Source organism: Dermacentor albipictus, chromosome 1 (assembly GCF_038994185.2).
Source record: "Dermacentor albipictus isolate Rhodes 1998 colony chromosome 1, USDA_Dalb.pri_finalv2, whole genome shotgun sequence".
Classification (NCBI taxonomy): domain Eukaryota; kingdom Metazoa; phylum Arthropoda; class Arachnida; order Ixodida; family Ixodidae; genus Dermacentor; species Dermacentor albipictus.
The window spans coordinates 18,221,739-18,293,827 of record NC_091821.1 but is presented as its reverse complement, the minus strand read 5'-3'; positions in this window follow the sequence as shown (position 1 = coordinate 18,293,827).

Genomic DNA, 72,089 nt, shown 5'->3' with positions numbered 1-72,089 from the left:
CGTGTTGGCGCCGTTCGACTGAATAATCATCCCCAGAACCCTAATCTTATCAACCCTAGGTATGAGATCGCCATTTCTTGTACGAAGCTGAATGCTCAGCTGGTCCACGGGGATCCACCCCCTTGGCTTGCGTCCCCTTCTAGTGGGACTGTACAGCAACAGCTCCGACTTGGAGGGGGAGCACCTTAACCCCGTCGGGTCCAAATAATTCTCACTTACATGTACTGCCTCCTGCAGAACACTTTCGATATAGCCCTCACTACCACCGGGACACCATATGGTCACGTCATCTGCATACATGGTGTGCCTAATCCCCTCAATCTCCAAGAGCTTCTTGGTCAATCCGACCATGGCCAGATTGAACAATGTGGGCGAGATGACGGTCCCTTGAGGAGTGCCCCTGTCTCCAAGATTGAACATCTTTGACTCCAGCTCCGCAACCTTCAAGGTAGCCTTCCTGCCTGACAGGAAGGACCTGACATAGTCATGAAAGCGTGCGCCGAGGCCAAGATCCGAAATGGACTTAAGAATATAAGAGTGGCGAACGTTGTCAAAAGCCTTCTCCAGGTCCAGCCCTAGGATGGCCTTAACGCCCCTTCAATCTCCATCAATGACCTGATGCTTGATGAGCTTCATTGCGTCTTGAGTCGACAGCCCGGCCCTAAAACCAATCATAGTGTGTGGGTAGACCTGGTTCTCCTCAAGGTACCTTGTAAGCCGATTAAGCACCGCATGCTCGGCTACCTTGCCCACACACGAAGTGAGCGAAATAGGCCTTAAGTTATCGATGCTCGGGACTTTGCCAGCCTTGGGAATCAGCACCGTGAGAGCTGTCTTCCACTGCTCCGGAACCACCCCGTCTCTCCACATAGCGTTAACCTCCCCGGTAAGGTACTTGATTGACCTATCGTCCAGATTTTTCAAAAGCTTGTTCGAAATCCCGTCCGCTCCGGGAGCCGACTTGCTCTTAAGGTTATGCAAAACCGTGCGTACCTCTTCCACAGAAAAGTCCTCATCTAGGGAAAAGTTGTCCTCTACTATAAAGAACGTCATAGATTTTGTCTCGTCTGTTCAGCTAGCAAAAAGCCTAAGGAGACTGGCAGTGACAATGCTTCTGGACGTTAAAAGCGCTTGTGGCGACATAACTCATCGAGCCATCCTGGACGCCTCGCAAGATGTCGGCCTATGCTATGCCTATTCCTTGTTTCAGCGGGCAGCTCTCAGGCGCCCATTCATGGGTTGAGCATCGGCATCGGCATGACTGCCCGAACGCACTCGTGCCACTGCTCACGCGTTCGTTATCGCTGTCTACCATAGCTGGCTCCGATGCCGCTCATCATACCAGCGTTCCCGTACTGTCCCTCCCTTTGCGAAGGCGTGGACGGCACTGGCCCACTACCACTCGGTGCGCTGATTTCGGTCTCACATTCTGCGCCTCAGTACATCACTAAATGAAAACACGTATAAAGCTGCGCTCATATTTCGCATTTGGGAGTATCGCAATCGTCGGAAACTTTCTTCAAATGATATTCAGCTACTTGAAGAATAGGTTATTCTTTGTGAAACAGAAGATGGAGTGACACCCCAAAATAACACCTACCCTGGCGTACCACAGGGTGTAATCTTGAGCCCCACTCTATTTAACCTTGTGCTCATCCACCTTCTTCATTCCCTTCCGCAATCGGTCCATGTGCCAATCTATGCAGACGATATATGCAGTTAGTCATGAGGAGTGACGCGCCCCCAGGGGCACGCCAGATTCCAAAAAGCAGCCACACCAGGTTATCTTCGAGCACGACGTCTAGACATATCCTCCGGCAAGTGCTCTATGGTCGCTTTCACGCGCAAAGCAATGAGACCGTACGTTGGCAGAATTAATGGACAGCCAATCCGCTACGAGAAGACGCACTGCTTTCTAGGAGTGATAATAGATCGAGACCTCTCCTGGTGCCCTTATGTCTCCTATCCAAACAAGAAGCTCGGAGGAGCGGAGGACATGGGTTATCATGGCTAGGGGACCGGCACGACCAACATCCGTGCCTTCCAGTCTGTGCAAGGTCAAGCTCTGCGAACATGTCTTGGCCTTCCTAGGTGTACATCTACGCCAGCAACAGTAGACATCACGCATGACCACCAGATCAGTACGTACATTCAAGGAGATGCTGTAAAGATGCACATCAGGTACTTCACCCGACTTCCACCGCAGCATCTCGGCTTCCTTCCTGCCACTCGACCACGTTCAGCGTTTAGCAGGATTTAGCAGGCGTTTACCATGAAACTTTACCGTTGTACTTCACGCCTGCAGCACGACCACCTCTACCGCGGCGGGGCCTTCATCTAGACCAAACACTTCTTGTCATTCCCGGCATCAAAAAGGAAACGGATATGACTTTCGCCCTCGAACAAACCGTACTTCCCTTCTTGCATGAGAAGCACAGAGAACAAATCTACGTTTACACGGATGGCTTGGTCTCCTGCAAGAGTTCAGTTTCACCAGTAGTAATTCCCGCGAAATCAATCGTCATATAATTCAAGACGTGTCACATTATATCATCGACGGCTGCAGAACTCACAGCTATCCGTGCTGTTCTGGAGTTTATTGATTACAAATCCTCACAGTCATTCTCCATATTTTGTGACTCGAAGGCAGCTATCCAGTGTCTGCTTTTCTTTTTCACCCACGGACTTAAAGGGAAGCTGAAACGGTGTTCAATTTCCATGAATTGCTGGGATTGGGAAGAACAGACCTAATAATTTACGGTTCCGAAATATTTTTCTTCGTTTTCTTAATGTAAGGGGCGGAAATCGCTTTCTAAATCACCCCCGCGGACACACCCCTATCGCTTCCCGGAGCGCCGGGTGAGGTGGTTGCCAGAGGAGAGAACCGGCGAGAGTGACGTAATTCGCGGGGACCGAGCTGCCGGGCCGCCGTGCTGGCATGTGATGGCATGCCTCTTTCCATCCTGCGCTTTACTGAACGACGCTACGAGAGATCTGCCGCCGCCGCCGCTCACGTTTGTTTTCTTTTGCGATTTTCGTAAACTGTTCTTCTGTGCTGCGTGAGTGCCTATAGCTAAGGGCGCCCAACATGCCCTCGTTCTGTGTAGCATTCGGCTGCGCGAATACGGGCGGGCGAGAAGATGTGGTGTTTCACAGGTTCCCGAAGTACAAGAAACTTGCAGCGCAGTGTGTCCGTGTGGTGAGGAGAGATAAGTTCGTGCCGGCGAAATCAACTGTGCTGTGCTCGGACCATTTCCGTGATAGCCGGATAGCCTTACCACAAATGCGGAAACGCGTTGTTGTTATAGCGTTGCCATACTCCGCTTCATACATCAGGTGCAACGCTGTGGAGGCTTGAGATACTCCTTGCAGAGGCTGCGTTCGCACTTAGAAAAAGTTCGGTGTTTCTTGACCCAATTTTTTAGAAAATTTTTCATATATAAGCTCAGTTCTGAATGAAAAAAAAAGAGAATTTACCCATAGAGACAATCCGTGTACTTATACGGCTCCTAACACGTTCTTTTAAATCATTTTTTGTGCATTTTTTAATTGCAGCCCGTCGCGGCAGCTTCACTTGAATGCTCGCGCGAGCAAACGCCGCTGGCACGCTGCGAAGCATAGAGGGTAACGCGCGCAGTAATAAATTTTGGTGACCGGACTTCGTGCGTAGCTTCCACAGCGTTGCACCTGAGGTATGAAATAGAGTATAGGCTTGCCTAGTGACGTTCGACGTACGGTTGCAGTTGTCGTGTTTACCACAAGGCGGTGCTAAAACTGCCTAATATCTTTATGTCAACACTAGCATGGAGCACGCATACCGATTCTTGATTGAGCCACAATCGCAAAGTCGTCTTACCATAGTATGAATATTGCACATATAATACCTCTGGCCATCTCTGGATGTGTACGATAAGCAACTTCCATTACTGTACCTCGCAGCACTGAATGTGCGCGCTTTGAAACGCGGCACTTATGTTCGCGATCGCGTATCAACACCAAAAAAACCACGGGACATTAGACAAGCAGCGGCAAGGTGCTTGACATCGCGGAATTGCAACCTTGTTTACAATCTAATGAGAAGTTAGTGCTTCGGCATTCTTCCAGCAGCAAGTTCCCAGTGACACTTTAGCGCATTTTTTCTCCCGTCATTGGAACGTGCAGCTACATGAAAAAAAAAAAAAACATGCGTACCAGCTAAGATTTCCAATGCGCGTGAAGGTGCACACATCGCTTTCGCTGTTGGCACACTCAACATCGTCGTTGCCGCCGTTGCCGCCATCGTTTTCCGTATCAGCTGTCGGTTCGAAAATGTATGGCGAAAATACAAGCTGTCCGAGACAGCGAGAACGTTCCGTAATGCTTACAACTCAGCTATGAAGCCAGAACAGAACAGCGTGCTACGCTCTGAAACGGCGGTGCCGACCGGCGATGATGATGATGATAGCAACTTTATTGTACCGCCGGATAAGGAGGCCCCTACTCCCCGTCCCCGGCACACAGGCCTTGGGGACGGGGGCCGGAACCTCCGCGATTAGAAGCAAGCAAAGAGGTCTTGACTCTTCGCGGCTTCTTCCGCCAGGCGGATGGCGTGTTGCTGTGGAGTAGGGTCCTCGCTCCGCAGCAGGGCTTCCCAGGCCTCTCTACAATTTATGTTTGCTTTAGCCCCTGGTGAGCTAGCGCATTCCCAGATTATGTGATCGAGGGTCCCTCTCGCCCCACAGTGTTTGCACTTATCGGTTTCTCTGTCATGCATAACATGGTATGCCCAGACCGGGTTTACGAAGTTCCCAGCTTGCAGGCGCCGCCATGCGACTGCCTCTCTATTGTTTAGACTTTTATCCGGTGGTGGCACCAGTCTCCTGCGTAGCCGATAATTTTCGACAATCTCCGTATAATTTTGCACACGCTCGTCCATGTTCCGGCAGTCGGGCGGTTCCACAGCCACCCGGAAGTAGAGAGCTCGGGCTAACTCGTGGGCCGCCTCGTTGCCAGGAACGGACGTGTGTGCAGGGGTCCAAATTAGGCTAATTTTTCTGTTCAGCCGTCTACTGGCCAGAACCCTTGCCGCTTCGGGCGAAATCCTGCCCTTTCCAAAATTCCAGATGGCCGTTTTGCTATCACTAATTATGAAATTTGCTTCCGTTCCCACGCAAGCGAGCGCTATCGCAACTTCTTCAGCCGTTTCCGAGTTGCGGCTTCTAATGGTGGCGGCCGATACGGGGGCACCTCGGCCGTCGACCACCGAGGCGACCGCCGCACCCGACTTGCCACTTGCCGCGTCCACGTACGCAACTGACTTGCTGTTCATTGAATCAAAGCGTTTGATTAGTGCTTCTGCTCTTTTTTCCCTCCTCTCCGTGTGGAATATGGGATGCATGTTACGAGGGAGGGGAGGAATGATTATATTTTCTCGGCAGTCCAGCGGGATGTTTGTCTTGCCTCGTAGTCCCCTGTCTGTTTGCAGGCCTACCATATCGAGAATAGCTCTGCCCGTGGTCGTTCGGCTTAATCTTTCAAGCTGCGAAATTCTGACAGCCTCCGCTATTTCGTCCCAGGTATTGTGCACTCCCATAGAGAGGAGCTTTTCTGTGGAGGTGGTAATTGGTAAGCCTAAGGCCCTCTTTATGCACCGTCGAATGAGCGAGTCGAGTTTCCTCCTCTCCTCTGACCTGATGTTTAAGAAAGGCGTGGCATAGCACACGCGGCTTATTACGTATGCTTGGGTTAGTTTAAGCAAGCTTCTTTCCTTCAGGCCTCGTCCTTTCAGCGCGACCCTTCTAAATATGCCAAGTGCTTGCGTGGCAAAGCCCTCTAGATTTTTGATTGTCCCATCATTATATCCGTTTTCCTGTATGAAAAGTCCTAGGATTCTGATTTGGTTAACCTTTGGGACTGGTTTCCCCTCTATTTTAATGTCAAATTCCCAGCTACGCTTGCACCGGAGCGACTTTGGGTTGTAGACGAATAACTCCGATTTTTGCGGTGAGCACGACAGACCCCTACTGGCAGCATAGTGCACGACAGTATCCGCCGCCGCCTGCAGGCGCTCCTCGATGCTAGCATCGCTCCCCTGATTGGTCCAGAGGGTGATGTCATCCGCATAAATACTGAAATTTAGTCCCTGTATGTTTCTCAGAGCTTCGGGGAGGCCCCTCATCGCCACATTGAAGAGGAACGGGGAAAGAACTGAGCCTTGCGGCGTGCCCCTGCTTCCTAATTTCAGTGTTGGAGATTCAATATCTTGGAACTTCATGCAGGCAGTTCTGTCTGACAGAAAGTCCTTTACATAGTCGAATGTTCGCGCGCCTACCCCGATTTCTTGGAGACCGCGGAGTATCGCTTCGTGTTTAACATTATCAAAAGCCTTTGTCAAGTCCAGGCCGAGGATTACCTTGGCGTCTCTAGAACGTGAGTCAATGATGTCATGTTTTAGTCGGAGCATCACGTCCTGCGTACACAAGCCCGGTCGGAAGCCGATGATCTCGTGCGGCCACAGATCGTTCTGCTCCATAAAGTGCGTCAGTCTGGTCTGGACTACGCGCTCCATCAATTTCCCCATGCATGAGGTTAGGGAAATGGGTCTTAGATTTTCTAGTTTAGGGGGTTTGCCCGGCTTTGGAATTAGGATCACGTTTGCCATCTTCCATTGGCGTGGCAAGTGGCCTTTAGTCCAAATTTCTTGCATGTACTCCGTCAGAGCGCTGATGGAGGCATCGTCCAGATTTCTTAGAATTTTGTTTGTTATCCCGTCAGGGCCCGGGGCTGATTTGGTTTTTAGTCCCAATATTACTGCCCTGACCTCCGCCTCCGTGATGGGTGCGTCGAGCTCCTCATTGGGGGCTCCGTCATATTCCGGGAGGGGGGTGCTAAGCGTATCGCCAATGTACATGGTGATCAGTTTGTCCATAAATTCCGCGTCTGTACCCTCATACGCGTGCCTGGCTTTTGATAATCTAATTCCCGATAGGGTTTTCGAATTGGTCGGATCTAATAGGTGTCTCAGCAGACCCCACGTTTTGGAAAGGCTCATGCCCCTCTCCATCTCGTCGCATCTGCTGCACCAATTCTGTTCGCATAATTTAATCGCGTAATTTTCAATTTCTTTGTTATGTCTAGCAATCCGCCTTCTAAGATTACGGTTCCATTTTTGCTTCTTTAGTCTGCGCTCCATACCGCGTTTTGCCTCCCACATGTGAAGCAGTTTGCTATCCATTATTTCCGGGGCATCGTCCCCTTCAATCGTCTTGGTTGCCTCTTCAACGTGACGCGCGATGACCTCCGTCCATTTCTCTATGTTTGTGATTTTCCCTATGGCAGCTTTCTCTCGTTTCTCCCTAAATAATCCCCATTCGGTGATCCTCGGTTGACGCACACGACGCGTCTTCACCCCTTTTTTAAGGATCGAGGCCAGAATGAAATGATCACTTCCGAAATTGAGCTCCGAGTTTTTCCAATTCAGATCTGTCATATTTTTTGAGAAGGTCAGGTCAGGGGAGGTGTCTGCGCACACGCTGTTACCCACCCTGGTCGGACAGCTAGGGTCCGTGTGTAGGGTGAGTCCTAGCTCGTGCGCATCCTCCCATAGCTGCCTGCCTTTTGGATCTTGTTTAGCGTAACCCCATTCCGGATGCGCTGCATTAAAGTCACCTACTATTAGTAAGGGATTTATCCCGGCTGCCTGAATAGCTTTGCGGAAGAGGGCCCTGAATCGCACCTTTCTCTGCTGTGGAGTGCTGTACAAGTTTAATAGGAACACGCTCGGTTCCTCTTTTCGTCCCGTAATAATTTCTAGGAGCACTGCCTCAATGTCTCTCGAGCTGATTTCGTGCACGATTGCCGCAATATTCCTCTTAATGAACGTAGTGACGCGAGATTTCTCACCCCTGTCACTTGAAAAAGCTTGGTATCCCGAAAGTTGTGCTGCTTTGCCCGTCTCCTGCAGGGCTATAGCTAGCGGTTTCTCATCTAATAGCGTCAAGTACTGTTGCACTAACGCTCGCTTGCGTTGGAAGCCGCGACAGTTCCACTGCCAGATTAAAGACTCATTTTGTGCGCCTCTGGCCATGTTGGAGGTGGTCGAGTTGTTCCTCTGCTTTTAGTTGCCATTCTCCAATGGCTACTAATTCTGCCCTTTGCTTTTGTACTTCACCCGTAAGGGCTTGGATCTGGCTTTGAGTCTGCTGTATTGCTCCCATAATTTGGGCCATGAAAGAATCAAATTTAGCTTCGATTTTAGCTTCTAATCTTTTCTCTAGTGCCACCAACGGATCAACGTCTTCCCCTTTGCGTTTCATTGGGGGTGGTCTAGCCGATTCAATAATCATATTTTCCTCCTCCGGTGCCGCAGGCTGCATGGGAGTCGCGGCCATAGGAACCGGGCGGGTTGGTTTCGATACCAATTTTGGCTGCGTGTTGTGGGTAGAGGGGGACCCCGTACACGGTTGTGATTTTGGTCTATGCAACTCTTGAGTGAGCTTATTAATGATCTCTTTAAGCTCCCCAACCTCTTTCCGTAATTTATCGATCTCCTCATCTTTTTTATCTTTTGCCTGGGAAACCCCACTGCCAAAGCTTACATTGTTTCGGTCCCTGCTCTGCTTCCGCTTCTTAGTCCATCGGTTCGCCGGGTCCCTGGAGCTCGATCTCCCCCTTTGTCTGGATCCGGAGCGGCCCCTGGTGCGGGACCGCGAACGGCCACGCTGCTGGTGCCCTCCGGTGGTCTCCTCCAGCCTCGGAAAGGAGTCGGTTCTGGCACGAAAGTCCTCGTTTCCGCGCCTGACCTTGGAACGATCCCTGGGATTCACCTCTGCAGTCGCTCCGGCTTGCTGCTGCTTTTGAAGTTGCCGCTGCTGTAGCATGTTGGTCTTCCGTTCCCACTGCCTCTTCTTCACCTCGTAAGGAACACGGTAGAGTTCTCTACATTTTCTGTCACCGAGCGGGTGTCCTTTCCCACACAGTTGGCACTTGGGCTCACATAAATGGTCTTGTGGTGGTTGCTCCATGCCACAGCCACGACACTTCACATTCGCGGGGTCCGGGCAGACGTCCTCGCGGTGTCCGAGCCGTCCGCAGGCGTTACAAACTTCGTACTTCTTGCGGTAGATTACGCAGCGTTGCGCCACGGGCGTAAGTCTCACCCACCGCGGCACCTCTTTGTCTTCGAACAGTATTAGAACTGTCCTCGACGTTCTTCCGAGTCGTCGTACTCCCAAGACCGGGGGATTCCCGTAGATTTGCAGCCTTTTCAAGATCTCTGCGTCGGAGAAGGACAAAGGGACTTCATGCACGACGCCTTTTCCGCAGTCCTCCGGCATAGCGACGTACGTAGTCATTTCAATTTTTTCCCCTTCAAACACGAGGAGCTTCAAGTCCGCGTATTTTCGCTTCCTTTCCGCGCTGACGGTGGCAACGAGAATGGAATGTTGCTTCACATTCATCAAGATGACGTCCTCTCCGGCGGCGTCTGGACTGACGCCAGCCGCCTTAAGTATTACGTCTGCCAAATACGCACTTCCGTATTTCATTAGACGTACGAGACCACCGTGCGGCCTCATGACTACTTTCTCAGCGCCGTCCGGAAGTCGGGCAAATTGCCTTTCAACCGACTTAGCCGCCATCTTCCTTCCTGCGAGCTTCTCGGCGGCTCGCTGCCGTTCCATATGGCGTGCCTCGTTGTTCACTAGGGGGGCCGCTTTTCCTTTCTTCTTTCTAATGTACCATTGCCCCGGCACGTTCAATTCTTCCGGATCGATCTCCGTACCTTCTACGGTCTCCATCATAGTCTTCGAGCTGCGCCTCCACCGCCGCCGCCGCCGCCGCCGCCAGTGGCTTCTCGTCGCTATGTCGAGCCTTAGGCTTAGCTCGCCATGCAGCGCGTAGAACGCTTCAGTCTCGATATCGTGGGAAAACGAGGGCCCACCTTGGAAAAATTGATATCCTCGGTGTCCGTTCGTCGAGTGCTGTTGATTCCAGCTAGAAACCAAGACCGTCGAATCCAACTTGTGCTCGAGCGGCCGTTGTCGACGGAGCCCATCGAACGCACGTCTGCTCGAGCGATCGTCGTCCGGCCACTGGCGCGAGTGACGTCACAGCGGCTCCGACCAATCACGGGCAACAGCGGCGTTCGCGCGATACCCTGAGGCGCTGATGCGCGTTTTCTTGAAGAAACAGCCTCTTGCGTTTGTTTACGCACTTTTTGAGCCAGATATTCGTGCTCAGGGGACTCAAAACTGTAGAATGCCGCAGAGAACTCATTTTTTTTCGAAAAGTGTTTCAGCTTCCCTTTAACGTGCAATTAGTCGCAGACATCCGACTACACCAGCACGCAATTGTCAAGGGGCACAACATCATCTACCAGTGGCTCACTGCAGAATTTCTGGAAATCATTGTGCGGATGACGCTGCCCAATCGGCCCACAATGGTGCCCACATCTTATCAATGCCACTGTCGAGAGCTTATGCAGGCACCAGGCTTCGCTTCCTCGAACGGGAGCTTATGCACTCTGTGGAACACCAATGAATTCAGTGACGCACGTCTGCACAGATTAGATCCACGTCTACAACTTCGTCTTCCATCAGGGACAACAAGCGGAAGCAACATTTATGTGTCGCCTGTGGCTCTGCGTGGCATTCACATATGCCTATTTTTTCGGCATTGCAATGGCTGACAGCCCTGCTCGCGACACCCGCAATAACGAGAAGACGATCAAGCACCTTCTCTGTGACTGTCCCCGTTATGATGTGACAAGAAGAATGTTCACAACGGCGCTCGAAAATCTGGACAATCGCCCCCCGCCAGTGGAAAAAGTTCTAGGACACTGGTCCAGATGGGTTTAAGTGTTCAAGGCGCTAAGTGCTCTGCTGAAGTTCTTGAGTGTTTGTCAATTGCGCGATCAACTTTCAAAGTAGTAGGGCTTAGCATCACGTTATCGTGTAACGTTTTTTTTTTACTTTAGTTTTTGTTTCTTCCCTCACCTCTTGCTCCCTTTAACTCTTCCCCCGGAGAGGGTAGCCAGCCGGTACTTTCACTGGATAACCTTCCCGTCTTACCTTCCATATTTTCTCTGCTATATCTCGTTAAGTCTGAGATAAAAATCAAATGTAACTGGACAAGTAGCATTTTTTTGTGTTTTAATGCAATACAAGAAAAGGAGTTCCTTCGTCTTCGGGATTGTGCTTATATGTCCCAGTGGAGTCCCTAATCGTGTCCTGTATTTATCTCAATTTCTCGATTAATAAAGCTCTGTTCGCTATATTATTGACGCCTTTAGATGTTCTCGAGCACTAATTTATCACTTTTGTTTACTTAATATGGACATTTAGTGACTCCTCAAGATGAAGCTCTAGATTGCATTCAACTCCTATGCCGTCTATTGAAGTACATGTACACTCTTAAACAATATCAGTGCCCTTCCACTCTGTGAAGAAGGATGACCAGCGAAGCTATGTATGTGGTCCCCTTAATGGCGAACTGCACCTCCGCCACAGGTCGGCCCGGTGTTACATTATCTTCTGGATTGGTGCACTTATGGGGAGTGCCTAATGCATGCTTCACCTTCGCCGCGGGTCGCCCCAGCATTGCAGTATCTTCGGAATCGGCCACGTATACTCTTAACCAAAATTACGCCCTTTTGCCACACAACAATAATCGTCATCTGTCTTGCCCGCGTTTCCTTTCTTTAACGCTGCGAGTCCGATACTTGCCAGTAACGAACGGCATAGGTAAATGACATAGCAATTCCGATAGGAAAGTAGCGGGCACGGCGTTTTCAAGAAGGGAAACGCAAGCAAGGCAGATGACGATTATTGTTGTGTGGCAGATATACACCCCGAAGGGGTGTACTTTTGCCTAAGAGTGTATGGGGAGTGCTTAACGCCTGCTTCACCTCCGCCGTGGGTCGTCCCGGCATTGCACTAACTTTGAGATCTGCCCACGTATAAAGAGTTCTGTGTCTAGTCACGAGCACGATCCTGGGGCAACTAGCCCGTAACAGCTTCGCTGTAAAAATTTGCGCCAAACATTATTTGGATGCTTCCGCAAAACTAGACAACCTTTTCGTGGTTTAGCCACGTGTATATTTTCTCTCGGCTTCTGCATGTTCTCCACCTGCAGGGACGGGGGGTGGGGAATTTATGGGGAACTGCAGTTCAACTCCGATTATGCATCTGTTTACCAAAGGCGAATTCCCTGCCACTTTGCGCTTACAGCAATGCAACACCAGCACTGCCCCAAATCAACGTCTTTGCGCGTTATTGCTAGTCAACACGTTCAACATATGCGGCCCGTTTACATAGCAAGTATACAGAGTGTTTTTTTTTTAGCTCCACCAAATTTCTAATGATTACCTATGGCAGATAGTACAATTCTAACGCTTGATATAAAGTACTCGATGAGGCGGCCACTGCTTCTGCGAGAGATTAAGATGTTCAATTGAATAAATAAATAATTATGCTAATACACTTTTTAATTAATTATTTTATGCCACATATTTCAATCTAAGAATTGTAGCCACCGAGTTCGCACGGCAAATCTACATGAAACGAATTCTCTGGACAGCACCAGTTCCGAGATATTCTTTTCAATGTGTCCGTCGAAATGGATTGGTGTTCCAGTTACTTTTGTGCTTCAATGCATAAGACAGCAGCTTCGTAAAAAGGTAAGTGGAATGCCATTGCATTTCATCCGACACTCTAAAGTATACCTCGGAACTGATGCTCTCCAGAGAATTCGTTTCATGTAGGTATGCCTTGCGAACTCAGCGGCTATAATTCGTAGATTGAAATATGTGGCGTAAAATCATTAATTAAACAAGTTTATTAGCGTAAATACTTTATTTATTCAATTGAACATTTTAATTTTTCGCAGAAGTAATGCCCGCCTCATCGAGTAGTTTAGATCAAGGGTTAGAATTGTGCTACCTGCCATAGGCAAGCTTTAAAAAACTTGGTGCACGTAAAAAGAAATCACCCTGTAGAATACGCTGCGATCCCCGATTGGTGTAATAAAGGTTGTCGGCAAACGCGAGAACGAAGTTTTGCTATTTGTATGGCAAAAGCACCCGATGAAGCAAATTTCCCAGTAAGCAAGTTCAGAACGCAAACCATAGGCCACGTCCATGCACTAGTCAGCAAATGCTGCGTAAACGCCATCCGAACCGTGGATCCTGCGACCCGCGAACAGGCATTCCTAACTGACACCGGTGTGAGTATGTTTTAGTTTGCCAGGGATACGCGCGGTATGCAGTTCAATGCATCCGAGTTCGTGCGGCGCAACAGTGTTTACTTGCCCAATATAACAGCCCTGGTGCACAACACCCGAAGCATAACATACAGAAGTGGAGCAACCGAAGTACTCATTACCCTCAATCCCTCCGCAGCAACCACAGTATGACAAAACAAGAAAGAAGAGAACATTATGTGTAAGCAGAGTGCTTGGAGAGGGTTGTATTATGGGGCTTAACGTGCGATAACCACGATTTGATTATGAGGTGCGCAGTAGTGGGGAACTCTGCATTAATTCTGACCACCATGGGACCCATAAAGTGTCCGGAATTCACGGGACACGGGTGTTTTTGCATTTCACCCCATCAAAATAAGGCTGCCGCGGCCAGGATTTCATCCCATGACGTAGTGCTGAGTAGTTCAACACCATAGCCGCTAAGCCACCACGGCGGTATACATATATAGTGCTTGAGGATGTTCTCACCCCATGGATAGCACGGAAATCCGTTGCCCGACACTCCGCGTGCCCCTGCCCGCGTGCTCCAACGGCAATGATCGCAAAAACATGGCAAGGCATTACGAGGGTCCTTCAGTACTTTTCATCTGCTCATGAAACTTCCCCGAAAGTTTCATAGAGGGACAGACGGTGGTACCAGAGTTGTTGGCGAAAGTAGAAGGTGAATAGTCTGCCGCGCCAATTGGCCGGGCTGCGCGATAATGCAAGTCTCTCACGAGAAATTTATTTATTTCATCATGTTTCAACAGGAGGAATTTATTTCAACAGTATGTATTTAAACAATTATTTCAGCACCTTTGTAGAGCTAACATGCAACGTGAACTATTGGAGGAGGAGGAGGAGGAGGAATAAACTTTATTTGTGCACAGCAGATTTGAGACCTAGGCCTCTACCTAAATGACGGCCTCGAGCCCTTGGGCCCTGGCGGCATCTTCGGCCTGCTGGATTGCCTTGCGTTGGTCTTCCGGTGCACAGCTGAGCAACGCGGTCGCCCACTGCTCTCTGGTTTTAATTATTTTATTCTGTATGGGTGTACGAGGACAAGCCCATACCATGTGTTGTAGGTCCGCCTTTCTTCACAGAATCTACATCTATCCGTGTAAAGGTCCGGGTAGTAGCGGTGGTAGGCCACCGGGTTCGGATATGTATCTGTTTGTAAGAGGCGCCATGCCGTCGCTTGCCGTCTATTTAACGAGGAGTGTGCCGGGGGGAAATGGGCCCTTCCCAATTTATAGTGTTTGGTGATCTCGTTAAAGCTGGTCATCCGGTCTCTCTCCGTTCCCAGTATTTGTTGCGTGTCACCTGTTCGCCCTGTCAGTTCTCGAGCCAGGTTGTGCGCTATTTCGTTCCCGGGAAGGGAGGAGTGTGCGGGTGCCCATATAATGTGAATGTCGCGATCTTCACGAAAGTTGTTTAAAATTCTGAGTGCTTCCGTCGAGATTCTTCCTTTTGCATAGTTCTTGACTGCTGTCTTGCAGTCGCTTACTACGATGTTGTCTTCCGTGGAGGCTATTGCCAGTGCTAAGGCAGCTTCCTCCGCCACCTCTGCCTTCCATGTTTTCACCGTCCCACTAACTCTGCAGTCACCCTCTAGACTCGTAGCAACTATCGACATACTCTGTCCATTTGCGTACACCGCCGCGTCCACATAGACCACGTCCCTGACATCACGGAATCTTTTGTGGAGAGCTCTCGCTCGTGCGTTTCTTCGATCTTGGTGAAACTCCGGGTGCATGTTTCTGGGGAGTGGGGGTATTGATAGATGTTCCCTTATTTTCCTTGGGATGTCTCTCCGCACTCCGTGCTGTGCTTCGTAGGTTATTCCGATGCCATCTAAGATGTGTCTCCCCGTCAAACTCTGCGTAAGCCTTTCATACTGCGCTACTCTCTGTGCCTCAATAAGTTCGTCTAATGTATGGTGCACGCCGAGCGCCAAGAATTTCTCGTTTGACGTATTTGCCGGAAGTCCCAAGGCTTGCTTATAGGCCCTTCTAATAATGCAGTTTATCTTGGCTTTCTCCGCAGCGTAGATCTTGAGGTAAGGAACCACATATACAATACGACTGATTTCGAATGTTTCTATAATCGGATGAGATTGTGCTCTTTCATGCCATAGTGCCTGTTGGATATCCGCTTTATTAGTCTGATTGTTTGTTGAACACTATTGTCCAGTAGTCTAATGGTTTCTCCGTTATGGCCGTTTTCGGATATGCGGAGTCCCAGTATTCTCAGGCTCTCCACTATCGGTATTGTGGTGCCTTCTACTGTGACCACAATGCCCGGCCTTTCCCTAATGCTTTTTCGACCCCGGCATGTGGGCCTATAGAGCAGAAGTTCTGATTTTTGTGAGGAGCATCTCAGTCCCTTCTCTTTGATGTAGTCTTCTACCGTGTTTACTGCAGTTTGAAGGATCTCTTCCACATGTCCATCGCTTCCACCCGCCACCCAAAGGGTGATGTCGTCCGCGTAGAGGCTGTGTCCGAGTCCTTCTATCTTTTCGAGTCTCGCAGGAAGACCAATCATTGCCACGTTGAATAGAAAGGGAGATAGGACTGAACCCTGCGGGGTACCCCTATTACCTAGCTTGAGTGCGTCCAATTTGGATTCTCCAATTGAAATCTTTGCGGTACGATCTGTCAAGAAGTCTTTGATGCACGCGTATGTTTTACGTCCTACATCCAGTTTTTGGAGATTTTGTAGTATGGCCTTGTGCGTGACGGTGTCAAAGGCCTTAGTTAGATCGAGACCTAGTATGGCCTTAGTGTCTAGACTTTTCTCACCCGCATCTATGATCTGATGTTTTAGTTTGAGCATAATATCCTGCGTCGATAACTTTGGTCGAAATCCAACCATGGTATGTGGGTAAAGTCCTCCATCATCCATGTATCTCGTGAGACGTGTGAGAACCACATGTTCCATGAGTTTACCGACGCAGGATGTCAGGGATATGGGCCTTAAGTTCGTCAGTTGTGGTTTCTTTCCAGTCTTTGGTATAAAAATAATTTGGGCTGATTTCCATTGACTTGGAATGCTGCCTTGCTCCCAGCAGTTATTCATGTAGTCCGTGAGAGCTCCGATGGATACATCGTCGAGGTTTCTAAGTGTTTTGTTACTTATCCCATCAGGTCCTGGTGCAGATTTCGAGTTGAGCCTGGTCAGTTCATATCTGACTTCTGCCTCCGTAATAGGGGTATCAAGATCTGGATTCTCGTTACCTAGGTAATCCGGAAGTACTTCTCTATCCGCATCTCCAACGTACATGTTTTGGAGCTCTCGGAAGAGCTCTTCTTCTGTGCCGTTGTAGCTGTGTATTACCTTCTGTAGATTGTGTCTTTGTATGGTTTTTGTACTTCCGGGGTCCAAGAGGCATCGGAGAATGTTCCAGGTCTTGGACATTCCTATCTGCCTTTCCATCAAGTCGCACGTGGCTTCCCACTTTTGTTGGGTTAACCTATTTGCATATATCTCGATTTCCTTGTTTAATTCCACAATTCTCTTCCTTAATTTCCGATTATGTTTTTGCTTTTTCCATCTTTTCAGCATGCTACCTTTCGCTTCTCACATGTGCAATAATCTGCTATCCATTCCCTCTACACCTGCCTCCTCTGGAACAGTTTTGGTAGCTCGTTTAATGTTTTCTTGCAGTTTCTCTGCCCATTTCTCTATGTCCGTTATAGTGTCTTCCGCATCATCTTGTCGGATTTTGCGGAGAGAGTCCCATTCTACTAGCTTCAGTTCTCTCCCCCTCTTTTTCCTTGGGCCTGCTTGTACCGTTGTGACGACGATGTAGTGGTCACTACCTAAGCTTTCCTGCATGTTTGTCCATTGAGAAATTGCTACATTCTTCGTAAATGTGATATCTGGTGTCGTGTCGTTGGTTACGCTGTTTCCTATTCTGGTTGGTGCCTGAGGGTCAGTTATGAGTGTTAGGCCTTCGTGCTGAGCGTCTGCCCACAGGCTTCGGCCCTTAATGTTCTCTATGCTGTATCCCCAAGCCGCGTGTGGCGCGTTAAAATCGCCGACCACGACTAGTGCCTGCTTGTGCGCTACGCTCAACACTTTGCGGAAGAGTGGGCCGAATTTGGGCTTGTGCCGGGGTGGACTATATATGTTCAGAATAAATAGACTTCCCTCTTCTTTAGGGGAGGGGATTATTTCAATCAGGACGTGGTCTATGCCGCGCACACCGGTATCGTGCTCGACAGCCGAGAGGTTTCTGTGTATGAGCGTCGTGACGGTTGCCTTCTCGCCGGAAGCACTGTACGATTTATACCCCGATAATTTTGCGATCCCCCCGGTTTCCTGCAGGGCGATGACATCTGGCGCCTCCTTACTTGTTACGAACTGCTGCAGGTTTCCTCGCTTGCGACGATACCTGCGGCAGTTCCATTGCCAAATCGCGTATTGGTTACGCGGCGCCATGTTGATTTATCTGTTCTTCCCCGGTGGCCTTGCTATTTTCTACCGCATTCTGCCTGCTATACGGCTTGCTTTTAACCGGTCCTGCGCCTGCTGGCCTAATATCCTTTGGTGTGCTTTCTAGTGCCGCTACTCTATTCTCTAATCCATCGAATCGTTGTTTAATCTCTACATACATGTTTGCGATTTGTTGCTGTAACCCATCGAACATTCCTTTAAACGTTCCCATAACCTCGCTGATTGCAAAGACGCTCTTTTCTTCAGCCGTTTCTTGCGCCCTCCTTTTGTGTGGTGGTGCTTCTCCGTTCGCTTGCATGGGAACGGGCGTTGGAGCCCGACTCCGCGTCGACGTCGTACTGGCGGAGGGTGCGTTGCCGTTCTTTTCTTGCTGAAGCTTCGCGTTTTCTGCCCTAAGCTGCTTAATCTCATCTTTAAGCATTGCATTCTCTCGGGTAATCTGTTCTAACATGTTTCTAATCTGTGTCATTTCCTTTTCTAGGGCGGACCCTTTAACTTTAGGCGATTGAGTAGCAGTGCCGGAGACCGCGCTTGCCCAGCTCACCTGTGCTTTGCTCCCGTCTCCCCCTCGATTAGTTCTCGAACCGGACCTCGACCTTGATCTCGTCCACGATCTGGTCCTGGACCTGGACCTAGAGCGTTGGCGAGCGGCTTCCCCTGGCAGTCTCGGGAAGGAACCGGAGCGGTGTCTTCCATAGTTTTTCCTGCTTGTTTCTTCTCTGTCGGTTGAGGGCTGCTTGCTCGCTACAGTCTTATGATTATTATTGTTGCTCCCTCTGTTTTCATTGTAGTTGTGGTAGTAGTACTCTTCGTCTTCGGCCTGTTTTTCCCTCCTCCGTCGCTCCCAGCGGCGTCTCCTGACCAGGTACGGCATCTTGTATCTTGCTTGGCACTTCTTGTCTCCCGTGAGGTGGTCTTTGCCGCACAGTTGGCACTCCGCGTTGCAGTTGTGATCCAGCTGTGGATTCTTGCACCCACACCCCCGGCAAATCTTGTCTTCAGCGTTGGGGCACACGTCAGCCCTGTGCCCTGTTCTTCCGCATCCATAGCATATGTCGATGTGTTTTTTATACAAGGAGCATTGGATAAGCATCGCTCCATACCTCACATATACCTCACAACCGAACTCCTCCGGTTGCATTTCTTCGCCTCCCACGCTCACGACTTCCATTAGGGAGCAGGGCCTGGGTATCTCCGTCGGTAGGCCGAGCTCTCTCAGCCACCGCTGCGGCGGAGCCGTTCGAGGTGTCGAGGCGTTCTAGTTAGGTGTAGATCTACCGCCACGCGCAGCGAGAGGAAGGACCGATTGACGGCCGAAAAACGGGCCCACCTGGTAGAGAATGGTGTCCTTGGACTCCTTGGCACTTGTTCTTTTGAAGATCAATGGATTTCTCCACAAAATGCGATTTCCCGCCGAGAATCATAAGAAAATGCGGAGCTGACGCGATGTGCATCCGCACTCCACGGCTTCTTCTTCTTCCCCCCTGAACTATTGGCAAAATAATTTATTGTGCGATACGTTTGAGTTTAAATTGTTCATGGCAACGTTTTCTGATTGCCGTCGCCTCCCTCCGCCCTAATTGCCTTCTCTGCACAAGCTGTTTCATTCGGCTGTCTCTATTTGCACTTCGTCTAGTTCAGTTTGTTGGATAAGTCAGTTATATTTGGTTAGCTAGTTCAGTGTTAGTTGGTTATTAGTTAATTAGTTATCAAGGTAATTATATTCACGTAGTTATCATAGCTGTGCAAGTTATTAGTAAATAAGTTTGTTATTTCAGTTAGATAAGTTAGTTAATCAATTGGTTAGTTTTTTAGTCACCATAATTATTAAGTTAGTTGGCGTATTAGTTATTATTATGCAATTAGTTTATTGGCAGAGTTGGTTTTGTTACTACCGTTTGTTACGTTACTTAATATTGTGTTTTGTCAGTTAGGGCTAAACAATTAAATCTTCCTTACCTGAGTAAGGAAGCGTTCAGTGCGGCGAGGCTACCTTATGACACTCTGAAAGCTTCCTTACTGAGGGGCCCTCGGTGAAGGCTTCCTTGGCGCTTCCTCAGCATAAGGTAGCTCCAAAGCTACCTTCATGCATCCTTACGCCCCCCCTGGCCCTGAACGAGAGCTTCACCTCACTGCTTGACCACGTGACGTTTGCTTGCGCATGCGCACTGTCGCCCACCTGCGGAGAAGCGCGAGCACGGTACGTCTTGCCAGGCATGTTCGTTTCAGTCATAGAGTTTCCTACAAAAATTACTAGAGGAAACTCTGGCGCTGCAGTCATTGTCATACCATGGGAATGACAGGAAGTACATGGATTTGTCTGATCTTCGTGCTTGTGGATCCAAAAGTTCTTGTGGCTTTGTATATTACGCTATATAAATCTCATTATCGTATATTTCAGCGCAATCTATATTCTTCGAAGTGCAGAAGATGCCGTGAACACGTACAATTGCTATTAATTGCAACAAATGAGCTTGTGCAGGTGGCCAAATCGAAACGCGCCAAGCATCTCAAGGCACTAGCATGCCCGCAATAAATTCATGAGGGCGTTTCTTTCGCTTGTCGATGCATGTGTCTGTGGCTTAATGGTTTCAATATCAGGCTTCCGTGCTAGAGTCCCTGTGTTCGAATCCTGCCGTCGGGTAATTTTCATGATGTTTATTTAATTATTTGTTACGCAATACACTCTTGAAAATGACAAGTTTGCAAAGTCACAAAGCCATTTGAAGCCAAAAGAACGAAGTTTAGGCAAATCCATGTACTTCCAATAATTCCCATGCTGTGACAACCCGTCCCACTGCAGCTCCCGTAGACACTAGCGCCAGAGTTCCCTCTAGTAATTTTTGTAGGAAACTCTATGGTTTCAGTCACGCGTGAGGCATGGAAGCATTGCTAGGCGGCGCTGGCGTACCTGCGTTGCTGGAGCACATCGAGTTTTGTACTGTAATGCGCTACTTTTTTGAAGTTTAGTAAACGAAACTAGAAGAAAGCATCCACGCTTCTCTATATTAGCTCTTCAATTTAAAGAGTATGCGACGATACAACATTTTTTTTATTGAATAATCGTGTTCGCGAAAAGCTTTTAAGAGATAATCTCGAACCCAGGCATGCGGCCACCACTCCTTACGTGAGGACGGGTGAAGGGAGCTTTCAGAGTACGCTTGCTTCCTCCATCGGTCCTTCGCTGTAAGGAAGCCTCAGGTAAGGTTAGGAAGCGCTCGAAGGAAAGGAACGTTTCATTGTTTGGGCCTTAATGTAGTTGTTAGATTAGCAAGTTACGATATTTAGATACTAGTTGCATAATTACTTTGGTAATTACCTATTTGTTTGGTTATCTAATCAGTTGGGTAGGGTTGTTAGTTTTGTATCAAGCTGGTAATTAGTTCCCCATAATGAGTAATTTATTAATTTAGTAATAATTAGTAATAAGTTTAGTAATTTGGTAATTAGCTTAGTAATAAGCACCGATGCATAAAAGCATCGGTGCTTTCGCGGACTACCGGTTACTCTTTGTGGCGCATACAAGAAATTCATTTTTGCTATTGTACATTTTATTTTTCTCTCTTCCTATTGTTTCCTCTGTTCTTAGAGCACAAGACAGTGCGATTTGGGCAAGAGCATTGCCCAGTCCCGCTCAAAAGCATCATTGCTTTGGCGGGCTGAGAAAATATTTGACTGCATGTTTTATGTTCTAATAAAGAAAGAAAGAAAGAATCAGTTGCTTAACATTGCTATTTTTGAAAAGCAGGTTTTTTTTACGCCCAATGATAGAAGAGCTACATGAACTTCCTCTGTAGTTGGTTTCTAACAATGGAGTATTGCAAGTGTACAATTTGAATTATGAATTAAGCCGCTGTTGCTAACGATCGCTCAGGCGCTTGCTACTCGCACCTGGCGCAGAGCATGGGTTCATTTGCGTATAATAAATCTTCTTACGTGGCCGTGTAACGTTTTCGAGCACTTTCGGTACGTTTACGACCTCATTCTGCCAACTCTTCTTTGCTGAGGATCCGTTTTAGCGTCATTCTTAAGCTTCCGTTGCATGCCACCGCGATTTTTGAGCAGCCACTGCAAGCTAAGTAAGGGAAAATGAACCATTCGCAGACGCCGGCACCACCTTCTTCTTCCGGTTATCGACTTTGAGTGCAGTGGCTCGGCCCTATCGATCCCTCTTCACTTGAGCGTGCTCCTCGCCTCTTGTCAGCCAATTAGATAAGACAAGCCGCTCAGTGTAGGCAATGTTATTCGTTTTTCAAGCAAACAAGAGTGACCTCCTATGAACGAGGAGAGCGTTTGATTGGTCTGTTGAGGCAACCCTGCGGGTGACCACTCGGTCCTTACGTTGGCGGTTACGCAAATTTGACGTCCGGAGATTGGAATAAAAACATATCGGAATAGTTTTACGTTATAGGGCCCTATGTCATTGTCGGTTAACGGGTAATACTACCAACCATTCTTCTGAAATTTCGAAAAAAAACGTGTTATTATGCAAATGGCTACCTTTGCACCTATTATGTAATTATGTAACCTCATCGCTGCACCAAATCTGCCCGGCCTAGTCGCAGAAGTCCCCGCGGGCTTAGACAGGCCACTTTCTTTGTTCTGCTTTTGGATGTGTGTCAATTATACTATATTATTATTATTATTATTATTATTATTATTATTATTATTATTATTAAGCAGAATTTTTCCCGAGTGATACACAGCCCATTCGATCAAGCCGCACCATCGACGCCCTGACCCAGTTCTTTAACTCGCTTTCGTGCCTTCTTCGAGGCTCTTCAAGCATTTCAGACTGAAAGTTGGGATCATTCCACAACCAAAGATGTTTCTAAACTAATCTTTTACGTAGAGCCTCAACGAATCTGCCGCCGGAAGGTCCTTTTCTGTGGCATCAATGTCATTTCTTATGATGAGTCGCGGGAAGCCGTGCCATGGCGGTGCAAACATTAAGGCGCAAAAAAGCGCATCCGAAGCAGCGGCAAAGCGACGGCGCGCCGTCGTGACTATACACACGTATGCCAGCATATTGCAACTCGCAGCGTCATTCGCCTAATGCACCACGGACGGCTCGTCGTTCACCTCTATGGCGCGTCGTCAGGAAAATGAGCGACTCGTCGAATGGCGCGCGTCTTCCTCTCTGGCTGATAAGGCGTTCGTGGCGAACCGAACCGCGGCAAACCGAACGGTCGATGAAACTGGGCACGCGTTTATCTCGTTTTATACCTGGATAGCGGAAACTACCGCCATGAAAGGTTGAACGCGCCGTTTTGAGTTGGTCCTTTCGCAACATCGTTCTCCACTGCCAATAGTGTGACTAGAAGTGTCGCCCACATGCGCGTTACTGCATGACTTATACTTTTTCCGCTTTTGCTTGTTGCCCCTGAAAATGACGATGTGTTCTCTATATTTCCCGCATTTTTTTTTTGCAAGTTACCACCACTTTCGTTTCACGGACCTAACCGAGGAGATGGATAGCTTGGTTCTTTATGGAGTGCTTGGTTCTTTATTATTATTATTGTTATTATTATTATTATTATTATTATTATTATTATTATTATTATTATTATTATTATTATTATTATTATTATTATTATTATTATTATTATTATTATTATCGTGAAATTATCTACGCTGGCGGACATCAGGGGCAGCTGTTGTAGCTATATGAATTAACGAAACACATTGGCAAAAACAGGGCCGTAGAAACAAAATTTTTGTACTTGCGAGCATATGAAAACGGGAACGGGCACACCTCATGAGCCCGGCAAAAGTTGCACTAAGCTGACCGATGTAACAGCCTCTCCTTGCGAATCGTTCTTTTCTTTCCTTTTTTTTTGTTGGGGGGCGGGAGGGGGGTGCATACGGAGAATTCAGAAATGGGCAACTTTTCGAGTGGATTATGACAGTTCGCAATACCTAGCAGTAGAAATATCAATTGTAGGTCAATTTTACTAACCATTATGCCATCTCGTGCGTGTAGGAATGGACGATCAGCAGACAGGTGGCGCTGCATTTCCGCAGTCGGCATTCCCGCACTTTACACGGATCACGACTCTACAAAAGTGACATAGACCAGTGTGTGCGAACGCTTGGTTATTTATTATCCCAAACCAATGATTACACCTGCGTATGAGGGGCACTGCAATACATTGCTTCGAAAATAAGTTTTCCCATTGGGATTTTTAACCGCCACTGAAGTGTCGGAGTGACGGGCGTCTTTGGTGTTCGGCTCCACCAGAAAGCATGTGCCGCGGCAGGGGTTCTACCCGCTACAAAGCACCTGTCAGCTAAATACTATGCCTACCTAGGCGTAGCGACATGCTCTTGTTCTAGCGTACCTGATGCTCATTCTGAACTCCAAACATCTTTACTTCGTTTCCTTCGAAGTAAAGATGTAAAAGATGTTTTACTTCGAAGTTTCCTTCGAAGTAAAAAGTCGAAAGTGAAGAGCACAATGTTCGTTTTGATTGGATTCATATGTATAGGTTTTTTCAGATGTATTTACACTGTTAGAGTGCTGTAGGTACTAGCCTATGTCTCCAGGTTTGATGTAATGGTGCCTTATGTACTGTAATAATGTTTCACGTGCACGCATCTTTAGTGTAAATAAAGGTACTTCAAGTTGATCAGTCTCTCCTTTGATTTTGTTTGTGTTTGGGAAAGTTACGAGCAGGCACAGGGGCGTGGAAGTGTGAACAGCGAAGCAAATTCAATATATGAATAAAAATACACTAGCCCAACGAAACGTCAATCGTATTTCAATGGCGACTTCTGAAATCTCAATGGCATCTCAACTGTGTCACAATATGCTTTTCAATGCTGTGGCAAGAATAACTCAACAACAGGGCAACAGAACTACCACAACGTTAGGTCAACGCAGAATCAATGGTAACTCAACAACGATTCAACAAAACAAACACAACGGGTTGTTTAAGCACAATGGACTTTCAATCGTAACTTAACATATATTCAACATTGAGGTACCCAATGGTGTTTCAATTCGATTTCAGTGGCCAATATTCAAGAGTGCTCAACACTCAACCCAACAATTCTCCAACATACTCTCAATAATTCCTTAATAAAAAACTCAACATTGACCAACAATATTTCAATGCCTTCTCAATATTTTTTTTTGTACGGGCAGTGACAAACGACCCTTTGTCTGCGATAGGTACGCCGCCGCAAAACGTTCCACGAGCCCATCCGCTTTCGCCGTTACCCACAAGCTGTACGTAGAAAGCAGGCGATAAACCAAGACCACTAATACTTAAGCCTATACAAAAGCAGAACAGCAAGCAATATGGTACGCCCCATTAACAGTCTACCAGTGAGGATTGAAGATGACTAAAGGGGACCTAAAATGAGAAGATACGCCACTCGTGCATTAATCACGCATGCACGCCCAACCGTCCCCGCTCCATTGCCTATGACGGCATTAACACGTTGGTTAGGCCACGCCGAACATCACGCGAAAAATAGGCGGATCCTCCCTGAACGCGAACTGTCGAAGATATGCGTAGCATTACATGGTGGGCGGCGTGTTGCGGAATGTATATGTTCGGCAACGTAAATATGTGCGTCTCTCTGCTTGTATACTCCTCTCACATATAAAAAAACAGCGCATACTACATCAGGAAATCTCTCACGTGCAACATTACCACGCATAACACGTTCCGCAGCACGCCGACCACCGTATAATTCTAGGCATTTCTGACATTTACAGTTCAGTGGAGCTCCACTTAAATTTATAACATGTACGCTACATATACAAGATCCAGAGCTTCAGTGGAGGAATAAGGACAGACGCTCCGGGAAAGCCCCGTCGCCGATTGCGAACTGCTCCGTAAAGGCTTCCCCTCATTTGCACCTACCCTGCAGTGTTTACACTCTTCAGAACTCCAGGCACTGTTGCAGTGAATAGTATAAGTATTTGCGTCGATGCTATGTCTTGACGCATTGACTTAAAATAGTCATGCAGTGTGTATACTTCTTCCGGGTTAAATTACATCTGTTATCAGGAGTTACAGCCGTGAGCAAAAGTATACGGACCAGAGATTGCGCAATAAATCTGATTTTCTGTTCTGCCTGGGAATGTAACTTGATATTAAAGAATCCAGTTCAAACTTGGCATTCCGAAATTTCCAGTACACTCGTCAATTTCAGTTTATGCATCTTAATGACGAAGAAATTAAGTTTGCTCTGTGAGCTGGTGGTCTGTATACTTTTACTCACGCGTGTACGTAACACTAGCTCTTCATCAGATTCAGCTTGATCTTCAACTCGCTGCTTAAGACTTATAGACGGCCTTATTACGTTTACTACCATCATGTTTTAAGGAATTTATTTATTTGTTTGTTCTTATTACTGCATTAAAGCAGAGGGTTAGTGGGAGAATGTACAGACAATGTCTGCACGGGGAATATAGCAGAACACCAGAAGCACCAATAGATGGGAAATACTTGGATACAAAACTTCGTTCAGTATATAATCCTAATCATAGACTTCACCAAATAATGATCGGCGATATCACGTTGCCAGCTCAAGAAATAAAACAAAAAGAAATAGCCAGCAGATGCAAAGTAAGCTGACGAATATTCCGTTTTGTCAATTTTCTTTCCATTTTCTTGGCGACATTGAATGCAGTCTGTTATGTCCCTCTCAGAAACTGTGTACAATATGCAGTGCACGTCGGGCGAAAATCAATGGTTGAAGAGGCACTGCACTACGTTAGTGCGTCTCCGTACCGAGTTTTGTGCTTGTTCATAGGTTCAATGTTCACAATCATCTTTTCTACAAACGTTCTAACACACTCAAGAAAGAAAGAAAGAAAGAAAGAAAGAAAGAAAGAAAGAAAGAAAGAAAGAAAGAAAGAAAGAAAGAAAGAAAGAAAGAAAGAAAGAAAGAAAGAAAGTGGGCACAGGATGATTTGGCGTGCGTAGTGGAAGACGACTCTGCAGAAGAGCCGTTGTGCATGACGACAAGCTGGTAAAAGACTTCAGAATATTGACAGAGGTCACCCGCACTCACGGACGTCGCTATAGCATCCCTATTCACACATTGGACATCGGTAGCTTTCGCCTTAAAGGAATAAAATAAGTTAACGGAGGGATGAATCACAGCAGTCGGACAGAAGGCAATGGACGAACTCGCGCATTCGTCCCGGTTTGTGGTCGAGAAGTGCTCTATGCGACGCAGCAGTGGCCGATACACTGCCGCGAGGCAAATAAGACGGCGGTAGCCGTGGGTGCGTAAACAACGTCGGAGAGAAAGCCTCCGACAAACGCAACAAACGCATTCACTGCGACGCAGAATGGAAATTCGTGTTCAACGACGGAGAGGGAAGATGAGGCGGAAAAAACTAAACAAGAACTGTCGAAGGCCAGAACAAAGAGCGAGCTGGAATTGATCCAACCATAAACTACGAACGAAGAGCGCAGGAGAACGAAGTGAGAGCAGAGTACAGCCATGCAAAAGGCTATGCGAGGCAGCAGTCGCGGAACATGTGGTCCAAAACACTGTGCCCGGCAGTACGTATACGTCCAAATAGAATATATGTTCTTTCTCCTACGCGTCGGATTGTTTCTTGGGAGCTCACCAAACAATTTATGGCAGAGAATAACGTGACCCCTAGACTGACCTAGCTGTTTTTACTGTGATCGCATCCAAGGTACTGGAAAACACCTTTAGTTTCTCAGTTGCAGTAGTGTTCCCCTTTCGGCTCCTGCATTTGCATATTATTGTTCTTCCCTGGAAGTAATAATGCTGAAGTTGAAAGAAGTCGTAAGAAGATAGGCAGTAACTTCCGTACATGTAGTTGCAGATGTGTGTTGACCCCATGCTTCCTTACCCTCACTGTCTGTTGTCTTTATATGGTCCCGAATAACAAATATGAAACCCCTCGGTTTCCATTCTTCTTTCGCTCATTCGCAGTGACGGTCTCGAATAGGTACGCTTGATGTACTTAGGCAGGCTACGAGGTTATTTTAGCCAAGAGAGGCTAGGCCTTTCGGTACCGACGTGGGAAGGGCCCGCTTCGGGATAGGAATCTAGAGCGGCCTGAAGCAACTGAATGAAATTGTTCATGCCATACCATACGTATCTGCTCTCCTATGTTCACTTGTCATGTGACGCTATCCGGCAAAAAAAAAGGATGTTCCAAATACGCCCACCATGGCTCTGAATGGCGCTGGTAACGCTGCCAGGGCTACATCTCGTAAACAATAATACCCAAGTTAGTGGACGGATTGATAGCCGTCGTTGTAGCACACTTGGTAGTGCAATCCACGCATAATGCGGAGGTTGGGGGTTCGGTTTCCAACAGGGGCAAGTTATCTTTTCGTCTACTTTCATTGCCTTTTTCATCTTGGTTGTCTGCATTTAAATTTCAACCACAGCTAATTTCCCGTATACGTACCCTCGACTTCATTGTCTGTTGTTTGTATATGATATTGAATATATATATATATATATATATATATATATATATATATATATATATATATATATATATATATATATATATATATATATATATATATATATATATGCCGGTGGCAGATAGACGAATACTGGAGATTGAGCCGGATTACTCAAATCGGCGGACAACAACAGTTGCAGGATATATCAAAAAGCGTGTTTGCATATTGGAGTTATTAATACATGCAATTCACGAATTGTAGCTGGTGAGAAAGAATTGCAACTTGGCAAAACGTTCGGGCTAGTTAGTAATCCACAACTCCGACATTTTTAGCGCAGAATTTTACGAGGACACTGAAACACACAAAGCGACAGGCACGAGTGCTAACCTCAAAACAAAATTTAGTACGTCTCACTTCTAATAAGTTTGAAAAGTTGCTTTCACCACATCTCTTACATCTTGAGAATCATAGAAAGTGTACAGCTGCAGAAAATATTAAGATTTTTCAATTGTTTAGCGAGTTTTGTCAAGTTTACAAAATTTCGACTCCATGCAAAAACTCACTACAGCAACACACAATATGAGAACATCTACTACTACTAGCAGGAATTTGCAGGATACCGAAGACACCTCCTTCCCCTCCACGTGCACACACACGCACGCACACACACACACTTGCTCAATAACACAGCACTGCACACACCCACACATTCGACGGGTGCACAACACACAGGAGCGCCAATCAAGTCATGTCCCAAGGAAGGAGAATCCAAATGGCCAGGGGGGTGGGGAGAAAGCTCTGTATGCCAGATATAACCATGGAGTTGTGGTGTCGGACGATAGAGGCGTGATGAGGGCTGAGGCTGTGCTGACCACTTGTTCAGACGAACTGAAGAAGAAAGATTTGTGCTGTCCAGAGAGCCGTCAAGCACCCTGCAGTACTGTGCAATGTTGCGTTGGTCTTGAAGGGTGTGCTAGTTGAGGGGTTTGAGGCAATCCTCGTAGGTTGGCATGAGCTTGCGACAAACGAAAAGACGGGAGTAGAGGGTGTGTGTTGTGCGGCGCTGAACAAGCTGAAGTTTGTCAGCGTCGCTACTTTGGTACGGGAACTGTACTGATGAGCAATGCTCAAATCATAACAGAATGATAGAAGTCTAGAGTGCTTGGAAAACCTTAGGTCATCAGGGAAGGGAGACACTGTACACACACCCAAGAATGGGCCGATGCTTCGATACAGTGCTGGTGCGACATATGCGGAAACGCTGAGAGAAGAGCTGAATGTTACACCCAGAATGGGAAGGGCCCGAACAGTCTTTCTAGAGGTGCCTCCAAGGAAGCAGGTTGGACGTACAGCAGTTTTGTTGTGGCTGATACGCATGGCAGCACTTTTTGTAGTGCTACTACAAAGTTTGTTATTGTAGGCCCAGTCGTTCACCTTTACGGAAAGTATTTATTTCAAGCACATATGCTGTGCATCGGCATATTGTTGTTGTGGAAACGTTAACTTGTTAATCAAACACATTCTGCGCAGATGCATTCGTATCTTGGTTTTGAGTAGATCTTTGTCCTGACTACAATTTATAGTATCGCAGCAACATTTTGGTAGAGGCTGAAGGGATTCCAGCAGTTTAAGCATACTGACTGCACAAAACACTGATGACACCTTTTGACCTTCCCCACAATGCACTCACACCAGCTACACTTTCCATAAACAAAAAGTGAGTTAAAAGATAAATTACAGTTTCATTGACTCAGTACTTGCTGCTTCTGAAGCAGGCATCGAAGCAACCGTGGTATACGCTGCTACATGCATAGGTCTTGCATTATGCAAGTCCTGCTATGCACTGCACACGGGGCACACGTTGCAAACAGATAATTTCTTTTTGCAGTGCTCAAGTACAAGGACACACTGACTCAAACATGATTGCGCTGTCACGTATGCGTCAGTGTTCTTGAGTGCTACACGAGCGATTTATCCCCAACTAGCCCAAAAGACGAATGCACTTGAATGAGGTGAGTAAAGGAGTACATTGAACTTATACTGAACTGTATTCACATGCCGAATGGAAGAACGCAGTGTCAGCTGAAACGGGCGGCATGGCTGATTATGTAAGTACTTACCATAGCTCGGCTACTAGTGTCTTTCGCTCTCGAAAGTTGTCTTTGCCACTGGAAACAGCGCAGAGCTTGCCCGTCAAACTTGAGTCACCTGACACCAAACGAAACAATCCGCGGTTGACCAACCCAAGTTCCACACGGTTCATTCACCACATCACACAATCACACGAAGTCCGGAGTGCCATATTTTAAATCACTGCAGCACCAACCGTAACTGCAACTTCATTTCCTTCAACACAGTTTCTCAGCTGAGTTCGTTCACTCGCCAGTTACGAACTCGATGGAAGCGCTAGGTCTTCGCGTAACGTAAACAACATCGGCGATAGGCGAGTGCTGATTATCCAGACTTAGGAGCTCGGATACATGTTTCCGTTTGTTTTGAGCACAACGAAATACACATAAAGCAAGCACAGACATTGCGGCAATCGTCATTCGGTTGGCTGTTTTAGCAGACGATCGCACTGAGCCCGGCGAAACCTAGTGGGCAGGATGGATTAGTCGGCGTCGTTCGAAGCCTTTTACACTGTCTTTCAGGAACACTATCGTGGGCGCCGGGCGTCCAAAGAACTCGGATGATCGTTGGTCCCCGCGCCTTCGCATGGGCGGCCATTGTAGGCATAGAAGCCGGAGGCTTCACCGCCTCCGATTGGTTCATGCCTGCGACGCGTCGCAGCCTGTCATTGGTGCACGCTGGCGAAGCTTCGCCTCACGTCGGCAAACTTCTAGCATCGGCAGTAGACATAATCGCTGCGCGTCGTCACGCCTCGCTGTGTTCCCGACCGAGGCTTTTGACGCTTCAGCCCATGCCGAAGCTTTCCGACGCGTGCCAGTGGTTCATAAGGCTCTTGGCTTCACGCGCTAGTGCGCTCTCTACGCGTGCTTTCCTTGCTTTTAACGCGACAGCGCTAAGGAGCTCGTGTCGCAGAAAAGCCGGTGTTGTCGGCGTCGGCTGTGAGTGAAAAATCTTGGAAGGCAATTCATAAATAAAAACATAAATAAAAAACAACTTGTGAGATAGGCTGGGTGGGAATCGAACCAGGGCCTCCGGAGTGTGAGACGGAGACGCTACCACGCAGCCATGAGTTCTTTTTCGTTCTTCCTTTCATGATATTTATTACAGTCAGCCAGAGTTCGATGGTTCGAAGCGTGACAAAAGCGCCTCTAGTGAATGCAGTGTTGCCTTAGAAACGTGCCGTAGAAAGATATACTGTGGTGTATATCGGTAATTATGAGCACGTAAATTACATAAGTCGCAGTTAAACGAGTAGCAAAGTACGTTTCCGCTACATTTGTTCTGTGCTTGGCGCACACGCAAAGCCATCTTGCGGCAAGCACAGAAGACCCCCTCCTCACAATGTACGGCGCTGCCCCGGAAGGTGGCGCTCAACTCGCCCGCTTCTAACCTTCGTCTCGTTTGAGCGCATTGGGGCCGTGCGGGGACCGGTGCGAAGATGCCCCAATACCCTTGCATTTAATAAGTTTTATCTGTCTCTCCCCTTCCAACTGCAAGCGTGCGTCACTCGAACCCTCGTGTTTAGGCGACGCAGCTCTTCTTTCCGCTCACAGCGCGATTCCTAGGTGCAGCGTCCGATGCGGGATGCCTCTGACGTGATCGCTGCGCCGTAGTGCGTCTGGTGGGCAAGCGTACCCTGCGATGTGTGCCGTGCTGCTGGCGAGGAGTCATGCGCCTGCGTGGGGCTCCCAAGCGAGATAGAGGACAATCCCATCGAGGCGTCAGCCCCATGATTACGTCCGCCTTCATGGCGCGTCGTGGCCCGGCTGTCCTGTGCCGATCACGACGTTTGGCTCGCGTCGATCGTTTCTCCCTCCGAGACACCGAGTTCTTTGGTTCGTTCCGCTTACTCATACGTACGTTTCGTCTTTGTGTGACTCAAGCGCATGCCGAGTGAATGAGTGGCCGGTGCGAACGGGGTGCGATAACACGATTGTGTTCCACTCTTGAAGGCGAAGCTTAAGCGTCCTCCAATTTTTCTTCCGTCCATGCTTTAAGCTGCGGCCCTTTCAAGCCAAGTTTCCCACAGACCTCAATGAGCTTAACTATTTCCACTTCCCGCCTAGCCATCAGCTACGATGGCTGAATGCGCTGTCCCGACCTTTTAAATAAACCAGAGAGAAAGTCTCTGTCGCGGGCGCCATTGTTATGACGTGGTTCGGGAAGAAGGCTTAATTGTAGGGGTGTGCGAATATCGAAATTTTCGAATACGAATCGAATACGAATAAGCCGAAAAACTGTCTTCGAATATCGAATCGAATATTGAATATATGTGTAGTATTAAAAAATTGCTAAACGGAGGTAACAATAGCTTTATAACCCCTTTAAAAATAATATTGCATTTTACGAGGCTGCTTCAGGTTAAAGAGGCACTCATTATTGGTAACGCGCTCAGGTAATGTAAGGTAATGCTCTATCAGGTAAGCGCTTGTTACAGATTATTGCGAAGGAAAATTGACTGCTCAACATGTTCAGAAAGTAAGGGCTCTCTATGCACTGTGACATTTGTCCAGGTAACATTTTCTAGGTGCATATTTTATTGCGCATACTTACAGAGCCCGAAAGTAAATCATATATTGTTATGAAAGAGCCCTGTAATAAAGCTCGGTAAAAAAAATCGAAACTGATTATGTCTCAAGGGCCTGATGGAGATAGACTGGAACAGAGCGTACACATTCATAGTAAGGTTCGTTACAGCATTTAAGATCACAGTGCTGTAACGCTGTGTCGTCGTTTTGTACCTTCTTTTGTCCTTGGTTTGTGTTGCGCTGTAACGAACCTTACTATGAGTCCCAACCAACTGGCCCAACTTGCCGTCTTGATGCAGAGAATACAGATAATGAGCGCATCATGTGAAGCTCTCAGTGAATAAACATGTTCTTACTCACGGCGATCGTGGCGAGCGAAGTGGCGGGGAGGGAGGGGAGCACCGAGACCCGCTGCTCAGCTTCAACGAAATAACAACACACTATCAGCTGTCGAGGAGGACCTTCCCGCTCCCCCACGCTAAACTTACTAGACCACAGTCATCTATATTCAGAATGCTGCAAACAAGGTCGTTCCCCTCGAGAGGCAGAATGAGCCTTTATTTACCGGACGTAGAGCCGCAATGTCCGGATTGCGGCGAATCGTACTGCTCGCAATCGCACATGCTTTAGCAATGCTCCGCGTTAAGGGGCACCATGTTCAGCAAAGAAGAAGACTGGATGGACGCCCTACAAAGCGGCGACCACCAGACCCAGCTCCGGGCCGTCCAGAGGGCTCACCAAAGGGCGGAGGCTCACGGGCTTCCCGTCCCAACGTGGGTGCGGCCCGTGACCCCTGCCGACCACTAAACTAAGAGTGGGTGGGAAGGGGTTCCTCAGGAGCCAATAACGTTCTTTCCTCCTCCTTAGAATGTGGAGCAAGCATATAATTCGTTAATTGCTAAATTATTCACAGTCTGTCCGAATATTCGCCATTTCGACCATTATTCGGCCGTTCTCGAATATTCGGGAATTTACGAATATGCATTTCTCGAATCGAATTCGCTTCGAATAAGGAAAATACTCGATTCGTATTCGAAATTTCGAATATTCGCACAACCCTACTTAATTGTGACAGTTAGAGACACCTCCGAGCGCAGCAAGGAAGGAACGACAAGAATCACCGCACACAAACATTTATTCAAACATACAAAATTCAAGTAGAAGGGCACCGTTTATGGGGGCAAGCGAGACCAAGCGTCCCTGCAAAGCGTAAAGAGCGACTACCAGAGCGAACTCACAGTTTGGCTGGTGTTGCGCGGCTCGATGAACAGCACAAGCGGAAATGGCAGGTGCGATCTCGCCGACTCCGGTTTGTCGGCTGGTTGACGAGAGCGGGAGCTGTGTCGTTAGCTGGCCTCCCGAACGTTGAGGTCCAACTCAAGCCAACACGTCTTCCTTGCTCCGTTTCTTAGCTCCGTCTGTCTTGATGACGTGGTTTCTTCCCCTTGTTGTGACTTCGGGGAGGAGGACGAAAGACGGACTCGTTCCGTAGACGAAGAAGAAACGAAAAGCTTTATACAATATTTACAGATAGTGGATGATAGCGTACAGGTAAAGTAGGAGCGCATCAGACCGACTGGACGGCTGCAAGCGACTCTCTCTCTTCACACTGGGCCGGTTCGCCCTTAAATCCCTTCGGCGATCCCTCGTCGGCAGGAACCGGGCGGGGCAGGGTGATGAACTCGTCCGCGTCGAATTCCCGATTCGTCGCGGTGATGACTGGGCGCCTCGGAGATGGCTTGGCGCCTCTTGAAGTCGCTTCCCGTGTCGAATTCCCGATTCGTCGCGGAGAAGTGGGTGCCTTCGTCGCCTCGTGGTAGCCACGTGGTGCAGGTTGTAAGGCAGCAACCCTCGCCTCGTGGTCGCCACGTAATGTTCGTACAATGGCACAAAACCCTTCTGTAGGATTCTTCAGCCACACGTTATTTTCCCATTCGCTCGCTCTTTTGGGGCGCTTGCTCATTCGTTGGTTTCCTTTTAATTTATTATTTTGCTGCATCACGAGTACCCGTCCAGCGAAGGATCGTCCTTGTTGTGGACGATGCAGGCGCCGCGGTGCATGTGCTTTCATGTTTTCGATGCCACTTCGTCGTCGTCCAGTCGTCTGGCACTTCTCGACGACTGCACTTCCATTGTAAATAATTGTAATCGCATTTGTATTACACTTTGTATTACTTTTTCGACACAGAATAGAAAGACATTTTCAAGAAGTCTAATAGCATCGTCGTAATATCACACGACGATGTGATTAAAGTGAATTAAGAGTGTCTTTGACTTCCGAGCAGAAAAAAAAATAAACTTAATTGGTAACTGAATGCGTGTAGATATATTCAACGAATAATATAAGATACAATCTAGGTAAGACCGTAGTTTATTCACCGCCGTGGTCGTAGCATGAAGACTTGAAGGCCCTTAGTTCGGGTTCTGAGGGCCCCTCTGTTCACGCCCCCTTCCTTCTTCTAGTTTTCGTCGTAGCGAAAGACAAACTAAAACTCAAGTTAGGATTTTTGGGGCGGCAGGTTGAAGCGTCACCTTGACCTCACCAGGCTTGCATCAAAGCGTATGTGAGCTCAAAGGCTGCACGGGATAGTCGTCTTAGCTTTCTGGTAAATTTGCCGTCACTGACTTTTTTCAGGCAAGAACGAATTACCCCCCTCCAAAAAATTGGCATACAATTTTTGTTTTATTTCTAATGTGAAAGCATGATATGCCCCGTTAGGCGAAAATCTGGCAGCGGTGGCATGACCGAGCGATGGTAGCAAAAATGGCCGACGGCGCATAAATGTTGGGATTCACGTCAAATTTCTCAAGGAGGTTGCTGTAAACAAAGTAAATTAATGGCTTTGAAAGAAACTTTCGTACACAATTCGGTTTTGTCGGGAATCAAACCCGGGTTTCCGGGATGCAAGATGAGCACATTTCTCCGACGGCACGGCCGCTGCCTGGTTCTGGCTAACTAAAGGTATGCCTAGTGCGTGCGTCATTGCACATGTCACGCCGCAGCCATCTGGCTGAGTATAGGTGCGGTGTATTGCCTGGGTCATTGGTCAGGTCACGGCGTAGGCAGTGGGGAGGAAGTGGCGCGATGTCCTTTAGTGTATAAAATGAGCGCGCTACCTCCCAAGCGCACCTTATACGTTTTATTTTAACGCGGCAGCGTTGACTGCCTCGTGTCGCAGAAAATCCGGCGTCTGTGTCCGGCGTCGGACGTCGCTTCAGCTAAACGATTTTCCAACCACTCATAACCAGGCCCTCCATGTGGAGCAAGGAAGTCACTGAACTAATTGAGTTTATCAAGCTAAGATACGTAGAAAATAGTAAAGTACCACTTCCACACAACCTACAGACATGATAGCGTTGGATTGTAATTTGAGTATACGAGAAAATATAATTATTTTACGCGAAAACTTAAAGAAACCATTTTCCAGGTTTCTACCATGCATACACAGGCCATGGCGTCCGCCATTTGCGCACGCCGGCGCGCGAATACCTTGGAGGCCACTCAACGGTGCGCCCAGTTCCTTGCAACTCTTCCAGATGGCGCTCGCCTCCCCCGCATTGGAACCCACGCAAGAGGCCGCGTTTCTGCTGGAAATACCGCTTTCGTGCATAGCGTTCGCCGCCAGCGTTTCTCGGTAAAGATTACGATTACATGCGCTCTAGTTGCCGCGAAGCGGGAGAATACGTGAGGAATATTTGAATGCTATCGCGTTCCACTCTTAAATGCGAAGCCCTAGCGTTCTCCAAATTTTTATACACATTTAATATACATATGTACGCCACCCCACCTCCAACCACTGACGAAGCGGTGGCCCGGCGTGCACAACTCAGTGCGCGGCACGACACCATACACACTGCACTTGAGGGCACAATATACGACGACCTTCATCAGCTTTGCCAGCATCACGGCATCGCGAATCCATACGAGTGTGCCGTGATGCCGGTAAGAACTTTAATGCATGTCGAAAATGTCAATCGAAAACATTACACCAAAGGGGATATAATGCTTTCGCAATCTCACACGTAAGCAGTCGTGTCACTGCCGAATATTTTAGAGGGCAGCTCTTAACACACACACACACACACACACACACACACACGCACACACACACACACATACATACACACACACGCACGCACGCACACACACACGCACACACACAACGAGTCAGAAAAAAGAATTTTAATGCATGTCGAAAATATCAATCGAAAACATTACACCCAAGGGGATATAATGCTTTCGCAATCTCACACGTAAGCAGTCGTGTCACTGCCGAATATTTTATAGGGCAGCTCTTAAAGGGAAGCTGAAAGGTTTTCCAGAAAAAAAATGAGTGAAGAGCAGTACGCCGTGGTTTTAAACCCTCTGAATTCGAATATCGCAACGAAATTGAGTGAAAGAAAGCGCAAACATATTTTATTTCGACGAAAAGTGCAGCAGCAGACACGCCCAGCTCGCGCGCCGCGTTTCCGCCTGTGATTGGTCGGGCGCCTTGTGACGTCAACAATGGTCGCACTGCAGACGACGAGTGAACGCAACAGCCATCGCCTCGCTTGCAGCGCTGTCGCTGTCGCGTGCAAGATCACTTGTAAGGTGTTTATACTTGTACATACTACACGTACGTACATGTACATACTACATGTACGAGCCGATTGCGAAGAGCCGGCCTCTCCAAGACGCAAAAAATGCTGGTGCAAGCACTGCTTTCCACGCCAACGAAGGCGAAGTGTTAGTATCTCCTTGTGTTGGAAATGTTCTTTGGCGAGTATGTTTTTTGCTAAGCAGCATTCAGCGTTCCAGTGAGTACGTTTCCAGGCAAACAACTGTAGTGTTATGTTCCTGCATGCCTCCTCGTAGAACGTAAGCGGTGATGCGATCTTCAGCATTTGTGCGCTGCCCCAAAGCTGTCGGCAATCTACACAGATGGTTTAAACGCGGGAAAAGTTTACCGGCTGTTGTAGCACGTGTAGTATAGAACCTTCATCAGTGCGCCATCCGCACGCTATTCGTAACCGCTGAATTCCGTCGGCTACGTGAGATGGTCGGTTTCTTATGTGTGCGAGAGAAGGGGGAGTGCAGCGTCTTGGCGTGAGCAGGCTTTCCAACACAGGCAAACTTTACGCTTGCACTGCGTTATGGTAGCTGCATGCAGGCTGTTTCACAACACACGTGCGAATAGAAAATTCGCGGCGCTTGGCGATGAAACCTGCGTCAAGGGTGGGCGATAAACATGCATCTTCCGTTCAGCGTGCTAACACCTTTTTTTAGGAGAAACCAAAGCACGCATTATTGATAAACTCCGGTAGTAATCGTCACGGAAGTGGTTAGTACACAACACTTGTTCTTGAGCGCTTGAAGTTGTTTCGCTTCACAGCAGCCTCCCACTTAGCTGAAAGCTAAGTCTTGCAGGAACTAATGAAACAACGGAAGATCGTCGCGGCCGCTGGTGTTCGCGCAAGCGTAGGCTGCAGAGAACGCCGGTATGATCGGCCTACAAGTTCAATTGATGCTGCGCACGTCAACTACCACTCCTATATACATACAAATAAAGGAATGTAGGGTCGAGCGAAGAAGATTAGGACGGCACGCACGCAGAAATAAGCCCGGTCAGGCACGGTCGCAGAGACTGCGAAGGAGCGGAACACCAGTGTTAACGTCACTAAGCCGCGGTTTCCGGTCTCCGCTCGCATCGTCAGCGTCAGCAGCAGCGCGCGGCGCTCGACGGGGGGCGGAGCTACAGCGCAATTTTAACTGACGATTGCGTCGCTCCTAAGTGAAAAATCGCCCCCAAAATTTTCCCTTCATGGTTTATAAGGTTCCCGCATCCGTATACGAGCGTCTTATTGAATTCAACAGACTCTTCAGCTTCCCTTTAATGTCGCGTTGCTGCGCCGAGCGGCGGCTGCGGTGGGGTAACCGAGCGAACGAGCACGACAGAGAAAGATGAAAACAAACGTGGACTGGCAGATGAAATACGCGAGCCGCCGATGGCGGAGGCCAATTAGAGAGGCCCCTGCAGTGACCTACGTGCGGGAAACTGGTTTCATGCGGACACACCCGACCGCTCGATGCATACTCGTATCTGGTCTCAGCCGGACAGCTTGTTTTGTACTATCGTCCGCTCGCGTCAGCTCTCGCTCGCGCTTGTTTGGTTTGCTTGGTTTTCTCTCGTTTGCACTTGTTTCGATTGTCATATTTTGCGATAGTTTTGTAATCTGACTGTATGCGCAACGCGAATTGTGTGGTATTTTTTGGCAGCTAGGTGGCACCAGTGATTGCTCTAGAACCTTCGACGTGTCATGTGCAAAAGTCGACCGATTGGCGCGCAGATCAGATATTGGACGACTGCCTACTATGCTAGTACAGGCGCGCCCACTCCTATCGGGAATACGGGAGCTCGTAACATCGCTACGCGGAGCTCCACCACCGGCGCCTCATGAAACCTTGGCAGATGACTAACCATAGCAGATGACTCGCCGGGCTTTTCGCCAATCGCTTTTATTGCGCCTGCGCTACAAGTGTTCATGCGGCGCCGGTGGGGGGGCTCTCCGCAGAACGATGCCCCGACTGCCGCGTTTCCGCTAGCAGTGGCCAAGCCTGTACAGGCGCCTTTCTTTACCTCAATATATCGCGAAATGAAAGCACCTATACAGCTGCGCTCAAATTTCACGTTAGGAGGTATCGTAATCGTCGGCGATTTTTTTTTAATTCAATGTAAAGCGCTGAAGCCCCGCGTATATCTGTCTCTAACTATTGTCAAGAGACAAGTTGCTTGCAGACGTCGATACACTGAAGCCCCTCAAGAGTGAATTTATTTCGCAAACCCCCCAAAAAGATAAATTGTGGGGTTTTACGAGCCAAAACCACTTTCTGATTATGAGGCACGCCGTGGCGGAGAACTCCGGATTATTTTTGACCACCTCGGGCTCTTCAACGGGCTCCTCAATCTAATAAAAGCGTGATGGCAACCATGGTATATACCATGTGGGTGAAAGCAAAAGGAATCGCCACTCTTCTACGAAAGTCCATACGCGTCACTTTGACGACACGCAGGTGCACGCAGTAAGCCGCAGCAAATTGCTTTCTGTGGAGACGCTCCGACGCGTATGTGGGGCAAAAACGACGGTTTTTATTGGCTAGTTTTCCTTGTCCAGTGGCCCATCCTCAGTGTCTGTCGTGAAGGGCGTGCGACCTTGTGTTGGCTGCAAGCCTGGCGAAGCCTGCACCGAGTGCGCGTATATAGAGCCCACGCTGGCTGGACGCGCTCACGCAATGCCGCTTTTGTCACCACTGGTTGTTGGCTCATTCACGGGTCTTCTGCCGCTTTTCTCATTTTTCTCTTGCCTGCCTGTCTTGTTTGTTTCTTTGCTTGGGCGGGAGCAAGGTTATCGCTTTCAGGAGACACGCTCGTTGCGGCCAGTTGATGTCTACTTCTCCGTTCGTTACTCTTCTTTTTTTTTTCAATGAGGCGTGCTCTTGCGGACGTCATCGCTCCTCGAGCGCAGGGCTCGCACGGCTCATGACTCACTCGAACTCGCCAACACTACCCGCTTGGAGTACACTGACAGGCCGCTGCAACGCGTTACCATATTTAGAAACCTCGCTGCCTTCACCGAGTGAGCACCTTTACTGTAAAGCGAAATGTGCAGCCTGAGTGAAATTGATGCCTCGGTCATCCACTGTAAGTTATTACTTGAAATTACGCTAGCGATGGGTATATTTTTACATTTTGTGTAGCTGCATTTTGTTTTTAAATGCCATTCGGAATGAATAAGGCGATAGCTCAGCACAAGTTCAAAACATACCAAGAAAACGCACCAAGACATTATGAAATATGTTAGAGTGACACACCAATTTCGAAAATAAACTGTAGAAAAACCCATTTTTAAAAAGTCATCTAATACTTGCCAACACAGAACTGCCTGTCACACTTGTAACAGTTATTCTTCAGTTGCCCTTATCTAGCTCGCTGGAGAGTGGACAGTAAAGCCAAGTGCATGAATTCGTGCACGTTTATGTGAACTTGCACTATTTGTCGGTGTTTAATTCTTCACTGTGTTTTATTTTTTGTGCTCTTACATTACACATCGAGACAGCTTTTCTAATGCTCACTGTGGCTGGACGCTCGCATGTCGAGGATACAACGTGCTCTATATTGATTAGGAGGCCAACTCGTAGTTGAGTGAAGTTTTCCTTTATGCAACCTTCTTCACTTTCCTTTTTGGTTCATTGTTTTATTTATATCATACATTCTTCAATGGCTGGAGTGTTCTTTTGTTGATTGGAATAGTAGGCCCATAAGTGGCCCATTTGCTCGAACATGATTGAACAAACAACAATAAAAAGCCAAGTGGATAAGCACTGATTAGCCACATAAGGAACAAACTTATAGCCTATGTCGAAAACTGTTTAATCATACCAGTTCCGAAAATACCCAGAAAAACAAGGTATTTCGCAGCTCCCGTTGGCCAAAGACATGGAAATCTGCTCATTTTCACGTCACTCTTGTGCAAAAAACCGAAATTCACAGTACTCCGCCACAAAGATTGCACCGTATTTGACATTATCGTGAAAATTATTGAAGTAAATTGAATTATTACTGGCAAAACGTTCAAGCTAGTCTAGGTAAGCAAACGCACTTCGCCACGTTTCTCATCCACCATCGTGCAGCTTTAATAGGTTCTATGTGAGGATAATCTTTGGAGGCTGAGAAGGCATCGGCTTCTGTGTGTAATGCTAGATACACAATTACTGAGACTTGCGCTCATACCAATGGAAACAGCATTATGCCTTCCATCAATTTCTTCGTGTAAGAAAATGGCACGTCCCACCTCATTTAATTATAGTTATTACTACAATCCTCCTCTTAAGAAAAACTTACTTTCCAATCCTTCAGTCATATTGCTACATATATATTGCGCCTTTCTTTTGGACGATGGGCGCGGGCGCCCCGACGAAGAACTGCTCCTGAGTCTGGAGCTGTCGGATGAACTGGCCAGCGTTGCAGTTCTTTTTGTAAATGTACTTTGTAAATTGTCTGTAGTGCTCAATCCATCGTTCGCCTAAGATTCTGATGGAGGTTGGCGTTCCCCGTTGGCATTCTGTAAAACCTGCTGAGTAATAAATCAAAGACAAGCCGATCTGTTTACGCTGCCACCGAATTGGCCATGTAGCTCGTCACTGCCGCGCCTCGTCGACGTCCCGGTATTCGAGATGCTTTACTCCCTCTCCTCAACGATATGCCGATCCTTGCCGCTACTCGCCTTGTTGTATGTCTCCAGCCTCTGACGTTCCTGTAGATGACCCTCGTACCGCTCGGTCGTCGTCACCTCAGTGCCGTCGGTCCATGCATGCCCAGTAATGTGGGACATTTCATTGAGTTTCCATTTTTCGCGACCACGTTGCGTATCAACCTTGAAGATTTCGAAAATCGCGCCATGACGTATGCCATGACGCACAACTAAAGGAAACATAATAAAAAGAAGCACACCTTGAGACTGTCGCTTCCCCTCGGCAGATGGAAACGAGTGCGCTTATGCATCAGAGTTATCCGTAAGACGGTCAACTACTTGCTTTACTGGCAATGAATTGACGATTTTTCTAGGCACCTGGCCAGACAGCACGTCCGCATTCCGGAGGGATGTCTGGCCGCCATAACGGCTCCTGCGAAATTTCGTTGAACATATTTTTCTTGAGCGTTCTTTTTAAATATTTCTGCAACAAGGTGGCCACGCGCTTGCGGATACGTCAGGCTTCTGTTTCATGACTTTCCTACAGAATCAGTGTGACCCAATGTTTAAGAAACTTTAGCTCGAGCCTATCTGGGATGCCGGCTACTCAAATACACGTAAAATGCAGGAATGCTTTTATGGGAAAACTGCTGAACCGATTTGAATGAAATTTCTTGCATTGAGAAGATTAAGTGAAATTGCAGTGACCCCAGAAAATAGAATTTCGATTTAGACATTAGCAATTTCCACAAGAATTGCAGGATATCGGTAAACTTGAAGAAAAGAATAGAAACATTAGGTTCACAAATCCGCAACTCAGCAATGCAAAATAAATACGGGCTTTTATAGACTGCATCTATTAGAGCATGAATAGCGAAGAAATTTTACGCACGCATTTACTACTTATGTAAATTTGTTACAATGTTTGGAAGGGTGTTGCTAATGCAACATTCACAAATTATTTAGGCGTAGATTTCAGGGTGCCTTATGATATATCATTGCTGTGTGCTTTAGATGTAATAATAAGTGCAGTTTGAATAAGTGTCACATCGTTTTTAGTTGCTGAGGTAGAGTTCAACATAGTGTGAGCTTCAGCTCTAAACATAGCTGTATTCGGGAACCAGGTCAAGCAACCCTGAGGGTCGTTGGACGGTTTTGCCGAAGAGAGTGGAGAGCCAGGGTTTTCAGCCTTGTACAATGTGACAGTGCTTTGTAAATCTGCCAAATTAAGCGTTTTCCACCCTTTCCGCCAGCTTCCTCCGCTCACACATGGCGCAGTCGACATCCGCAACCTGCCACAGCCACTTCGCCGCCAAGTAATTCGTCGTGCCCTCGACTGAGTGCTGTTGAACGCCAAACCTAAGCCTACCTAACCTACCCTAAGCCTAAGCCTACCCAGTCTGGCGTGTCAACAACGATGTCGTTCATCAACTGGCGTGTTGCCACCGCAGAAAACCTCGCCACCTTGAATGTACAGTTGATTAAAACTGAGCTGCACCGCCAAAACCTCTCCACAACTGGCAACAAGGAGGAACTAATCGACCGACTTCTGGTTGATATCGCGCAAGACCCACCGCCAAACCACGAACCCGTGCCATGCCTGCCCGCAAATTCAGCGTCGTTCCCGACCATGCCACCGCCTACGACGCCATTCCCAGCCATGCCAACCCTCATGTCAGACCCAGCAGAGAACATGCAGCGCATGGCAGCTTTTCTTCACCAAAACATGGCCATTATGATGACCACGATTGCAACTCACGCGAACCCAGTGCACGTGACAACGCTACCAGACCTCTCAGCTTCGCTGCCTACCTTCAATGGAAGTGGTACCCCTACTTTCAAGCACTGAATACAAGAGCTCGAGCGCATCCAACGACTTGCACGATGGGAAGACCCAACTCTCCTCGCCATCGCGCAAGGAAAGCTACGTGGAGTCGCAGCAGACTGGCATGCTTCAACAGGGCGACAGCTTACCACATGGTCCATCTGGAAGGCCGGACTCCAAGGACAATTCGGCGAGCAACTTTCGATCATACAGTGGCAACAGAAGGTCACAGCCCTCACACAAAAAGCCGGAGAGAGCCTGCAGCAGTACACCTTTGCAAAGCTCAAGATCGTGTCAGGCTGTCCAGTTCCCATTACTGACAAGGAACGCATCGAATACCTCGTTCAAGGCATTCGTGACGACCAGGTAGCCGCATCTATCGCCGTTCAGCGACCTCGTACCGTGGAGGACTTCCTCAGCATTGTGTCCGAAGTGGACAGAGCATTGGACCACGCCCACCTGATCCGATCTCCGCAGTCAGCAGAGCAATTCGCAAGACAGCCGGGACGCCCCCAGCTCCAGAGTGCTACTGCCAGAACTGACAGCACTGTGAACTCCTCACAGACTGCTCGACCATCTACGTTCCAGTACACCACACACATGGCGCAGCCTCCTCGTATTAACAGCCTGCGGACCAAGAGTCGAGGTACGAAGCCATTTCAGCTAAGTATGGTTCCCCAGCATACAGAAGAGGACAAGACTTGAGAGATGCGGTGTGCTACAACTGTCAAGAGAAGGGTCACCTTGCAAGTAAATGTACTTCACCAAAGCAACCTTCCGGTGACAACAAGCCGACAGTCCCCAAAGCCCCAACAGCCTGTGTTGGCCGTGTCGATGACACCTTGTATGGATCTAAGTTCAGATGTGCCGTCGCTACCACTCAAGTCAGAGGACTGGGAGAGATCAGTGCTTTCCCAGACAGCGGCTCAAATGTCACCATTCTTGAAGCAAGCTTAGCATCAAACCTCAACATCGAACCGTGGACCAAGCCACCTGTGCTTGTCGTTGGTGGAAGCTCCGTCATGCCGGAAGGCTCTTTCTTTTTGAGGATCACCATTGGACCTCTATATGCAGTTGTGGAAGCAGCCGTCCTTGAATGGAATGCCCTTCCCCTCATTCTAGGAGAGGATTGGTTTTACGTAGCTCAAGCTGAACTCCACTTCAAACCTCCCAAGCTGCCTGTGATCTGCCAACCATCTACCAACGTTGTCGTACAGTGCAAAGAGGAACTATTCCCAAGAATCTCAAATGCAGTAATTTTGACAAAATCTGCATTGTCACGTTTTGATCCCTCGCAGCCCACGGCAGAGCCGCTTCACTTCGAGCATGAGCCGGACGAGAATGAACCCTTGCGGAGCCAGCTCAACAAGGCAGCCCTAGTTTAACTGGAAACCACATGCCCCACAAGGCCACTCCAGACAAGCTTCTCTAGCCCGTTGCCTTCGGACCCACTTGATAACGTCCCTGACAATCCCCTGACTTACATCTGCCTCAGAGCTCAGCTCAATCCCAAAGAACAAGCAGCCGTGAAGCATATTGGGCAACGACATGCTGGTATTTTCAGCACCAGCCCTGAAGACATCGGTGTCTATGAAGGCATCGAACACGAGATCAAGCTGCTGCCTGACGCCAAACCCTACGGTCGACAGCCGTACCGTTACACAGCCAGTGATAGACAATTTCTCGAGCGTCAGACAGCGAATCTGCTTCAGAGTGGCATCATCCGACCATCCTATGGCCCATGGGGCTTCCCAGCAGTGGTAGTGACGCAAAACGACAAAAAGAGGCTGTGTGTGAATTATATACCTCTAAACCAAATGACAGTGAATGTCTTGCAGCCACTTCCCCGGGCTGATGAGTGAGTGAGTGAAGAAACATTTATTGTAGGTCCGGCGAGGACGCGAACTCGTCGCGCACCCGGCTAGTCCCACGTCGAGACCGGCAGGTCTAGCCCACCGGCCCGGTCGCGGGCACGCCGGACAGCCAGGATTTGCTCTTCCAGAGCGGGGCTACGCAGAAGCGAGTCCCACTCCTCCTTGATGAACTTAGGGTATGTCGACCCGCACTCCCACAGCATGTGCGCTAGAGCAGAGGTCTGCCCGCAGGAGGGGCAGGCGTCGTCGCGATACACGTCCGGGTAAGCCTCGCGGAGAACGGACAGACACGGATACGTACTAGTCTGCAGAAGCCTAAGAGAAACGGCTTGCGCCCTATTCAACCTGGGGTGAGGGGGTGGAAAGACCCTTCTAGACATGTAGAAGAATTTTATAATCTCGTTATGAGTAGCGGGAGCGTCCCTGTGGCCGTATTTTTGATGACCTTGCTGGAAACTCCCTGTTTGCGGTCTTGGATTTGTGTTGCGCATACTGGCAAATCAGAGTGAAAGAGGAAGACCAAGAGAAAACCACAATCATCACGCACCAGGGTACTTTCAAATGGACTCGAATGCCTTTTGGGTTGAAGAACGCACCTTCCACCTTTCAAAAGGCGATGCACAAAATCTTTTCTGAGCTAAAGCCTCGACAGTCCACATCAGGTGTACGCACATACCTGGACGACATCATCATCTTCGCCAACACCTTGCCGGAGTTCCTAGATCTTCTGGACGAGACTTTGACTCTCCTGCAGCGGGCCGGCTTCAAGGTTTCCCTGAAGAAGTGCAGGTTTGGTGCTCCTTCGGTGAAGTTTCTGGGATTTCTGATCGCGGAACAAGGCAAGCAACCAGACCCCTAAAAAATTGAAGCACTCCTGCGAATACCAGTGCCAAAAACGTCAAAACAGGTGCTCGCCTGGCTCCAAACAGCCAATTTCTACAGACGTTTCATACGTAACTTTTCGAAGATTGCTGCGCCTCTCCAAGCCGCTATTCGCGCTGTTGTGTTCGAGTGGACACCTGAGTGCCAGAAGGCCTTTGACACTATTCGCTCTGTACGGACATCAGCGCCGATACTGGACCATTTCGACGCGGATGCACCTACAACAGTCGCCACAGACGCATCTGCTACAGCCCTTGGGGCAGTGCTCACTCAAAAGAAAAACGGCAAAAGAGACTGTGATCGAGTATGCCAGCCGATTGCTCACAGAACCTGAGCGTAAACTGCACAGCAACGTTTGGGATGCTTTGGCCGTGCATTGGGCCAATACAGTGAAGTTTCAACATTACCTACTTGGACAACAGTTCGATCTTCTGGCAGACAACTGGTCAGTTGCCTGCTTGACAACAAACTTTAAGCCCTCTCGACGCTTCACAGGAATGTTACTCGATCTAGCAGAGTTTGACTTCTCTGTTGAACATCGACCAGGACCTCAGAACCATGTGGCTGACATGCTTTCACGGTACTCATGCGCCACAGTGTCTCAAACCCACACCCTCATCACAATGCAAGCTGAAGATGAAAAATGCAAGGCCATCCGTGCAAAGCTTCTATCAGGACAAGAGAACCAGAACTTTGTTGTGGCCAATGAAATCCTCTACAGGATTGTGAGTCCAGATCTGTACACAATTGTTGTCCCAGCCAAGATGCAACAGCAAGTACTTGAACTTGCCCATGATGCCAATGGACACATGGATGTTTCATGCACCCTCATAAAGATCAAAGACCGCTATTGGTGGCCGAAGATGGCTGCTACTACGAAAGAGTATGTTGAAGCCTGTCAAGTTTGCCAGGTACACAACCGGCCTACCACACGTTCAGTTGGCACAATGTGTTACATGCCTACTACTGAGATTCCCTTCAGTGCCATAGCACTTGACCACATCACAATGCCAGGAACAGAACAAAAGTACATCCTCAACGTCATTGACTTCACAACCAGATACATTGTCCCAGCAGCGGTGCCCACAACCTCAACCAAAGATGTGCGCACCTGCAGTCGTTGTTCTACAGATTTGGAGCTCCTGACGACTGTCTCTCCGACCATGCCAAGGCATTTGAGTCTCACCACTTCAAGAATTTCATGCGCATGCATGTTGTGAACATGCATTGTTCAGTAGCGTACCGTGCTGCCAGCAACGGACTTGTTGAGCGTGCCAATGGAACACTTGTGACAGTACTTCGGAAACTGTGCGATGGTGATCAGTCACTTTGGGTCACGAAACTAGAAGAAGCTGTTTTTGTTGTCAATACAACCCATCATCGAAGCACTCGCTTTTCACCCTTCGAACTTTTGTTTGGGTTCATACCAAAGCTGCCACATCAAAAAGTCCGCCCACAACAAGCCTCTAACCTCAGCGAAAGGGTCTTGACACTGCCAGATCGGCGAAGCGAAGCAGTCAGTAACTCCGAACAAGCACAAGAAACTCGGAAAACAATATATGACAGGACCCACTGCGATGCATCATTTAACATTGGCGACTTTGTATGGGTACGCCAACAAGAGCCTATCCTACAGGGATCTGAAAAGCTTGCTCCCAAGTTCAAAGGCCAAGTTATACGCAAGAGAACTCCAGTCACCTACGACGTTCGGCAGGTAACCAACTCCACAATGTCTAGACAAGATACCCGAGTTGTTCACGTAAGCCAGATGAAGAGGTGTCGTCCACCACACTTCGACCCAATCCTGCCTCAGCCAATTGAGGGACATGAACGCCCTACTCCAGACTCCGCTGAGTTGCCACCCGAGGACCACGTCCCTGTTCATGCCACCACTGAACTATTAGACGCGCATACCGCACCTTCACATGTAGATGAAGCCTCGGCCCACCCTGCAAGTCGACGCCCCCTACGTCATCGCACACGACCCCGACATCTAGAAGACTATGTATGATCTGTTAATGCAAGTGTAGTTTTCTTTTCCAAGTGGACTTGGAATTCTAGGTGGGGTGGGATGTGAGCTTCAGCTCTAAACATAGCTGTATTCGGGAACCAAGTCAAGCAACCCTGCGGGCCGTTGGACGGTTTTGCCGAAGAGAGTGGAGAGCCGGGGTTTTCAGCCTTGTACAATGTGACAGTGCTTTGTAAATCTTCCAAATTAAACGCTTTCCACCCTTCCCGCCCGCTTCCTCCGCTCACAATAGTTTTACACGTCAAGTTTTGTTTCTCGAAATTTTGCGATTTCCTTTAAAGCTTACGTAGAGAAAGTAGACAGCTTCAATAAAATATCGCTTCTGAACTCACTAAATTTTCACGTTTTCTTTTAAATTCAACGTAATTCAGGAGATTTGGTGCAGTGCTTGCTCCGAAAAGCGATTGCCGATTTCGCATTTATTTATATAGGAGCCGCGATATAAAAGCGTAAAAGGCATCAAGTTTGCTGTGGTACACCACATTCGCCAGTAGTGTACTCCAAGCGACAATTGTTATTGAAAAAAAATGAATATTTAGAAATGTTACTGCAGAACACATCTCATGATGACTGTCGATAGTAATGCTTAGCATTCGAGCGTATGGCAACGCACCATATTTCTGAAGTCGCATTTGTTTAACATCTGTAGTTGTCATTCTGAGACTTCCGTTGGTTTGGTTATGTGTCACCTAATCCGGTATCCTCTTATGTTGGCGTGGCATTCACTTAGCAAAGTAACGATTGCACATGGCGGTGTGATGAAGACTCTTTGACGCCGACGCACTAACGACTATGGAATCAAAGAAGAAATCACATCGATGGAAATAAAAAGGCGGTATGACAACAACGGGATGATTACAATCCTATCACCATTCTTAAATGACGGCATAAGGTATAATGACGATAGCATAACGACTCCAACATCAGGACAATTGGATGACGATGAGTGTATGACGACGATAGCGTGACGACGATGACATTACGACAACAGGATGGCGACGATGGCATCACGAGGACGCCATGATAGTGACTGTCTGAACCCGACGCCATGACAACGGTGGCACAACAGCACCGGCCTTATCACGATTGAATGACGTCAGCATAATTACGTTAGAATCACAAAGACGGATTGACGTTGATGGAACGACGAAAGTAGTATCATGACGACGGCATTACGACAATGGGATGACGTTAGTGATGTGATGAGAATGGTAAAACGAACGCATGAAGACGACGGCATGATTGCAAGGGCATGACGACGACTGTGTGACAACGCGGAATGACGAGAGTTGGATTACGATGTTAAAACGCAGACGATAGAATGACCGCGATGGCATTGCGCCCGTGGTATGAGGATGAGTGCATGACGATGACTTTATAACGACAACACAACGACGACGATGGCATGAAAAGGTATGAGGACAATCGGATGACCACGAGTGTATGACAACAATGGCGTAACGGGGACTGTATCACGAAGCCTGTATGACGACGATGGCCTGACGACGGCAGCATGACGAGAAGCGGTTGAAAAAGCTGAAATGACGATGTAGCAACGCCCACAACGGCATCACCACCAACGAGTGGCTCAAGATTTTAGACAACTTGGCCCATTGGGAGGGCCTAAAAGGCGTAACGCCGACGGGATGACGATTGTCATATAACAAAGCATAAATGACCATGATTGAACGAACATGACGGTATCACGAGCATGACCTAATAGTCCAAGGTGCTGGACAACTTGGGCCATTGTGTTCGCGAAGGAAGGAAAAACGTGGAGGACCTATCTATCTATCTATCTATCTATCTATCTATCTATCTATCTATCTATCTATCTATCTATCTATCTATCTATCTATCTATCTATCTATCTATCTATCTATCTATCTATCTATCTATCGATCTATCTATCTATCTATCTATCTATCTATCTATCTATCTATCTATCTATCTATCTATCTATCTATCTATCTATCTATCTATCTATCTATCTATCTATCTATCTATCTATCTAACTTACGTCTGTAACTCAGTTTAACTTGCGAAACTACGCATATCCTCGGAGTCATAGTAGTTCCATGATCGTTATACAGTTATGATGATTCCGTTTCAGTCTTGTAGTTCTCGTAACACTGTCGTGCTATCATCATCATTTCAAAATAATCATCAAATTATCGTCATACCATCTTCGCAGCTTCGTGTCGCGGTTGTCATGCCGTCGTCATCATTGCATCGTCGACATATGGTCATCTTCATGCATTTGTTAAAATACCGTAGTCGTGATACCGTCATGGTAGCTCCATAGTCGTCATTGCAGCTTCGTCATGTGACTATCGTCATATTGTCGGCGCCCCGCCATTTTCGTCATACAGTCGTCGCCAAACTGCCGTCATCCTACACTTGTCATTCCATTGTTGCCAGGCCAACGTCGCCAGGCTGTTGTCGCACCGTCGCCATCATAACAGAAATGTCATACAATTGTTGTCATCTCGTTCTCCTTACCCCACCTTGGTCTTTCTATCGACATAGTTTCTCCTTCATTCCGTGATAATCGTGCAATCATCATTCAGTCGAGCTTATGCCAGCTTCGTCATGGCATTGTAATTGCGTCGGGGTTATTTATCGTCACTCCTTCAGAATCGTCTCATCATCGTCATGCCATCGTCCTCATAATGCCTTCGTCGTTATATTGACGCCATTATTTCTTCGTAATTCCATCGACGTGACTGCATGCGCCGTCGGCGTGCGGTCCTCGGACTGCACTCGCGAGATAACCTTGGCGAGCGATGGACACAAGAAAGCGGGCAAAACACGGATACAGTGTATGTCGTATATAGCCGAATCACGTGAAATCTAAGCAGAATCAATACAGATTCTAAGTAAAGGTACTTTAGTACATACGGTGAGTCCCTGCGGGGTCACTACATTGCGTGAATGTTATTCGTATGAACTTGGATAGTCATCTTAAGATGGGGTCTGTCGAAATTCTTTTGTCTCATCATCATCATCAGCCTGGTTACGCCCACTGCAGGGCAAAGGCCTCTCCCATACTTCTCCAACTACCCCGGTCATGTACTAATTGTGGCCATGCCGTCCCTGCAAACTTCTTAATCTCATCCGCCCACCTAACTTTCTGCCGCCCCCTGCTACGCTTCCCTTCCCTTGGAATCCAGTCCGTAACCCTTAATGACCATCGGTTATCTTCCCTCCTCATTACGTGTCCTGCCCATGCCCATTTCTTTTTCTTGATTTCCACTAAGATGTCATTAACTCGCGTTTGTTCCCTCACCCAATCTGCTCTTTTCTTATCCCTTAACGTTACACCTATCATTCTTCTTTCCATAGCTCGTTGCGTCGTCCTTAATTTGAGTAGAACCCTTTTCGTAAGCCTCCAGGTTTCTTTTGTCTACCCGACACCAAAAAGCTGTGGTCAACATTGTTCCCAGGTTACTAATACCTTGAATTTTTAGAGTTGATCATGCTCAGGAGTGAGACGGATCACCCGACGTTCGATGGACGTAGCGCTGTGAGGTAGACAGCGGCCTCGCCAATCAACAAGGGGAAGCGCAGGGGGGTGGTTGGGAGTGGCAGTGAAAGACAAACGTCAAGAGGTACCAGACATCACTGAGTCAAATCGAAATGGCGAAGGGTTAGAAAAATATTTGCATTGCAATTGCACTAAAGAGAAATGAAAAAAATGTTGTTTTCGTTATACTTGAATGATTTGCAGAAGGTCCTAAGTTGCTCTGATATTCTAATGTATGCAGATGATAGTGCGACCATAGTAACAGCTGACAGCCATGAGGATCTAGAAGCAAAGACAAACGCTGAATTGAAAAAAAATTACAAGCTGGTATTTCACCAACAAGCTAACAATTAATTCAAGCAAAACCAAATGTATCGTATTTAGCTCACGAGCAAAAGTCATTGACAGCTTCCAAATTAACATTTTCATTAACGACCACTACTCAAAGGAACACACTCATTTAAGTATCTTGGTGTCATTCTAGATGAACATCTTCACTGGAAAAATCAGATTAGCTCCGTCTGTTCGAAGCTGGCTTCTGGCTATTATGCCTTATTACAGACCCATGATTGTTTTAACTCACATACACTGCATACCCTTTATTTTGCCCTTATTAACAGTCATTTAACATACTGTGTAGAATCATGGGGTTTGACATAAAACACTTACCTTGATCCTATCCGGCGATTACAAAAACGGGCTATCTGAATTATAACACAAAGCAAGTATAATTAACCAAGTAAACCAATTTTCCAGTTAATAAATATCCTTCCTTTTGACCTTTTGTGGCCTTTAAAGATAGCGGTGTGTGTAAACAACACAGTAAATTATGTCTAACCTTTCAATGCCTCCCTGTTTCGCTCTCTTTCTCGACTCACGAGAAACCTCACACATAATAACTTTAATCTGCCACCGAATAATAACATTTACAGTGAAAGATTGGCACAGTTTTCAGGAGCCAAGGTTTGCAATGCTTCACCCCCAGAAATAAAACAGTCCCGCGAAACAATTAAACCATTAGGAACATAATTTATGAGCCTTATTGATCTATGGGACATTCGTTTTCGGTTTGTGTTCGTTGTACCGTGTTGTTCATTAGAGATCTTTATTCATTCTGCTGTAAAATGCACGTTATTGTATTTTCTCGTCATTGTATGCTGTACTTTGGTCTTTCGGCGTGATTTTTGGCTTTTTATTTTACACAAGTGCTGTGTCATTGTCATCGTGTATTTTTTTCTGAACCCCACACTAACCTCTGGCTATGGGTTCTGTCAGTGTTTTGATAATTTCTGTGGCAAGAGTAGTAATAAAATGAAAATGAAATGAAACTATTTGATTGCATGGTGCTAGAATCGCTGTAAAAAAAAACTGGACTGTCTTCAGGTATTCAACCAGTCCTTGATATAGCAATCACAAGAGGAATCAAATCAAATCAAAATCAAAATCTTTATTCAGCATTCTTCCGCGTATGACGAAAACAATGCTGGGACAAGAGCAGCTTGACGAGGCCCTTGCCCCTGTTTGACAGGAAGCGCGAAGGTTTTACACTCATTCTAAATACATATTGTTTACAGATATGTGTTGCATCTCACAGAAAAAGCAAGACAAATGTATTCGCGTACAATAGCATCCCACGTACAGGCCAACATGTCTGAAAACATATACAGGAAAAGGAATGTATGACAAATGTATTCGCGTACAATAGCATCCCACGTACAGGCCAACATGTCTGAAAACATATACAGGAAAAGGAAAAAAGAAACGCATTTCTGGTCCAATTTAGACCATTTTCACTCAGGTCGTACAGACAATGAAAGAATCATACAAAGGTCATACGAAAACAGGTGACCTGCAAAATAAGAGAGAACCTTTACATTACATTTTTTTTCCTTTCGCCTTTTCCCTTTTTTTTCTTCTTTTTTAAAGTTGAAAACCGTCGTTTGCCATTAAGAATTCTTTCCATTGTTTTCTAATGATGGTCCTCGGGTCTATATGTCTCTTTTCAAGGCTATTTTGCAGGAACGGTACACGATATTGTAACCTGTTAAAATCATTATTGTTTCAGGAAAATGGCAAATCCCATATTTCTCTTTGCCTTACGCTTTACGGCAGCTGCAAGGATTTTTCAGAGGCAGCTCATTCGAAGAAAATGCTCATTTGTGTGTTTTAAGCTGCTCTTTTATTTCAAGAACAGGTTAAATATATATGCATATCTGACAGAAAGGGCATTAAGTGACTGAAACAAATCCCGCGTATGGGAATTGTATGGGGCATTTGGGATATGGCGAATAACTTTTTTTCTCTATTACAGGTAATTTGTGAATGCTTGTTGGAGATGTTGTCCCCCAAACAAGGTTACAGTGGTTTATATGCGGGAGGAATAAGGCATTATATAGAAGAAGCTTGAGTTTCGGTGGAATCACCTGTCGCAATCTGCAAATCATGTCACATGCCCTCGCCAACTTTTTAGCTACAAGGTCAACATGAGCGTCCCAAGTTAAATTTTCGTTAAGAACGACTCCTAGTGTTTCAACCTGTTTCGCAAGCTCGATTTTAGAATTGTCAAAATAGATATCCAAGCAACGATTTATTTGCTTTTGCACCGGCGCAAATAAAATACATTTGGTTTTCGCTGCGCTTATTTTTAAGGAATTTACTGTGCTCCATTCAAAGAATCTGTCAAGAGTAGTATTTGCTAAGCTTGCGAGTTCCTTAATATCCTTGGACTGAAAGGAAATGCTGGCATCATCTGCATAGATAAAAAAAATATGCTTGATCACTAATGCTTATGAAATCATTAATATAAATATTGAACGAGATCGGTCCCAGTATACTGCCCTGCGGAACCCCAGCCTTCACAGGAAGCAAAGATGAATAATCGCCTGAAATATCCATGCACTGTTTTCTTTGTTCGAGATATGATTTTAGTAATTCTAAAGGTATTCCACGAAACCCATAATGTGCTAATTTGCATAATAAAGTGGTATGATTAATCCTTTCGAACGCCTTCGAAAAATCTACAATATGCCTATCGAACGCCTTCGAAAAATATACAAATATGCCAAGGGTTAACTTCCTTTCTTCAAATCCATTAAGTATGTACTCTTTTTGCGACAGTAGAGCCAGTTCGATTGACACCTGGTCTCGAAAACCGTATTGCTGAGACGTTATAATCAAAAACCTATTACAAAACGTTGTCACTCTATTACAAATAACTTTTTCCAGACCTTTCGAAACAACAGGTAATCTTGCCACTGGTCGGTAATTGGATAAATCATTTCTGTCTCCAGACTTATACAACACCGAAACCTTTGCGAGCTTCTTTTTGTCTGGAAAAACACCTGCAGACAAACAAGTATTAAACAGATGGGTGAAAACTGGTACCAGGAGATCGAGCGCAAACTTAATAGGTCCTATTTGAAGTCCAGGAGTTTCGGTACAGATGGTTAAATTTTTCAATTGTTCAAAACGTGCCTAGAGGCACAGTGGTCTGCAATATTTTGTTGTTGCACAAAAAAAAATGGCTGCTTGTTACAATCCTGTAACAAGTGAAGGCGAAAGCCTGGTGCCCACTTGGCAATGTGCCGCCTCGTATCATTGCGTTGCTGCTTATGCAGTCTGCGGCTTCGTGCGCTCCTATCACATTAACGTGGCTTGTACAGCGGGGTCAGACTCTCGCCACCGATGTTTCTCTCTACTTGGCGCTGCATCCTCTTAGTATGTGATTGAAACGTATGCTGTTCTGCGTAATGTATGGGTGATTTCAATGAATGTATGCGCGGTTCGCTTCACTTGGCTGAGTGCTTGTAGCCTCTGCATTACGAGAGGGTTGAACCTTTGTATTTTTGCTTGCTTAGCTTGGGGAGGGGGGGGGTGGCTATGACCCATTGCTGATGATGATCATAGTTTTTGTACCACTGGACCGGACGACGCGTTTCTTTTTCACGGCCGCCTGATGTACAGACGTCCCTGATGTGCCACTGCACTGCCTGTGCGTGATGACCTTAATGGAAAAACAAAAAATAAATAAATTTTTAACAAGTTCTTAGAGCACTTAAGTAAAGTGGAAACAAACAAATTCTGGAAAGTTCATTTATAACTTTTATTGTGTCTTAGGCATAGAGCAATTCACTATTGGTTTCCATTATTTTTCTTGATTATGTACCAAAGGAGTTGAAGATTCTGCCGTTGTTTATCGCACACCTGGCAAACGGAGCTCCAGAACCAACCATAACCGATCTAGCCAAGCTTATACCACTCTCACTAATACATTCAGGTACTTCTTCCCCAACGTGATTGAAATGTGGAACAAGTTACCGATGTGTGTAGTGGAACATACTGATCTGTCCCAATTCAAAAAAAAAAAAAAAATCTCAGGAGGACTATCTGTGCGAATGCGCCGCTTGATTTCGATGTATTCTGTGTTTGTGATTATTGCATATGCTCTTTTCTTTTATATTTTTTATAACCCTCTCTGTAAGGACCCTCGCAGGGGGTTGACAGTATTGTTAAATAAAATTAGTCCAACTAATTCAATTTAGATTTTAAAGTGTCCCTCGTTCTTAGATAAAAACTTTAAGGCTACCCGGATCGTGCAAAATTTCTCTACATTGGTACACTCTTAAGCAAAATTACACCCTCTTGCCACACAACAATAATCGTCTTCTGTCTTGTTCGCATTGATTTTCTTCAACGCGGCGAGCCCGGTACTTTCCAGTAACGAACGGCATGCGCGTTATCAGCATGACATAGCATTCCCGACATAGCGGGCGCGGCATTTTCAAGGAAGGAAACAAAAGCAAGGCAGGCGACAATTATTGTTGTGTGGCAGAGATACACCCCAAAGGGTGTAACTTTGCCTAAGTGTGTAAGAGGATGTGAAAAATAATGCTGAAAGCAGAAATTTTATTGCCTCAGTGATTTCTTTCTTTTAAATGCTATTTTCATGCGTGAAATGGCTGAACCATTGAGTTCGCAGCCTTTATATGTATTTCCAGCACTGGGTCCGTTCCTTGCCAATATACATCTAATGGGGGGATGAGGCGGGGGACATAAGCTGCCTACGTTGTACTATCGCGAGCAATATGAGCGGGAACACAGAAGCGCGTGTCAGATAGCCGCAAACCCTGCTATGGGCGATACGCGGCGGCCGCCGTCGGAATTGATGGAATTCTGTGAAGCAACATACCTCAAAGCGCGGCTGTAGGCCTCGCAAACGCTTAGCTACATTGTCTTTTTTTTACTATTCCGGTCTCTCTCTCCTTTTTACTTCAGATCTCTATCTCCTTCATCTTTTTCTTCCCATACCCCTTTCCCCGTGCAGTGCTGTTGAAGTGTCCTCCTGTGAGAGACAGTTACGGCACTGCACTTATCTCTTCCATTTCTCTTTCAAAATCACTTCACACATCGGAAACAAGGTGGAAAGGAGGACGCTGTTCTCATAACTGTTGGCACTCCCACCATGCATCTCTTTATACAAAGCGCAGAACTTCGCACTGCCTGCGCAAATTGATAAAGCTGTTTGATATTGTTGTTACTGACGACTTTGTGCACCGAAGCGTGACCAATAGCAGCACTGTTTTGAAGCGTAAATATTCGAGAGCTACTTCCCTGCAAACACTTGTGAGCCTTGACTGGAACAAGTCACACTATGCGCTCCTTAATATATACATGATGTCTATGGGCGTATATATGCAAATATCTTACTCCAAACGCAGGAACGGACGCCCAAAAGCTGCGCTCTAAAAAAAAAAGCATGCCTGAAAAAAAAATTACTCGCTGTAAGTCACGGCGCTCGTAACCGTCTTATAGGCTATCGATGGCCAGTGAAACGGCGTAAGCTGCCGTGTTCGAGAAATGCAGGCGGAGGGGGGGTGCCAACAGTTAGCGGAACAGCGTCTCCCTTTCCCCCCTGTTTTCGACAGCGCCACCCGCGTATAGCTCTAACTCAGTTTCCAGGCTGTTTACCACGCGTTTGCGCGTTCCCCAAGGTCGATCCAAGCAGGTCACGAAGCTCCGTCGAAAAGCTGTTCTGAAAAAAATGTGATAGACATCAGCAATAGTGGTTATGGAAGCAGTGATTGCAGCCCGACTATGTTGGGAGGGAAAAAACAGTGGGAAAGAAAAAAAGAGTTTTTTAATTATACGAGACACATTTAGATTCATTGAACGAAAACAAATTCCTGGTGGATCTTGTGTTTGCGTGACGAGTAAAGAAAAGACAAGATTATTTTATTTTGTTATTACCAACAAATTCATTTTTTTTTCAGCGCCTATCGTTCCCGCCGCTATCACTTGCAATGCAATGCAGCTCTTGAATTGTGCAGAAAGGCGCGCTCGTAAACTGCACCTGCTATAATACGCCTCCCTAACACGTTGTGCTGTTTGCTTGTCGACGTTTGTCTGAATTTGGAGACGCGGGTAGCTTCATTGTTACTTAACATGTTCACTCAAACGTAGTGAGTTACGACCGCCAGATAGTTATTCAGTTGTTTTCGTGCAACTAAGCTGGCCGACGGGCTTGGCGTCCGACGATAGGACCAGCACCCTACGCCTAAAGCTTTCATCGGCCTCCAAAGAAAGTATGTTGTGTGCAGGGGTGCTATTTCGACACCGGTATGGCTGACCTTTTCCTGCATCGCTTTCCGCGCTGAGAGCTCGAAACGCCCACCAAGTCGAATGGTGAGGGATTTCAATATACAGCTCTTATGGCAGGCCACTTAAAAAAATTTGCCGCCTTCGAGACCAAAATGACACCCCTTGTTTTTTTTTAAACGGATATGGCGTCACATTATTTTTTGTTCCGCCGGAACTGTTTTCTCGTCCCACAGATGGCGCTAAGCCCCATGAACTGCCGATGAACCACCATGATTTTAACGTATGGGCTTCTATGGAAGCTTCGCTACCAGGTATATTACCTTGTGTTCCCTCTCATGTTGCTCATGATAGTACATGTACTATACTAAAACAAAAGTAGACAGAGTCCAAATTTGCATGTACTTCGAAAGAAGGATGCCTACACTGTCGACTGAAAAACTGACACCTTTATAATGAAGCCGAATAAAGCAATAAAAATGGCATGTTCTGTTGAAAATATTATTGCACATGAGCGTTAGCCTAGCGGATCACCAATTTCTGTTTAATGAAAAATGCTTTTAGTGGCCTTGTATTATGGAATTCATTAAACGGAAGCTGAAGAGTCTGTCGAATTCAATAAGACGCTCATATACGGATGCGGGAACCTTATAAACCACGTAGGTTAAATTTGTTTTTTTTTTTTCAATTAGGAGCAACGTGATCGTCGGTTAAAATTGCGCTGTAGCTCCACCCCCAGTCGAATGCCGCGCGCTGCTGCTGACGCTGACGATGCGAGCGGAGACCGGAAACCGCGGTGTTGTGACGTCAATACTAGTGTTCCGTTCCTTCGCAGCCTCCGCGACCGTGCCTGACCGTGCTTGTTTCTGCGTGCGTGCCATCGTAATCTGCTTCGATCGACCCTGCATTCCTTTGTTGGTGCGTCGGCGTGTATGTAGAGTGGTAGTCAAGGTGCGCAGCATCAACTGAAGTGGTGGGCCCATCATGCCGGTATTCTGTGCACCCTACGGTTGCACGAACACCAGCGGCCGCGACGATGTTGTCTTCCATTACTTCCCCCAAGACAAGAAACTTTTAACGAAGTGAGAGGCTGCTGTGAAGCGAATGAATTTCAAGCCCTCAAGAACAACACTGCTGTGCTCCAACCACTTACGTGACGACGATTATCACCAAAATTTATCATTAATGCGTGCGTTCGGTTTGCCAGTCAAGTCGGCTCGTCTAAGGCCCGGCGCAGTGCCGTCAGTGTTCGCGTACACAAGGAGCTTGATACATTATCAAGCACACAGCACGTATACGGCCAGCCCTGCAATTCGGCCTGCGCAGTTGCTGTATATGGCCACAGAATGAGCGGTAGGCGCTGTCAAGTGAGTCGGTACAGGCTGTGTGCTGCTTTTAGCCATAGAGGTCTTAATAATGTGCCTGCAGTTAGCTCCTTTTTGCGACCGATACCATGGCGACTGTAGCATACACAGTTATAGCGTTCGCCACTTCAAAGCGAAACTTTCATTCCTTTCTTCTATTTTTTTGTCCCGAAACTTCCTGACCATGGCCGCTGGGTGCTTTATGCAGCTCTTCTTGTCTTGCCGAATAGCTCATACTTAAAAAAAAATTAATTACGTGATATATGGTGGGATCCAACCAAAGCATCTCAATGTTTTAACCATTAGGGCGCAATCACACGTATACTTGTATTGAGTCGAGGCCACTACCTCTTTGAGATGATCACCACGTGTGTCGCATTGGGTAGCACGGGTACGCGAGCACACCCGGGCTCGGGCAAAGAAAATGGGCAAATTTACAGCATTTGACTAACCGCTCCACGAAAGCTTCGCTTCACAAAGGTTCGAAGTTGTGCGTTGAATCAAAATATTACTTTTCCCTTGGTCTTTTTCCTAAATATACTGCGGAACTGTAAGAAATGCAAATCCTCAATTGTGCACCTACTAAATACTTTAACTATTTTTCCCAAAATTGTTCACACGCCGTTGGAAAATCATGAAGAAAGGGCAGCACAAATTAAACGGGAAGGGAAGGTCCTGTACATATGTGTTTGCGTAAGAGAAACCAGAGCAAGAGATGAAACAGTGCCTTGAAAACTCTTTGACACGACGAATGACGATGAAGGTCATCGAATATATTTTTTGGGAATAGAGATCGTTCGTTCACAGCGTCTAATTCTTAAGGATGACGATAACTGTAGACAACATCGGGACTGTGGTACAAATTGTTTAACTCTGCCGTAAGATGAGGAAGCACGGTGATAGTATTTATGGCGTCTCTGTTTACAACTTCCAGACGCGCACACGGCCGAGAAGTAAGTCCAGTAAATCGTGCCTTGCAGACAATGCGTAGTTGAAACACTCAGCGAATGAGACGGCTAGTCACCTCAGTACGTGCGCCGTCTCTAGATGCGCACTCTGCTGAAGAAGTGTAGCTTTGATGCGATTTTCTGCTGATCTTCCGAAGACATGGGGCACCGGCTCCACACTGACAAATTTTTCATCCAAGCACCCGCACTTCGCTTTCTGGCAGAAATGTTTGGCCAACATTCACTTAGTAGTAGACCTCAGATGCCAACATCCTGCCGGACGTTTTAGATACATATGTATGCAGCAACTCGTGAGAGGGAGACAAGCTTCGATGCGGACATTTGACCTTTTGGATTTCACTCCACCGCTTGCTACATGACCTTAGTGTCAGCAACAAGCGCACTGCTGACACAAACGTCTTCTTGCTATTCACTGATATCACTTCTGTGATAGACATTGTGTCTTCTGACTCGTCTACCGAGCACGTCACGTAATAAGGATAGCAAAATAGAGAAACATTCACTTACAATTGTGACTTGGTTTTTTTAATGGGGTTTTACGTGCCAAAACCACTTTCTGATTATGAGGCAAGCCGTAGTGGAGGATTCCGAAAATTTAGACCACCCGGGGTTCCTTGGCGTGTACCTAAATCTACAGTACACTGGTGTTTTCGCATTTCGCCCCCATGGAAATGCGGCCGCCGTGGACGGGATTCAATCCCGCGACCTCGTCCTCAGCAGCCCAACGCCATAGCCACTGAACAACGACGGCGGATAATTGTGACTTGATTTGCCTCGCCTCGCAGAAGATCTAAAAACCAGCGCCTTCAATCTATTTTCAACACAACTGCGCCACCAAACTAGGTGACTAACGCGTAGAAACCGCAAGTAGCTTCTGCGCAATGCGAGTTGTGGACGATGAATAAAGTTTAAGTCGCCAAAATGAACTAACATGACTTGATATCTCACATGAAAGACACGATTGTGGATATAAAGACGCATGGGGATCTCTTGTTAGCTGTGAGAAATGCCAGTGCAGATTGAAGCAGCATGATCATTGTAATCGAGAAATACTCGACCATTGACATCAAATACGAACTCAATCTTGCGGTGTGCAGGAGAGCTGTGACGTATGCAGACAACTCGGTCGCCAGAAAATATTCGAGCTGCTACACTTCCGCAGAAAAAGGTATAGAACCAAACAAATAAAATGCCCAGCCATCAGTAGAGACAATTCTGTTTACGTCTCGTTCCACGAATGGCCCAGTTACGCATATGGAGGTTAGTTCTGAGCCTTAAACCCAAGCCAGCCCAATCTTACGCGTTCACAGCATGTGCGAACTCGCCACTGCTTTGAGTTTGGTGGATCCTTCATCACCACCAGCTGTCACTTAAGACGCCTGGAAGATGAAGCACACCAACATCTCCTAGAAACGTACAATAACTCGTGGCAGACTGCGTGATGGAAAATTGCTTTTGGAAAACTGCTCGTGTGATTCCGATATTGCAGTCTATAAATCATGGAATGACTTGGCCTTTCATAGATGTACGCATTGCTTAGCCGCGTCGGCAACGAAATGCGGGGTATAAAAGAGAGAGTAGAAATGGCAACATCCTGTCTACGACCTTGACAACAGAAAGGTACTACCGTGAGCAATATGAGTGGGAACACGCGAACGGGTGGCAAATACCCTCGAAACCGAGTTAGAGCAATACGCGGATGGCGCTGTCGAAAACATAAAGGAAAGAAGGACGCTGTCCCGCTAACTGCTGGCACTCCCACCACGCCTGCATTTGTCGCAAATGGCAGCTTACGGCATTTCACTGGCCGCAGAAAGCCGATAAGATGGTTACGTGCACAGTAACTTACAATAAATCATTTTTTTCAGTAATTACTGCTTTTTTTGGAGCGCTGCTCCTATACGCCCGTTCCTGCGTTTGGGGTGTTTTAATATATACGCCTATAGGACCTGATGTACATCTTGTGGAGCGCATCGTGTCACGCGTTCCAGACAGACGGACAGATTTCTCAGGGAAGTAGCTCTCGCATGTTTGCCCTTCAAAACAGTGCTGCTATTGGTCATGCTTCTGTGTTCAAAGCTATCAGTAAACACAACATCAAACAACTTTATCAATGTACGCTGGCGATGCGAAGTTCCACACTTTATGTAAAGAGATGCATGGTGGGAGTGCCAACACCTAATAGAACAGCGTCCTCCTCTCCACTTGGTCTCCGATGGCGGCCGCCACGTATCGCCCATATCAGGGTTCGGGATATCTGACAGGCGCTGCTGTGTTCCCGCTCATATTACTCCCGAGAGCAAACGTCAGGGTTCACGAGGGCCGGCAACAGCATTGACAACGATGTTTCTTTAGCAAGAAATAATTAAAAGCCGTACGCTATGTGGAACATAACTAGTCCTATCGTTCTTGACATAAAAGTTTATTTTGGCAGTGTTACCTATGACGTTATACGGAGATAGGTGGACTGCGTGGCAGAATGCACTCTGCGATTACCTACGTCAGATTTGTGAAGACGACGAAAAGGTGAACTGGGGCTCGGGTGCTCGAGGGCGGGCACTGTAGGAGAACAAAAGATGAACCGGCAGAGTAAACTAAGCATTCTTGGGAATGGCCTCTAGCCTCGTTTTCTCCATGGTAATGGCGCAGTCGACAGCCCATCCGGCGCTTTAGTTTTGCCGACAGACCCTTTTCTTCCAGCGCTACACGTGCACTGCAAAATTGTTTTTTTCTCATGACCGGCCACGCTTTTGAAGCCGGGGACCTCACGAGCAAGGGCTGCCGCCCAGGCATTCAGTGACGATGAATGGCCCCTCGTATTTCGCATGTAGCTTCTGGGTCGATAACTGGCGGCCTCACGAAAACCAAATGATGAAGGCCTGCCGCAACACAGAAAAGGGTGGATCACATTCTCGGCATCAAGAAGGTTCTAGCGCAGATCGCGTTTATAGAGATTTGCTACCCCTAATGAACTCCCTTACGAATGCGGGGAGCGATTACAAGTTTCTTGTACGCGAAGGTATCTTACACCGTCGTCACTAGACTAATAAGCATGACGAACACCATCTTCTACTTATTCCTTGCTCCTTGCGTTTAGGCAGTGGCGTAGCTAGGTCACCTGGCACCCGGGGCCCATAGGTCTTCGAATACACCCCCCGGTTGTATTAGAGGAAGGCGAGGATATCAACAATTTCCGGGTGTCTTCAGGCGTATACGACACCCCCACCACCACTGGCCCCTTGCACCCGGGGCAAGGGGCCGGGTGCAAGGAAATAATGGATATAACGAAGTAAATAAATCTCCCCTCGAAATCTCCATAGAAAACTATGCATTTAAAACCTCGTTTTAACGAAGCGAAATTGTCCTGCCAATGGATAAGCCTAAGTAGATTCGCCTCCGAAATAAAAAAAATACCCGACCATTGTGCGCCGAGTATATCGCTTTCCGCGGTGTTCAGCCCTCGTTGGTCGCGGCGGTTCAAAAACTCTCGCGTTCCTACGTCGAATACCTCGTCGAGCAACACTGATTTCCCTCAAATCCACCTGCAGCTGCGCACCTGAGCAAAAGGAGCAGCTCACAATCGCACTTCTTCACTGACCTCTCTCTTCCAGTTACCTGATTGCGCGAGTCACACCACGCTGAGCGGCTACGCGCGGTGGTGTTAAATTAGTGCATCGACTTCTCTTTCTCTACAAAGCGCCGAGCAGACAGCCGCAGCTGGGCCTGGCCTCAGAAACCTTTCCACGGCGCAATCTCCGGAGTCACAGCGAGAACATGCTGTCACCTCACATTCTCCCTGCCGTGCTCTGCGCTGGCTGGAAGCTTGGCATGGCTTAAGACATAACATTGACATTGGTGCAATTTTGAAGGCCATGAGCCAGCCGAGTCAAGCCGGTGCCGCGAAGTTCGCTGGCCTCCTCGACCACAAAGCTGAACGCTCTGTTGCGGTCCACATGCTGCTTGACCATGACGATCAAATTGAAAAGCGGACGCCAAAGATTATCACAATAGAACAGAAGGCAGATGTTTAAAGGCTGCCGCGTCAGGTGATAAGTCGCGTGTTGCAGATGCCATATAATGCGATGTTTTCTTGCTTTATTGAAATTTAACAGCATGCGTGGCTGTGTAGTGGTTTAGCGAGTCGCAATGTCACCTCCTTATTCCCATGTTTACAATTGTGTGCCAAAAACCGCAGTGCCCATGGGACGTATTCTGAAACGTTCGCCGCGGCGAACTTTTCGCACTGGCCACGCCTCCGCCGTAGCGGCGCGCGCTGATTGGCTGCTTTGACAAAACCGGAAATTCAGGTGGCGCAAGTGAATTTCCGGTTTTGTCAAAGCAGCCATTCAGCGCGCGCCGCAACGGCGGAGGCGTGGCCAGTGCGAAAAGTTGGCCGCGGCGAACGTTTCAGAATACGTCCCCATATATTGCAGTACACGGCAATAATGGCCATAATGAAGTAATGGATATAATGAAGTAACTTCGCCTCCCCCTTTAACATTGTTATAACGCGGCTCGAGTGTAGTCCCAGTGAACTACTTGTCAAAGCTCTTGAAGGTGGCAGCCGTGCCTTCACTTGCCGCCAGCTGGATTATAGAGCTCCCACAAAACCGATTTGAATGGAAACACAGTGTCCCAAAGAAGCTAATCTTCGACAGATTGACAACTTTCCGCAGCTGCGAAATCCACACTTAACTCCGCAAGCCTAGAGTTGAGCATCCATGTCCAGAAATTTGGACATTCTCCTTCGGAACTTCACAGAAATGCACAAGTATAACTCAATGGGGAAAAATTTAAAAAAAATACATATATTTCAGAATATCGGCCAAACAGCGAAAACTTTCATCTCCTTCTAACAACATATGCATTTAGGGCACTTATATTCAGAACATCAGCGGTGCGTTCAAGCAGTGTTTTGGTCAGGGATGGGCAGTGAAGTTACAGTTAGCTCTAACAGGAGCATGTTTAATGAACATATATTCGATCAGCTATAGAATCTCGAAGACGGGCTCCAAACTACTCATTGCTTTAGCCACTCAAGATCAATTACCTAAATGTTAGTTAACGTAGCTTCGTGAATCACACACAACTGCTCAACTTGCTCCGTATTCGGAGGTCACCTCCTGAACACTTGAATATTGACGCGTGTGCTTATCTTTATCGGGCGACCACGTTTCGCCGCCTAACAAATGTACATACATAATCGCACAGCGCGGGATGCGCCTGCATGTATCCGTAGTTTCTGGAAAGTTATCAATGCTTCTATCCGGCTGTCTGTTGTCGCCGAACCCTGTCTTATCTGATTTCATCGCGTGACGCGAATGGTGTAGAACTTTGTGGAAGGCACGCGGGTCCGAACGGTTAGTCTGGAACATTCGACGACTGCAGTATAAAAGCCGACGCGCTCGACCCACTGATCAGATTTTCGACGATCGCCGACTGTGTTCGCCGCTATCGTTGTGCTATAAGCGTAGCCTGTTCTTGCGGGCACAGGTTCGCCCAATAAAAGTTAGTTTTGTCTTTCACAGTACTGCTACTGTGTTCTTTAACGTCACTACCACGTGACATCTGGTGGAGGTGATTTTGGTCCATGTACCGGACGCCCCCGACAAGCCGTGATCCAAGCCCGGACCGTAAAGAAAGCACCAACGTAGTCACGGACCATCGAGTAAGCCGTCGTCTACAACAGCTGCCCCCGGAGCACGGACTTCTACCTGAGAATACCAAGAAGATTGTGGCCAAGACAACCACAATGGATATCTTATGCTATCGGGTCGCTGTCAAAAGCGGAAGGCAATTATTCTACGACTGAAAAGGAATGCCTCGCCATCATTTGGGCTACAGCAAAATTCCGCCCATACCTATATGGCAGGCCATTCAAAGTCGTCAGCGACCATCACGCGTTGTGTTGGCTAGCTAACTTAAAGGACCCTTCAAGACGGCTGGCCAGGTGGAGCCTCAGACTGCAAGAATATGACGTCACGGTGATCTACAAGTCCGGACGAAAACACTCAGACGCCGACTGCCTATCACGCGCCCCCATCGATCCCCCGCCGGAAGACGACGAGGATGACGATGCCTACCTCGGAATAATAAGCGCAGAAGACTTCACTAAACCGCAACGCGCAGATCCGGAGCTAAAAGGCCTCGTCGAGTATTTGGAAGGGAACACTGACGTAGTACCTAGGGCATTTAAGCGCGGATTATCTTCGTTCACATAACAAAACAAACTGCTCGTAAAGAAGAACTTCTCACCAGTCCGCGCCAGCTTCCTTCTTGTTGTTCCGTCAGCGCTGCATCCAGAAGTACTGTACGCTCTACATGATGATCCAACCGCTGGGCACCTCGGATTCTCCCGAACGCTGTCAAGGATACAGGAAAGGTATTACTGGCCGAGTCTGACCGCCGACGTCGCTCGTTACGTCAAGACATGTCGAGACTGTCAGCGACGCAAGACACCACCGACAAGGCCAGCAGGATTACTACAGCCGATCGAACCTCCTCGCCGGCTATTCCAGCAGATTGGGATGGATTTGTTGGGGCGTTTCCGATGCCAACATCCGGAATAAGTGGATCGTCGTGGCGACGGACTATCTCATCCGCTTTGCTGAAACTAAACCTCTACCGAAGGGCAGCGCAGCCGAAGTGGCGAAATTTTTCGTCGAGAACATTCTTTTGCGACATGGTGCCCCAGAAGTCCTCATCACCGACAGAGGAACAGCGTTTACAGCAGAGCTCACCCAAGCAATTCTGCAGTACAGCCATACAAGCCACAGGAGGACAACTGCCTATCACCCGCAGACGAATGGTCTCACGGAGCGCCTGAACAAGACCCTAGCCGACATGCTAGCAATGTACGTCGACGTCGAGCACAAGACGTGGGACGCGGTCCTGCCGTACGTAACCTTTGCTTACAACACGGCGGTGCAAGAAACAACACAGATCACGCCCTTTAAGCTGGTTTACGGCAGGAACCCGACGACGACGCTCGACGCCATGCTGCCGCACGTCACGGACGAAGAGAATCTTGACATCGCGACCTTTCTCCAGCGCGCCGAAGAAGTCCGACAACTCGCCCGCCTACGGATCAAGAACCAGCAGCGTACCGACAGCCGACACTACAACCTCCAACGACGCTTCGTCGAATACCAGCCTGGTGACCGTGCTTGGGTTTGGACCCCTATACGCCGACGAGGACTGAGCGAGAAGCTTTTGCGTCGCTATTTCGGACCGTACAAGATCATCCGACGTGTTGGGGCACTGGACTATGAGGTCGTGCCAGACAGCATTTCGCTGTCACAACGGCGCCGCTCACGACCTGAAATAGTCCACGTTGTGCGACTCAAGCAGTACTACCAGCGATAATGAACTTTGGGACTTCGCGTAACTGACCTTTGGACTTTGTTTCTTTTCGTTATTTTGTTACTTATGTTTAATAAGCGTCATTTTGCGTTTCGCTCTCTTATATTTGTGGCATCGGGACGATGCTTTTTAAGAGGGGGGTATTGACGCGTGTGCTTATCTTTATCGGGCGACCCCGTTTCGCCTCCTAACAAATGTAATCGCACAGCGCGGGATGCGCCTGCATGTATCCGAAGTTTCTGGAAAGTTATCGATGCTTCTATCCGGCTGTCTGTTGTCGCCGAACCCTGTCTTATCTGATTTCATCGCGTGACGCGAATGGTGTAGAACTTTGTGGAAGGCACGCGGGTCCGAACGATTAGTCTGGAACATTCGACGACTGCAGTATAAAAGCCGACGCGCTCGACCCACTGATCAGATTTTCGACGATCGCCGACTGTGTTCGCCGCTATCGTTGTGCTATGAGCGTAGCCTGTTTTTATGGGCACAGGTTCGCCCAATAAAAGTTAGTTTTGTCTTTCACAGTACTGCTACTGTGTTCTTTAACGTCACTACCACGTGACAATATGATAACAGTAATGTCACGAAGATTTCCATTGGCCAAAATCTTAAAATTTGCGGCTGTTAAAAAATACTGCTGGTATATTCATGGTGCAGTAGGCTTCTGGTAAAGCAGGTGCGAATGCTTGGAGGTGTTTTCTTGAAGCAGTTCAAGTTCACGAACTTAGAGCGTATGTGCCCAACCGTGCACCTCTGTCTTTACAATGTACTCTCCTACATTATACAAGAGGCACCTCAGCGCCGTAGTACATCATAAAAGGTGTGCGGGAGCATTGCCTACGCTTCCGGTTAGATTTCCGAACGTTCGTAACAACAGGCTGGGTTTCCTGGCGTCATTAGGAATGAAAGGAGCACATACCTATATAGGGGCCCAACCAGGTAGGCTACTTCGGTCACCGGGTCGGCGTAAGATTATAGATAGATAGATAGATAGATAGATAGATACATAGATAGATAGATAGACAGATAGATAGATAGATAGATAGATCATCATCATCAGCCTGGTTACGCCCACTGCAGGGCAAAGGCCACTCCCATACTTCTCCAACCACTCCGGTCATGTACTATTCGTGGCCATGTTGTCCCTGCAAACTTCTCCATCTCATTCGCCCACCTAACTTTCTGCCGCCCCCTGCTACGCTTCCCTCCACTTGGAATCCAGTCCGTAACCCTTAATGACCATCGGTTATCTTCCCTCCTCATTACATGTCCTGCCCATGCCCATTTCTTGATTTCAACTAAGATGCCATAAAGTCGCCTTTGTTCCCTCTCCCAATCTGCTCTTTTCTTATCCCTTAACGTTACACCTATCATTCTTCTTTTCATAGCTCGTTGCGTCGTCCTCATAGATAGATAGATAGATTCGAAATGGCTGAAGTGTAGGCAAATAATGCTATTCGCCCTAACAGCTGCCTGGGAGAAAGCATTGGCTATGTTTTTCAGTAATTTGTAAAAGCTGGGCCAGTGCGAACCCGATTATATTTAGGTTGGGACAGAAAATACCGAGATTGTAGGATGAGCGCTTTTCACCATATAAGATTGATTGTTTAGGGTTAATTATAATAAGGTCTTCGGTTTTATGAGAAAAAACCAGAATATGATTATGAGGCACGTCGTAGTGGAAGCTCACAATTAATTTTGACCACCTGGAGATTCTTTAAGGTTTCACGCAGTGCATGGTGCAAGAGCGTTCTTGCATTTCGCCCTAATCAAAATGCGGCCGCTGCGTCCGGCATTCGATCCCGCGCCCACGGGCTTAGCAGCGCAACGCGAAAGTCACTGCGTTAGGGTGGCTAGAACTGCGAGGTGTGGAAACCGGCCTCCAAGCTTGCCGGGATGCGCGATCCCTTCGCAGTGGCGCTGTCGTCAAGGACACTGGGCGACTGGAAAACAGTAACGTAGGGTTTGATTTATGCTACATGCGTAATAGTCGATGGCCCAAGAGCAGGTCCCCGGAATGACGTATGCGGGCCACATTCTGCTACTAGAGGGCAATGCGAGAGATTTACAGATACTTGCAAACATTTGTGGTAACGAAGCGTCAAATTTGGGCCTTGGCTTTAGCACAGATAAATCGTGAATTATTATGTTTAATGAGATGACGAGTTATTTTGGGTTCTTAGTTCAACAGCAAGTCATACGCATAGTCAAACAATGTATATTATACCTGTGCGCATATATAAACGAAAGAAAAACTCAAGCACACACCAATATAACCTGAAAGTATAGGGGAAGCGGAAGGGAGCAATAATCAAACGGCGCATTTTGTGGTTCTAACAATTATGAGGTAGTGCATCGAATCTGGAAAGGAGTAATGGTGACAGCGCCGACGTTCTAAAATGTAATTCTGGCCTTAAAATCGGATATCTTGTCGGGCTTGGAAGTTAACCAAAGATTGGTAGGCAGGTTGGCCTATGGTGAATCCACAAATAAGGTTGTGCAGGGTGACATGGGTTGAGGCCCTTTGAAGTCAAAGAAGAACAGAACAAAATTAATTTTGAAGAAAGACACAGGAGCGTGAATGAATGTAAATGGGCGGCTAAAGTGCAGAAGTAACTGTACCTAAAAAGCGTGAACACAGAATGGAGAACGAGGTCATGAAAGTTGGCAAGCAGTTACGGGGTAACTGAAAGTGTAAATAGACAACCAGGAGTCGTCAGAAAGGAACTAAGAGAAAGAGAGGCAGCGAATTGGATGGAAAGAATAGAAACAAAAAAATATTTACAAATTGCAAAAAGAATTACAAAAATTGGAAGAAAAAAATTACAAGAAAAAATCTGTACGATAACTCAAAAGGCTGTGCCTTGATATTTGAGGTACGAGCTGATTGCCTAAGGACAAAATTATACTGGAGCAAATATTCGCAACAAGATGAGGCACGTGTATGCTGCAACCAAAATATCTAGACCACTCAGCCACTCCTACAATATTTATTTATTTATTCATTTATTTATTTACTTACGTATGCTGCAGCCCAATATAGGGCTATAGCAGGAGTGGGGATGTTATACATTACGATACATTACACATTAAAAACACACAAACGCAAAAAAGATGAAATATAAAAAAAGAAGCGCTTTTTATGTTAGCGAAGTGCTTACCAGTGGAAGCTATGAAATCTTTTACTGATAGTCAATGAATGTTTCCGGCTAGAGAATTCCAAAGTTCTAGCGTACGTGGAAAAAGACTACTTTAATGGGTTAGTACGGGTGTAAATAGGGTATTATGTTCAAGGCGTGGGAGCTACGGGTACAACTTGCGTTAGTAAGTGTAATTAATAGCTTTAGTAAGTGTGATTGCGTTAGTAAGCGTAAGTGTTACAATCAGAAAGACCAGATGTGGAGTTAATTGCGTATAAAAGTTTGAAGGCTTCAATGTGATAACGTGAAAGTTTTGGCTCAATGTTCAAATATTGTGGAATGGAATGAAATGCGAAGAGATTCACGAAGTGATGCCCGTAGGTAACGTACACTTTCCAGAAGCGCTTAGATTTAAAGGGGACGGAAGCATCAATTGGCCAGCTGTCGAGATAAGCAAGAGGCGTTTGAGTATTGAGGGATAAAAAAAAAAGCAAGGAAGAGATTGATACGACCAGATCCATTACAGGGCTAGGCAGCGATAA